This window comes from Notamacropus eugenii, chromosome 1 (genome assembly GCF_028372415.1).
Source record: "Notamacropus eugenii isolate mMacEug1 chromosome 1, mMacEug1.pri_v2, whole genome shotgun sequence".
Classification (NCBI taxonomy): Eukaryota; Metazoa; Chordata; class Mammalia; order Diprotodontia; family Macropodidae; genus Notamacropus; species Notamacropus eugenii.
The window spans coordinates 36,479,007-36,539,954 of record NC_092872.1 but is presented as its reverse complement, the minus strand read 5'-3'; the positions used below and the strand labels follow the sequence as shown (position 1 = coordinate 36,539,954).

The 60,948-nt window shown below is 37.5% G+C and overlaps 1 pseudogene; it reads right to left on the bottom strand.

The window, feature by feature from the left end:
• Positions 1-18,578: 18,578 nt before the first annotated feature.
• On the bottom strand, positions 18,579-22,232 carry LOC140500014 (small ribosomal subunit protein uS2-like; annotated as a pseudogene).
• Positions 22,233-60,948: the final 38,716 nt, after the last annotated feature.

Genomic DNA, 60,948 nt, shown 5'->3' with positions numbered 1-60,948 from the left:
TGAGGGATAGAAGGGAATGGAATAGGATATTCCAGAAGTCAAAGGAACTAGGACTGAAGCCAAGAATCACCTACCCAGCAAAACTGAGTATAATACTTCAGGAGAAAAAATGGTCTTTCAATGAAATAGAAGACTTTCAAATTTTCCTGATGAAAAGACCAGAGCTGGAAAGAAAATTTGACTTTCTAACACAACAATGAAGAGAACCATGAAAAGGCGAACAGCAAAGAGAAATCATAAGGGACTTACTAAAGTTGAACTGTTTACATTCCTACATGGAAAGACAATATTTATAACTCTTGAAACATTTCAGTATCTGAGCACTGGGTGGGAGTACACACACACACATGCACACACGCACACATACATAGAGACAGAGTGCACAGAGTGAATTGAAGAGGATGGGATCATATACTAAAAAAAAAAAATGAAATCAAGCAGTGAGAGAGAAATATTGGGAGGAGAAAGGGAGAAGTTATATGGGGCAAATTATCTCTCATAAAAGAGGCAAGCAAAAGACTTACTAGTGGTGGGATAAAGAGGGGAGGCAAGAGAAAAACATGAGATCTACTCTCATCACATTCCACTAAAGGAAAGAATATAATGCACACTCATTCTGATAGGAAAACCTATCTCATAATACAGGAGAGTGGGGGACAGGGGCACAAGCAGGATGGGGGGGAGGATAGAGGGGAGGGCATGGGGAGGAGAATGCAATACGAGGTCAACACACATGGGGAGGGAAAGGACCATAAGAAAATAGAAGTAATGGGGGACAGCACAGGATGGAGGGAAATATAATTAGTCTTATACAACACAACTAGTATGAAAATCATTTGCAAAACTAAACAGATATGGCCTATATTGAACTGCCTGTCTTCCAAGGGGAAGGGGTAGAGAGGGAGGGAGCTAAAGAAGTTGGAACTCAAAGTGTTAGGACCAAATGTAAAGTTCTTACCACGGGGTAACAAGAAACACAGGTTAAGGGGTCAAGAAAGCTAACCGGTCCTACAGGACAAAAGAGAAGACGGAGACAAGGGCAGGGAGGGAGGATAGAGGAGAGAGCAGATAGGTCACAGGGGCAATTAGAAAACTTGGGTCTGGGGGGGGGAGGGGGAAAAAAAGGGGAGAAAATTTGTAACCCAAAATTGTGTGAAAATAAATGTTAAAAGTTTAATAAAAAAAAAAAAGTCAAACAGATTCTTGCAAATAGTAGTTACTTCATAAACATTTGTTGAATTAAATAACATCCCAGGAGTATCAAATAATTGGAAGGTTGAAAAATCGCAGTGATTAGATGAGGTCCTACGTGGCTAGGTCAAGGCAAATGCTCGGTTGAGTTTCTAAAACTGGAAAAAAAGAGTCTCAAACACAGGGCGGTGAGTTTAACATTGATTCCTGGCAACATTTTAAAACGTATTATTAAAGAGATGGTTTCTGAGCATTTGGAGAGAGGAGTAGGAATAATTATAAGATATCATGAAATTCATAAAAAACTAGTCATGTCCAACTACCCTTATTTCTTTTTTGTACTGGGTTCTTAGAGGAGCAGCTCTGGCAAATGACAGAGCACATTTGGATTTCAGTAAGGGACTTAAAATCTCTCAGGTTATATTTGGGGTCAAGACAGAGAAATGTAGATAGTATCATAGTATAATTTGGTAGATTCAGATGGTTAAATAACCTGTTCTGAAGAGTATTGAGTACTGGATTGATATTACCTAAAAGAAGGCCACCCTAGATTGTGTCTGGTTTTGACCCAGTTTTGTTGTGAATTTTATCAATGTCTTGGATCAAAGCAAAAATGTCATGCTTCTCAAATGTGCAGATACAGAAGGATGGAATGACAGAATGAAATATAAAAGGAAAGAGAAAACAAGGGGAGGGAGGGAAGGAAAGAAGTATTTATTAAGGACTTACTATGTGCCAGGCATAAATACATGCAAAAAAAAAAAAAGTTCCTACCCACAAGGTATATATGGGCTAACGAGAGAGAGGGAACACACAAAAGGGAAGAAAGAAGTGGTGGTGGGAGGGGCCAGACCTGGAAATGTCAGATGAAATGTCAGATGACAGAACTGGAATTTCAATAGTTTTGAATAAGAGGTCAAATTGAATAAGCTGAAATAGGAATGAATATATACCCTACATTCAGGTTCAAAAAATCAATAGCAAAAGAATTGAATGAAAAAGGTTTAATTAGAACAAAATTTGTATGAAAAAGACCTGGATGTTTTAATGATCTGCAAGTTCAATAGGAGCTAAAAGGGTGACATGAGAGTCCAAAAGAGCTAACTGGAATTCAGGTTGTTTTAATAGTGTCCAGAAAGAAGGAGGCAATAGTTCTGTTTTATTCTTTCTTGGTCAGATCACATCTGGAAGAATTTTATTCTGTTCTGGGAACTACATCTAAGGAAGAAAACTGAGAAGCTGGAATATTTCTGTGGTATGTGATCAGGATGGTGAGGGGACTTGACACAATGCCTTAAAAAGGTCGGTTGAACGAACTGAGGATGTTTGTTCCCCAAAATAAGATGCTTAGGGAGGACCTGATTGCTACCTTCAAATATCTAAAGGGTTAACATATACAATGAGGATTAGCCTCTCTCTTCTTGGCTCCACAGAGAAAAATTGGAGCTTTAGCTAGAAGCCAGTTTAAGGAAAATTCTCTAACAAATAAAATGGTCCCCAAATGGAATGGGTTGCAGTGGGAGGTAGTGAGTTTACTATTGATGGAGATCTTATAGCTCAATCTAGAGGGCTTCTTTATCAGGTGTGTGGTAGAGGTGATTCCCATTTGGAATAGATTGGACTTGATAAAACCTATAAAGTCCTTTTCAGTTCCGAGAATCTCCAACTTTGAGTTTCTGTGCAATAGATTTCAAAAAAATGTGGCTATACAGTTTACATAATTAATGTGATCAACAGGCTAGTAACCCAGGCATACCTGGCATAGCTCTGAGAATATAGTAAATAAGTATTTCTGTAATTAATATAACCCACTGGAAAATGTGTTCATGCGTTCCAACAACTGGATATTTGGTCATCTTCTAAAAGGTCTAAGCACTCAGATCAAGAATTGTCCTACAAAGATGGTGGCATGATTTACCTAGATAAGCAATATTTTCTTTTCTCAATGACACAGTTCATTTTTATGTGCCTTAAGCAGCTTCTATAAAGGGAATAATTTTTTCTTTGTCTTCACTGAGGACCTGTCTCATGAATGAGAACTCTACAATGATCAAAAGAATCGCCAAGGTCGTGTGCTTTTTAAAAATCTATATTCAGGATGGGTCATAAAAATAATACCATTAAATTTGGGGCTAGATTTTTGACCCAGAAATCCAAACTCAGCTTCCTGATGCTAATCATAAAGTGATGGAAAAATTTATAGGAAATTTGCTCTAGTAATAGTGGAACTTAATGGCTTCTTATGGCTACTACTCTGGTTCATATTCTTTCTTTTATTTTTTAAAAAATAAATCTACTGACACATTCTGTTTTCATATTGTAGTAATTTGTGGACATTTTATCCTCTAACTACCAATCCTAGAATTAAAATTGTTAAATAAAAACAGCCAGTTCTCTGATTTTATATGACAGTGACATTGATGGGTAACATTTGGCCCCCTAGCCCCACTTTCAACTCTTTCCACAGGAGGAGAACCAAGCATATTTGTTGTCTCTTTTCTATGGTCCTTATCATTTCATTGAGAGGGTTTTTTCAATGATTATGGATCAAAGGGATGTTGTGCCACTTTTGATTTTTATAACTACTTAAGCAACATTAAGAAGAGAAATACTTTTGCCTGTTTCTTAGGTCTTAAAATCATAGGATTTCATATTCAAAGCATCCTTAGAGATAATCTAGTCTAATGTGCTAATTTATCAGGTGAGGAAACAGAGATCCAGAGAAGGAAAATTATTTGGCTGAAGTAAATAGAGGAGTCAGGATTTGAACCATGGTCCTCAGTTTATACATCTTATTCTTTTTCTACTAACAAGTAGCTGTCTAATTTCCCTAGGGATATTCTGTTCCAGTAAAGGCTATATAGTTACTGACCCAGAGCCCTAACCCAGTATGCTGCACATGGAGCCCACTTTACTTTGCAACTCAATAGAATTTCTAGGACAAGGAATACCAGATGGCAGAGCTAAGAACATAGTCTACAAAAGTATTATTATAAAAATAATCAGCTGAGAAGTACAGAAGCAGCGGTGTCAGACTCAAATAGAAACATATCTGTCATAGCATATTGACTTAGAAAACCACAAATTAACATTATCTATGTTCTCTTTCACTTTTATTTGGCTCCTGCTCTGGGGGTTTTGCAGGCTATATATATTCGGCTACCATGAGTTTTGACACCTCTATTGTAGAGAATATGATTTCACCATATCTATTGTTTACTGATTACAAAAAAAAAAAAGTCATTGGCCTGGCAAAGGACACACACTTGAAGTCTCTCCTTAAGCCAGATATATCTATTACATATAAGTTAGAAATCACATAAGATTCTATGACAAATGTGGTCATGAAAATAATATTTCACAACTGATGATGAGTATCCCTTGAATATCAACGTTAAGGAGGGCATAAAACAGGGAAGCATCCTCCAATGTCTGTGCAAAGTTCAAAAAGAAGATGGAGTCGTTGTTGATAGAAGACTCCTCTAAAGGATCCCATTTTCTGATGGCTTGCTGATGGCCCATCATTGCCATGCACAGGAAAAATAAAGCAGGTGGGAAACAGAACATATATGGGCAAAATTTATGACACAGGTATAGACATTACTGCATTAATCCTTTTGTATACCCAGGATGGGAGCAACTAAAGGATGGTGAGTTTAGTCCATTTTTCAGTAAGAGGAAGACAAGAATTGTCTCTCTTTTTCCTTGTCCTTGTTATCACCAGAGTTTAGCAGTGCCTGGTATATAGTAAGTACTTAATAACTGCTCATTTTCTACTAGGTTAATTGTTAGGAGAATCTTACCTCTTGGAAGGGGATTAAGTTCTCCATTCTCACATTCAGAGGCTCATTGAACCCCAACCCTGGCATCCCAGGGACAATTTTATTTAGAGCTCTCATCTAGAGTTTCCCTCTAAAGAGGAAGGTAGCAAAGGTGTACTTTCACAAAATGAATTGGATATAGTGCAGATCATTTGTTTCTACATGAAAAGCAATGCTCTCCTTAAAGGAATCATGACACAGGTTAACAGAATTGTTTTTATTTTATTCTGAACTTAAGAAATATGTAATAAAATGACTCTTTCTATATACAAAGTAGAAGGATTTTCCTTCTCTACCTCTCACTGGAATCATATCTTGTTGCCTGGAAAGCTCCAGACAAAAGGCTGCTGTTAAAAGTTGTCTTCTCTTTTAAAAAGTCACTGGAGGACAGCTAGATAGTGCAGTGGATAGAACACCAGCCCTGAAGTCAGGAGGACTTGAATTTGAATTTGTGATCCTGGGCAAGTCCCTTAACCCTGATTGCCTTTAAAAGCAAAACAAAAACAAATGAACAAGTCACATGAGTCCTCATCTCCTTTAGCCCATCAGTCCAGTTAGGAGACTTTGTGCACTGATTCATACCTGGCCTTACATCAGAGACCCAAATTCTTTTGTTGTCAACCAAAATAGGCAAAAAATATCTGTGCATGCCCTATTCATCCCTCATTTCACACACAAAAAAAAATATGGATAACATTTTCTAATTCTTTGCCACCACAAAAAAGGGCTGCTATAAATATTTTTGTATACGTAGATCCTTTTCCTTTTTTATGATCTCTTTGGGATACATACCTCTAGTGGTATTGCTGGATCAAAGAGTATGCATGGTTATTTTTGCCCTTTGGTCAAAGTTTTGCTGTCTTCAATTGTTGGATCAGTTCACAACTACACCAACAATGCAACAGTATTCCAATTTTCCCACATCTTTTCCAACATTTATCATTTCCCTTTTTTGTCACATTAGCCAGTCTAATAGGTATAAGGTGGTACCTCAGATTTGGAAAACCTGGATTATTTAGTACAAAGAGTAGTCATCGAAAAGGTGACAAAACTGTATTCACATATGAGACCTGATGACAGCTACTTGCCAAGAGTAGGAAAATAGAATTTGACAGGAAGCAAAAAGAATTTTATTTGGATTAAAGTGTGAACTTCATGACCCTAATGGAGATCATTACACTTAGGGAAACACAGATGGAAAAAAAAAATGATAGAAATTCTTTATTGAGAGAACCAAAATATTGGAAGAGATATGTAGAAGTTAGATTCCAAAATCCAAGATTTGAATCTGGGCTTTAACTCCTAAGCTGTGTGAACTTAGTTAAGTCACATTTATTATTTACAATCCATCTCCTTTTCTGTAAAATGAAGCGGCTGAATCAGGTGATCTCAAAAATGGATTTTACCTTTGAGATTCTATGAGTCTGTGGGATTTGCTTCTGGAGGTAGGGGATAACCTTTGATACTGAGGATCCTGTAATTAGAAGGTATTGTGTGAGATTTCAAATCTGCACTGCACCAAATTCTTCCCTTCTTTCTTCCTGCCTTTCTCCCTCCTTTCTTCCATCTTGCTTCCTTCTTTCCTTCCTTTAAATTTAAGGTGAAGAGATTTCCAGAACACCTGTACTACAAGCCTATGAAGACAGCCACTTTGGGACAATATTGTTGAATAGCATGTCCTATTCACACATTTTCTGGGAAAGCCACAGGGTTTTCCACATTGTGAGGAAAAGATTTTGATCTTTCGGACGAAGCTGAGTTGTACAGGCTCCAGCAGACACTCAAAGCAGGCCTACTCTATAATGGAAAAAAAATGGAGCTGAGATGACTGTGGTGTAATTCAGTGTTACAGGGCCGTAACTGCACTTAGGAGTTTGTAGACAGTGTGTTTTAACTGTATGGCTTTTATTTTCTCTAAAGAGCAATTTGGGGGAATGGCAAGTTGGCATTTGCAAGGGGTTAAAAGAAAAAGAAAATTGTTACCCTGCTGCGAATTTGTTCGTGTGCCTGTTTTATGTTTCCAAATAGCAGCCTGTGGCTTTATTCAATATAATTGTGAACTGTGTTTATAAGAGGTTAAGAGAGAAGTTTCTTAATTTAAAAAGTATGTGAGAGTCTCCAGACAGAAGCCGCACTTTCCAGGGCAAATTTTGGTCTTTTAGAGTACGGTGGATTTTCTGCTATAGATTGGATCTCTCTCCATTACACAGAGATTGTTTTAGAAATCTAGCCACAATATGCTTGCTATATATTGATAATACCATTGGAAAGAAAAAGAATGAGCAAAAGCACCCTGTTCTATAGAATTTCCCTACAATAGGGATAATTCTATGACCATTCAGTTTATGTGGTAAATAAAACATTTTCAAGAGATTCAGTTGGGATTTTTTTTTAACCACTTACTCTCAACTAACCTTATTCTTACTCTACAAGGACATAAAAGACTCAAGATTTTGCTGACTTTTACTTTAGTATCAGAGACTACAAAGGCTTCTGGGAAACCTAAAGTATAGTACATGTTTCTGTAATGCTATATTGTTGCTTCAAGGTTCATGGTTTCATCCCTGTAGGTCCAACTTTTACCAACATAGCTGACAGCCCCCTATAAAATCAATGAAAAAAAATCAAGAGACATCAATCAAACTTCAAAACAAAATAAACTGTATTGTTTTTAATGCTGGGATGAGTATGGGAGGATGGGGAAATAGAATAGGGAAGTCCATGGCAACTGTGATGCTCCCTATGTCCTTTTCAGTTTTAATACTAAGTAGGCAAGCATTTCATTCTTCCTAGCAGGAGTGATTTACACGGCCTCAGGCCACATCATTTAGAGGTATTTTTATTTGTTGCAGCATAAGGAGTTCAATGAGTATTCACAGACTCAGCCCTTTTTGTGCTTAACTACCACTTTTAGAGTCAGTGGCCAGAAAGGGGCTGCTTGTCTGGATTGGTCAGACTTTTGTTAGCTTATATCGGAGCCAACTCTGAAATTTGCTCATAGTGTGGGAACTACCTCCAGGCCCAAACCGAGATTTCCTACTTGAAAATGGCAGCATATCCACAAGATCTTTCCTTCTTGCATTGTGTTCCAGGGCAGGAAATATCCCAAGGATATTTCCTTAGGATCTCCTTTGTATTTTTCCTAGTCTAGGAAGGAAATTATTGGATACCAGAAAAAGATCCAGGAACTTCAACCAAATTGGAGACAAGTTGGGCAAATATGCTTGGTTTTTTTTTTCCAGACTTAAAATTCTGAAATTCCTTGATTTATCTTCAGACTTTTCTTAGATACAATGTGGATATCAGGTATAGTAGAGTTATTTTCTCTAATGCAGAAAATACTTCAAATGCAAAAAAACTCAGAGGTGTGAATTAATAGAGAAACCAAAGGTCTCAAATAGCTCATCCCACACATTGTACTCCAGGGGAAGCTGTACAAGGTTATAGAACTACTGAGTATTGTTTCACACATACATCTGCCCCGACCTTCATTCTTCAGCACAACCAAAGATTAGAAGAGCAAGTTTGTATAATGACAAAGAGGTCACAAAAGAGAAGAACCCAAAAGAGAGTGGGAGGAGTCTTTTTCATAGCTCTTTATAGATTGTAGAGGGGGAAAGTTCCTCAAATAAATCTTCATTCTCCATGACTCTCAGTCACCAATAGTCTTTGATGACATTTCCAAGTCATGGGGACCAAAATACATATATAGTGTATATATGCACTATATACAAAATACAATATAGTGTTACTGTGTCTTCCCAGCATCCCAATGACATCTCATATCCTTCAGCAAAAGGCCAGAGCACATGACCAATTCCACAGAAAATATCGCTTTCTGACAAAGGCCCATGCCCCAGGATTAGGGACCCTCCAGGACAGAAGGAACATGTGGAGTAGTTGTAACTACTTATGACCATGTGTTCTTCAAGGAAGTCTATACAAGCAAACCAAAGGTTACATCTTAGATTGTTCATTGAGAAGCTTTTCTGGAAGAGACCCTGTTATTCACTTTTGGGGGACACTGTAAACACGAACCATGCATAACTTTTGTTTTAGAAATATCCCTAGAAACATTGTATTTAGTAACAACAACACTGAGCGATGACCAACTTTGATAGACTTTGCTCTGCACAGCAATATAACGATCTAAGACAATTCTAAAGGATTCATGATGGAAAATGCTGTCTACATCCAGAGAAAGACCTATGGATTCTCAATGCACATCGAAGCACGCTACTTTCTCTCTCTTTTTTGTTCTGTTTTGTCTTTCTTGTGGTTTTTTCCTTTTGTCCTGATTCTCTTTTCACAACATGACTAATGTGGGAAAATGCTTAATATGACTGTACATGTGCAATACATCAGATTGCATACTTTCTTCAGGAGGGAGGTGGGGAAGGAGGGGGAAAATGTAGAACTCAAAAATCTTATCAAAGTGATTGGTGAAAGCTAAAAATAAATAAAGGAATTTTGAAAAAAAAGAAATTTCCTTAGAGTTGACCCTAGGATAAGAGTAGTAAGCCAGAACAACACACCTCACTCCCACAACTCCCTGACCTTTGGGGTCATATTCCCCTCCACCACCCATGATAAATCCAGGTTGGTGTGAGCCCTCAAACATTTTTCAAGCACCCACTATGTGTCATCACATTGACAATACCCCTTTCAGGAAGATTTATTATGTACCACAAAAGTGATACAGAGTGAGTAGGCATTGATAGGCTATAACCTTATTACCAAATCAATTGAATCACATATCCATTTGAACAAATGCCAGGCATCGATAGCTTGAAATGCAAAGACCAACATAGCAGCCTCAGAGAACTTCCATTCAGATACTATATTCTTTGTAGATGCAGAAGAAAGGGATGAATGATTGAGCTGAGTCCTTCCGGGTCTGAGACCCTCCTAAGACTTCGAAGAATTTCCCTAAGAAATGTATTGCTTTCTAATACCTACATTTATGAAGTAGCCCATTCACATGCAGTCATGATCAAAATCTATCAATTGCATCCACCAGGGCTGCCTATTTCCCCTCCTGGCTCCCACTGCCCTACCACAGTCCTTTACTAAAATGGCCAGAGGGATTCAAAAGGAGAAAACAGATGGAGGAATCAGAGACTACTATAAATTTCTAAACTTCTTATTATGTCTAACAAGCAATTTTCTCTTTTACTTTCGACTCCCTGCAACTGGTAGAACAATTTGGCCTTGTTACCTGGGGTTCCCAGTGGGTACATTACCTTCCTTCCCTGCAGGGCCACTCTATTAAATGTGTCTCTGCATATGAGTATAAATGAGTATCTCTAGACAGAGAATTATCACTGTGGACAAGCCTGTGGGCTATTCTGACAGAGTATCTATGTGATGGTTGGGTCAGAGAAACCAATTTTACCTTCCTCCAAGAATATAGTGTGCCAAAACCCTGGGGCCCTTCAGAAGGTTGCGGGGATGGTCATCTCCAAGATTTCAGCAGTATCCTTAGCAAGAGAGTAGGGTTCACTCATATTCTACCAATATCAACTTAAATTGTTCCAGAATTTTGCTTCACATTTTTAGTATTTCATAGCCTATTCATAGAGTTAGAAAGAACTTTAAAAGTCATCAAGTTCAACCTCCATTTTACAGATGAGGTCAAGAGATAAGTGATTTGCCTGGAGTTATAGCAGATCTGTGATTTGAACCGAAACCCTCTTACTCCAAATTCAGTGTTCTTTTTTTACTGCACCTTATGCTTCTCAAAAAGACTCCTTAAAAAATTCCTATTTTTACATAATGGAAACATCTTAAACTTTTCAGATTCCCTTCACATATGCATTTTTAGCAATGGGCTTTCTTTTTTTATTTTTTCTTGTAGGAAGCAACTTCCCTCTGCAACCTCTTTCCCCTTCACGATTTATCCCTGCAGGTCAATCTGCCCATCTCTCCATCTCAAAAGCCCGCAGCTGCTTTCTCCGACCTTAAACTGGCTGCCCTCTGAGTTTCTACAGTCCTCCCTACCTGCCATCTGCCAGAGAAGCAATGGCAAAACCTGACAAGAAGAAAACTATTGCCAGATTAAAAGGGAAAACAAACTGACTGTTGCTTTGTGAAACTAATCTTCCCCAATTTGGAAAACAAACCTGAGGGGCAAGAATCTTCCTGAGGCATCCTCGGCCATCACTTAGAGTTACTGATGATCTGATGACCAAGTTGAAGAAGTTTGGCATAGTGTGGCGGCTAAACTTCTGGTCTTGGAGTGAGAAAGACCTAAGATCTCCAGATGTTTACTAGCTGTATGACACTGGCAAGTCATTTAACCCCTCCCATACTCATTTTTCTCACCTATAAAATGAGTATATAACAACACCTGCCTCACACAGTTATTATGAGTCTCAAGATAAATTAAGCACTGTGCAAATGTTATAGAGCAGCCAGGTGGTGTAGTGGATAGAGCACCAGGGCTGGAGTCGGGAAAATCTGAGCTCAGTTCTGGCCTCAGACGTTTACTAGCTATGTGACCATGGTCAAATCACTTAACCCCTCTTTGTCTCAATTCCTCATCTATAAAATAGGGACACATTGAAGAAGGAAATGGCAAATCATTCCAGTATCTTTGCCAATAAAACTCTGTGGCATCATGTAAAGTCGGACACTACTACTGAATGATTGAATAACAAACTTTATTGGACAACATAAAAAGTTAATTTCTACTTCTAGTACAATTAGCAGAGTTTAATAGATAGAGTGCTAGATTTGGAGTAATGAAGACCTAAGTTCAAATCTTGCCTCTGACAGTTGCTGGCTGTTTGACTCCTGCACAGGTCACTTGACCTCTACATGTCCCAGGCAACTTCCTACAATTTAGCTACCAAGTTATAGAAAGGTTAGGACCTGTATTGATTGAGGAAGTTTCCACACTGGTAGTAGCAGTTTCTCACATTGAAGACATCATTGGGTCTTTGAGTGTCTGAGTATTTCCATGGTCCATTATAATTAATCTCTTTTAAAAATGTTGGAAGCATCCTGATATAGTGGAAAGAACACTGGATTTGGAATCAAAGGACCTGAGTTCAAGTCCTGTCTCTGCTACGTACTATGTGACCTCGACCATTAAGAGCAACATCCACAAAAATAAAAGCTAACATTTATATAGCACTTGAGGCTTTGCCAAGAGCCTCGCATGGCATCTCATTTGATCTTCACAACAATCCTTTAAGGTAGGTGCTATTTTTAATCCCCATTTCACAAATGATGAAACTGAGGCCAAGAGAGATGAAAGGACTTGTTGAATGTCAGATAGCTAGGGAATGTCTGAGGCAGGATTGAACTCAAGTCTTCTTGAAGTCACTTAAACTCTGCAGGTCTCAGTTTTCTGATTTGTAAATTGAAGGGATTGGACTAGATAACTTCTAAGGCCCCTTCCAGTCCCACATCTATAATCTTTGAAGTATATGTTTCCCAAAGTGCACAAAGAGAAATGGAATGACCCAATCTTGTCCTCTTCTAGAAAAAGTTGAATTGAGTCTCTCACTCTCCCTGGACTCCACTCCACGGTGAGCATGGAATGTTTTTCTATCTATAGAGCAGCACTCCTGACATTTTCTCATACCAAAATAGGTAATAAATAGAAGGGCGAAGAAGGGAGGAAAACAAGCATTCGTTAAGTGCCTACTAACTTTACTAACACTTTACTAACAACTCTGGGAGTTGGTGCTCTTATTATCTCTATTTTACAGTTGAGGAAACCAAGGCATACAGACATTAAGTGCCTTGCTAAGGGTCCCCTGGCTATTAAGTACCTGAGAAAATGGGAATGTTGGTTTAAGGAATGCGAACTTTTTAAGGGAGTACTGATATAGTGCTGTTTGGGCTGGTTTTTTCTCCCCCTTCCAACATCTGATCTGAACTGCTGATTGATTTTTAGTTGTGAGTTCATTAAAATCAAAATCCCTACTGTTATTTCAGGTTTCCAAGGAAGGAGGCAGGACTGAGGTGAATCATGTCAAGTTCTGTCATAACTCACAGCCCAGAAAGCTGAACACCTTGGCACTCCGGATTCCTCCTCTTCCCTCCACCTCACTTGATCACTGGGTTGTTTGGCCCCATTAAAGGCTGTTGGAAAATAAAGGAGGTAGCAAAAGCCCACAGAAATGGAAATGATGTGTCACAAATACAGATGCTTTGCCACAAAGAAAGCAGTGGCCCAAATGTATGATATGTATGGATTATGGATTGTATACTTTGAAGGTCCTTTCCCTACACATGTGCTTGCATAATGCGGGAAAAGGTAATTGAATAAGAAATTAATAGAATTAATAGAACCCTAAGAGAAGTGGGAATCTAAAACTCTCTTAATATTTAGAAACTTGGTCTTGGATTTAGAGCTTTAAGGGATCTTCAGGGTCATCTAATCTAAGATCCTAGCACTTGTTTCATTTCTGACTTATCTTAAGAATATGATCATGAAAATGCATAATTAAATTCTAATGTGGGGTTGAATACATTGTTGCAGATTCGGAAATAGGATAAGAAGACTTAGAGCTAGAAAGGTTCTTAGAGATAATCTATTCCATCCCCCTTATTTTACAGATGAGGAAACTAGAGTTTATAGGAATGATATATTTTTTGCATATTTTTACAGATATAACCTAATGTTTAAAAGTTATACCTCTAGACTAACCCAGACACATGTTCATTTCAGAAAGCTTCTCAAGAATTAAATATAATCTCTTTGATTTAGGCCTTTACCCAGAATCTTTCTGGGGAGAATCAGAACCTGGCTTGTTTTAGCTCTTCCCAGGGTATTAGACTCTTCTTTGTTAAAATAACTCAAGGCACTTAAACAGTGGCTATCTGTTTTAGGACAATGATGAACATAATTGAGACTAGTACCTTAACTGCTTTAATAAATCAATAGAAAGTATATCTCACTTCCAGGTAAGCATCATTACCTATCATTCTCCAGAATCATTCCATCTCAGTTCCCTCAAAACTCATGACACTAATTGGAAGAATCTAAGAGAAATCCCTATAGGTAGGGTGCCATGTTTGATATGGCTTGTTGAAGGATAATTCAGGGCAGCTAGGTGGTGCAGTGGATAAAATGCCAGGCCTGAAGTCAGAAAGACTCTTGGGTTCAAGTCTGATGTCAGTCATTTACTAGCTGTGTGATCTAAGCAAGTCACTTAACCCTGTTTACCTCAGTTTCCTCATTTGTAAAATGATCTGGAAAAGGAAATGTATCTTTCAGTATCTTTGTCAAGAAAACCCCAGCAGGGGTCATGAAGAGTTGAACATGACTTAAACAACTGAACAATAACAAATCTAAATCGACTGCCTTTAGCCTAACTCTCAGTGGGGGAGTGCCCTGCATTCACCACTGCTGTTGTCATAACCTTTAGGTTTAAAGTCCCATCATTTCTGTTGGCCCTGTTCTGTAGCCACTATCTTCAGTAAGATTTTGCCATTTCAAGGCCTGGTTCAGGTATATCTAGTCACTTAATTTCAACCACAAATATCTCTCCTCCTTCTTCCCCTGCCTCCACCCCATGCTTAGATATTTTGTGGCTTTTCTTATTCTCCCTATGTCCTAGAGGTCTTCTTGCATGTAGCTTGCCTTTTTTCCCCTCCCATGAGCCCCTACTAAATGTCTTTGGCTCACAGCATTTGGAGAAATGAAGCCTTTTTCCCGCATGGCTGCAGGAGAACACTGTTTTCTTCCCTAGGGATGGGGAAAAGAGGAGGGGTTGTTTCTAATGCATACACTACTTGAGAGGTAGCAAGTAGTGAGGCTGGGGTTTGAACCCCAGTTCTCTCACTCCAAACAAGATCTCACTTCAAAGTCTGAACAATCTCAAATTAGCCTCTCATTCAAAACATTACCCAAGGAAGACATTTCCAAATGAACTGCCCAACAACTAGGGCACAAGCCTAGCAAACAGAAGTTTGACAGTACCAGTGCTGGATGAGACAAACAGCACTGGTTTTGGAGTCCGAAGAAATAATTTCAATTGTTTACTCTGGAACTAAACTGCTAAGTAGTCTCCCAGGGTTGCACCCTAATCATGACTATGGCTCCCTACCCCCTCCCGCAACCAATCCATTGCCAATGTCTGTCGATTTCACACTTGCAATATTTCTCAAATACACCCCTTTCTCTCCTCTCATACCAGGCTATCACCTTCTGGCATCTGGACTACTGCAATAGCTTGTTGGTGGGTCTCCCTACCATTAGGCCCTCCCTGCTCCAGTCTGTCTTTCACTTAGCTGATAAAGTGATTTTCTTAAAGTACAGAGTTCAGATCATGTTCCCCCCCTACACACACACACACACACACATTTGATAAGCTCCACTGACTCCCTAACATCTCCACAACCAAATACAAAACCCTCTATTTGGTTTTCAAAGCCCTTCATAACATAGCCTCCCCTACCTTTTTTTTTTTTTTTTTAGTGTTCTCTAACATATACTCTTTAATCAACGACAAGGACTGCTTTACTGTCCCATAAGGCAAAGAATCCATCTTTCAACTCTGGGCATTTTCTCTGGCTATCTATCCCCCATGACTGGAATGTTCTCCCTCCTCTGCTCTCTTACAGACTGCCCTGGCTTCTTTTAAGTCCCAAGTTAAACTATGTCCTTTACAGAAAGCCTTTCAGAATCTCTCTTAATTCTAGTGCCTTCCCTCTTCCTATTTATTTCCTATTTATCCTCCAGCTTATTTGAACACAATTGTTTGCAGTTGTCTGCCCCATAGCACTGTTAGTGCCCCAATGGCAGGGACTATCATTTGCCTCTTTTTGTATCCTCAGCACCTAGCACAGTTTCAGGCACACAATGAGTACCTAATAAATGCTTATCGACAGACCAACATTGGGTAAATTGTATCATCCCTCTGGGGTTCCATTTCCTTCTCTAAAAAATGAGGCGTTCAGACTATTTCCACATCTTGATCCTGGGCATGGAATCTTTTGAACTTTCAAGTCTCTTAACTTGAAAAACAGATACAAAATGCTTGCATTCCCACAGGCCTGTTTATTGCATTCAGATCTATTAGACAATGTGTATTTGAGGCCTCTGGGGGAAATAATGACAACGTACCTTGGGCAACCATTCTTCTTTTCAAAATGTTTGTTTTATCATTTCATCCCCACTGCAAATCTTTGAGGGAAACCAGAATGGATACAATTTTCTCCACCGTATGGGCAAACTAATATACAGCGTCCTGCTTGGGGTCACCCAAGTAGTTAACTGCAGGTCCTGGAAGACAGCCTACAGCTCTCTTCTGCATCACTATTCATCAGACGTCCTAAAATCAAGCATAGGGATGTGGACAAAGGGCCTCCAAGAACTTAGGCTGAGCTTATGGGAAGCTGAGCTCAAAAAACAATTAAGCAGTTTCATGGAAATCATGACCCATGTGTACCGTAATCCTTTAGGCTTTCAGATTTAATGATGTACTGCTTTGTATTTTATATATGGATTTGCTTTATATTAAATAATACAAAAGGCAATGATGCATTAAGGATCAATGATTTTATTGAGGAGGGAATTTTCTTCTACTCTCACAAATCCCAAGCTCTCTTTAATTCTTAAAGGACTGCCTGAAAGGAAAGTTTGTTATTATAGATATAGAGTCTCCCTTAGGGTTAAGAAGTCCTGGGTTCAGATCCCATCTCTGATATATACTTACTATGAAGATCTGGACAGCCATTCAACCTTTCAGTGCCTCAGGTGAGTCTCTAAGAACTTTTCTTCCAGGGAATGGACCGATCTGCACTGATAGAGGGATTCCACTCAATGGAAGTACCCTACACCAGTGAAATTTAAGTTCTGGTTTCATATAAATACACACAATGTATAATATAATGATAGTGTATCTATAACAAAATGTATCCCCATCATGGCGTGGTGAATAGAGAGCTGGCCATGGAACCAGGAAGACAGGTTTACATCCTCTTTTTGACATATATTGGCTTCATAGACATGCTCAAGTCACTGAAAGGGAGCCTTAGGCAACTCCCTAAGAAATTAGAAGCTGACAGTAGCAATGTGGCCTAAGACAAGACTTGGACTTGGAGTCAGGAGAGTTGGCTTCAGTTGTTCACCTTACTTATCACCAGTTATGCAACATTAGGCAAATTGTGTCATCTTATTGCAGAAAAAATGCCAGGTGGTAGTTACCTCACCTGGGAGTTTCTTATATCAATGAAATTACAAGTCTAGTACCTTTCCCTACAATGATATTAGTAATTCTGAAAAGGACGTCATGGCCATTCTGTTCACAGACAAAATTATCAGAGGCAAATAAAAGCTGGAGAAAAAAAACTAAAACGAAAGGCACACTAGAGATTTGACTTCTTAGCATAGAAGGAGTGTAAGTCAAGTTCATCTTATGCTTTATATTAGTGAAACATATAGCCCAAAGCTCAGAGAGAGTAAGGGCTCAATAAATGTTTATTGATGCTGAAGATGATGAAGTATAGCAGGGAGAGAGAGGCATGGAAATTCAAGGTCTTTAAGAAATAAAACGTAATCATCAAAACTTATTACTATCAATAATTCACAACGTAAACCCATCCAAAGACCAGTTGGCCAAAATCTACTCCACAAAGGTTGTGATGGAATATGTCATTTTGCCATGGAAGCGATTATATGATAGATTTAAAACTTGTAGAGACCTTAAAGGCTGTAGAGTTCAACCCCATCTCGTTTTACAAATGAAGAAAATGACAGCTCTGACAGGTATTATTAAGTTGTAAGGCCCATGGATGAACCCAGTCCTTTGCATACAAAGACTTACCTAGATAAGATCAGAGAAGCTCATCCCTGGCATTTTGAAGTTTAGATGATGTTTGGGTGTGGATGGGGCACAGCAACTCAGAGAGTTGACCTGCGTGGAGAGTTTGGCATCTGCTTGAATGGAGGCAGCATTCTTAGCAAAAGGATTGAGGCATCCAGCATAGTGTAGCAGAAAGAGTACTGAATATGGAATCACAGGACTAATTCAAACTCTAACTGTGGTACAACTAATATGACCTTATTAAAGGTAAATTACCCCCTTTGGGTCTTAGTTTCCTCCTCTGTAAAATGAGGGATTGGACTAAATGATCCCTTTTTAACTCTAAATCTGTGTTCCTTTCGCATTATTTTTAAAATAGCTTGAATAACAGTGGTGATAATGGACATTTTTGCTTCATCCCAGATCTTATTGAAAAAAGCTCCAAATTTATCCTCATTACAGTAATATTTGCTCTTGGTTTTAGATAGATACTACTTATTTTTAAAAAGGCTCCAATTATTCCTGGGCTTTCTCGTGTTTTTAACAGGAATGGATGTTGTAGTTTGTTAATGGCTTTTTCTGCGTCTATTGAGAAAATCATATGATTTTTGTTATTTTTGTTACTGATGTGGTCAATTATGTCAATAGTTTTCCTAATATTGAACCAGCATTCCTGGAATAAATCCTACCTGGTCAGAGTGTGGGATGTGATTTTTGTTGGCTTTGTTATTGATATGGTCTTTTTATTTTATTTTTTGTAAGAAGCCAAAGTTTATTTTCCATCAGCATTTTTCCAACACTATTAGAGAATCTGGGGTAAAACTGAAGACCACTTTGTGGTAGTTGCTACCCACTCAGTATCCTGAGCAGTGTGAGTCACAGACCAGTCTTCAGTAGCTGACTGAGCACTCCAGTCTTCAGTAGGAAAATGCTGAATGGGCAGAGGTGGCATCTGTACTCAGTCAGACCAATCAGCCACTTCTGGTTGAGTAGCAGTGAATTCTGGGGTAGGTGTAGTCTACTCGCCCTGAAACTCCTCCTTTTTCACTGCCTTCTCAGCTGTGGCCTGTTCTTCCTTTCAATCTTCTCTGGATCCCTGTAGAAGTAAAGATCAGGCATAGCTTCCCATGGGTGTTCATGTACCACCCATACACAGGACTTCCCGTATGCCAACATCCACCACATCAGACCCAGTGAGTGAACACCCTTGCTGTTACATGGAATGGCAATGCCCACATAGTGGAGTGGGGAGTCTGTGTTGCGCAGTGCAATAGCTGGGAGGTTAATATGTGATGCTTCCGTCAGAGGCTAGTCATCTGCCCAAAGATTAGTGACCACCAAGAGGCAGGCTCCCCGAAAGCTGCCTGGATCTGGTTACTGAGGGTGCCTGGTGTGAAATGTCCAGCAACAGATGTGGCACCAGTGGCAGCAGCAAATTTCAAAACAGCTCACTGACCAGTGTTCCTGGATGAGACGATGGGTTTTCAACGACAACCATGGCACAAGCTGCCAGCAGAAGCTTTTCCCAAGTTCTCTTCAAATTGACATAGATGTCATCTCTTTCTTTTGTAGATATACTATTCCATCTGGAAGTCCAAACTGGTACCATCCAAATGGGTTCCTGCAGCTAGGAATTTGAAGACACCCTCCCTCATCTGCAAGACATCTAGGTCTCCAGATATTGTGACCATTTCCCTTTAAAGTCACAACAGAAACCGAGGACAACACCATATGGAACCCTCTTCTAGGCAGTATGGAAAGGATTCATTCAATAACTGCTTCAACTGAGCAGTCATGAGAATGTCATATGTTATAGGATTATAACCTTTGAGTTGAAGGGAACCTCACAAGTCATCAAGTCCAGTCTTAATTTTTGCCATTAAGGAAGCAAAGAGTTTATTAACTGCTGTGCCCAAGATAGAAACTGGCAGGTGCTGAATTTGAACACAATTCTTCTAATCTTAACTTCATAAAAACAGACACTGGATTGCATTTCAACCCACAATTTGCCATAGTGTCTGGCACATCACGGGGCCTAATAAGTGTTTATTCAATTAAATGGAATTTTATTCTTTTTTTCAAAGGGTGGGTTGTTTTTTAACAACCTCCTTGGAGCCAGCTGGCCTATTAGCCTCCTTCCCTCTGCTCAGTTTTACTTGCCTATACCTACCTATTTTCTTGAAAATCCAAATATGAAACAGCTGTGAGAGCATCCGAAGGAGGCAGGAGGAACATAGAACAGCCAAAAGGAAAAAAGCAAAGACAGAGAAGCAAAGTCCATAAAACCCAAAGCAGGCAAGAGACAGAAACTGAGATCAGGAAAACCATTGAGGCAGTGATTTCTCTTTGACAGAATATTAAAAACAAAGTTGCCCTAAGTCAGAAGGGAAGGAAGCGAACTTTTCTTCTGTAACATCCCACTTTTGGAATTTGGTTTCTGAATGGAAACTAATTAGAAATACTATATCAGCTTTCTACCATGGCAATAGAGAAGCAGGAGTTAACAACTCAACAGTTAGCTTGTCTTTCCTTTAAAAAAAAAAAAAAAAGCAAAACGTAATTTACTTTTACTTAATTGCCTTATTTCACCCTCACTGTGTTTATTAATAATAAATATCTGTTCATTTTTAAATGACATGGATCACCAATTTCCAGCCCTGCTGAGGTCATTCAACATGACAAATGTCAGGGGCTGGAATTTGGGAGCCATTGTGCAGCCATTCACATTTACAGCTAAATCAGTTTATGAGGCAATCTCTAGCACACCTGTAGCGTACCAGTTATTTACATGGTAGGGGAATGCAAGCCCTATTTTCCACTGTGGCTTGCCTAGGAGTCTAACTTAATGAACTTTAAAAACAAACACATTTCTCTGCCTTTTAATATTTCCTGGGCCCCCTGTTCCTTTCCCATCTGGTTCTACAATGAATGTGACCAAGACTAATTGATCTATTTCCAGTTTCCAGAAAATACCCCAATGAATGTAGAATGCCACCTTTTTAACAATGTTAAATGGTAGAAAACTGGCCGAGTGAAGGACATTTACTGCTCCCTGCAAGTGAAAAGTGTAAATGGTATTGATCTGCTATGAAGGGTTTACAGTAGAGAAACATTCAGCACATTATTTAAAGTGTGAATATCTTTTTGATTTACTTTTGGACTTTATCCAAACATTTGTAACACAGTTTTGCCCCTTTCTTTGCTGTGTTTTTCCCCCACTCCATGTTTTGCCACAAGCAACACCAGTTCTGCCCTACAGATGAGACTATTCCTGTTGCATGATGAAAGGCTGAAATCTCAAGAAAGAAAAGGGAAATAACCAAAGGAAAGATTAGGTAGATTTCCTCTAACATTGGCAAGGACCATGAAGACAGAGAGGGCAGCCTCCATGCATCAAAGTCAGCACCAATCCACCAAGAGGCATAGCCAAAGACTTTGGAAGGCAAAGTCTTCCAAATGGTCAACCTCCATGTTTCTGATTATGCTCATCTGGAAACCCTTGAAGGGACAGCCACAGGATCACAAACTTGGCAGGAATGTAAAAGATACTTTGCTGGCCTTCATGAGACACGTTGAAACATTCAAAAGAGAAAGCTGGCAATGGGGAGGGGCAAGACAGGATAATGTTGGGTAGAACTGGAACTAGAAATTTTGGCTTTCAGGGAGTATAGGGATAGGGAGGAAGAGGATACCTCAGGGAGAGACCTTGAGTATTGAGAAGTCTGCCTCTGGAGGAAGAAGCAGAATGGAGTTAAGCTAGGGGGCTCACCTGGAATGCTAAGATACCTCAGGATCCTGACTCCCACAATGCTCCTACTTGTTAGCATGATTCTTTCCCTCCCCCAAAAAGATTACTTTGTATCTATTTTGTATATGGCTTCCATATTGTTCCCTATCCGATAAGCTTACAAGCCATTTGAGGGCAGGGGCTATTTCATTGTTGTTTTTGAATTCCCAGCACTTAGCATGGTGTCTTGACACGTAGGAGTTACTTAATAAATGGTTACTGAATTGAATTAAGTTGGGTTACTTTATATGTAGATTTCACATATGGTCAGGAGCAGTAATGCTGGAGGAATTGCTTTTATTACCCTACCCTTAAACTACCCTAGTTCCAATTCTCTTTGCAAAATCTAAAACAGGGACTGAAGATGAGGGGAATAAAAAACTGTGGCATCAGAAGGTTAGTATGTAATAGTGGCGAGAACAATGTACATGGAACTGGAAAATCTAAATTAGCAAACAGCTCTTCTACTTATTAACTATGTGTGACCTGTCTCCCATTGGGTCCTCAATCTCCTCATCCGTAAAAGGAATGGTTTAAACTAGATGTTTTCCTCAGGTTCCCTTCCATTTGTAGTATTCTATAGCTCTGATAGAATTTTGAAGTACTGTTTTCCTTTTTTAGACCAAGTCAATGGAAAATGAAGTAGACTTTCAGACTCACATTCACATGTCATATTCCTTTTCTTTTTTCAAAATAAGAGTAAATAGGAAGCCAAATTATATATGTGTATATATTCAAATATATTAAATTAATATAATTACACATAATATAATAAATTAATATAATTAAATTAATATAATTATAATTATTAATATAATTACATAATTATATTAAATTAATATAATTAATATATGTCATTATAATATCCTATAATCATTTTATTATATAGCATAATATAATGTAAAATATTATATTAAATCCATATACATAAATAAAAAATCTGCATCCAAGGGAAACTTTAGGACAAAAAATTATTTTGCTTCACCCTTTAGAATGACACGCACTGTAATTTGGAAAATCACTCTTTGAGAAGAAAATAGTTGGTACATATAATTCAATATATCATCGGGTCAGTGATCTCACAGAAGCAGATACTCTCTCCATTAGTACAAAAAATGACCTAACCTTGATTTCTCATCCTGTATGATCCTTGTCTTTACATAGATTCTCAATAAAATGAAGGCATCTTTTGGTCTTTTTGATATTCTGTGAGTGTGAATACAGCTTCAGGCTATCCATTTTTTTTAACTCATTCTATATGACCAGATGACCTTTTCTAATCATGTGATTCTTTTAAGCTGTCTTTCAACCCCATATCATATAACTGTCAATGTCATCCCCCTTCTTACACCTTCCATGTGATTTTCCTCTGACTTTGGTCACCTCTGACCTTTGGTCACCTTTTTTAAGATCATAGATCACAGATTTCGATCATAGATTCAGATCATAGAACCTTAGAGGTCATCAAATGAAAGTGCTTCATTTTATAAATAAGGAGATTTAAAGGTCAAATGGCATGGCCCAAGTCATGCACATAGTAAATGGCAGAATCAGAATTTGAAGCCAAGACCCCTCAACTCTAATTCCAACATTCATTCACCTCATCATGGTATTCTACAGTCATAGAATATCAAGGGGAGAATGCTAGTACTACAAAAAGTGTGTGTGTCTGTGTGTGTGTATATGTGTGTGTGTGAGTGACAGATCAGGAATATTGAAAGTACTGAGGACTTTTGCAAATGTTATCCAGCCCTGTCTCCTCTTTCTATTCAGCTCCTGATCTAATGTGAAATGACAGTTCCACTTCCAGAAGACTTTACAATTTACAGAACACTTTCCCCATAGCTACACTGTGAGGTGTAGTTAAAAAAGATTTTAGAAGTCACCCAGTGCAGCATCCTGTCCCATGTGCCAATCCCTTAGACAATCTCTTAAATAGATGTCGTCAGGTCCCATTTGAACACTCTGAGTTGATGGGGACCTCGTCAATATGGACTTACTTGGCTTCCTCTTTAGAAGTGAAGAACTCTGCTGCACTTTTTGGAAAGGACCAAATCTGCATGAGATTCCAGTGTAAACTGATAATAAAAGAGATGAATTAGCATAACTGGCTGTTTCCGTTATGAAGATTAAATAGCCTTTTACTGCAGATGTTTGCCAAGGCAAACGCTCCCTAGTGGAAAACTCCAAGCAGTTAAGATAGATTTGATGAGGGTTTTAATTGCTGTTATGCAACTGGTAATGGAAAGTTTTTATTAAATGTCATGCAAGAGCCAATCAATAGTTTAGAAGAGAAAAGCTTCTTTCTTGCATCCACCTCAGGCTTCTGAGCAGGGGCTTATCAGCCAAGGCAGCATCAACAGTAGCTAATATTTACCCAGGGCCCCATATGCACACCTCTCTATCAGAAATATTAGGGGGATTTGTAGAAGATAGAATAGATCCAGTCCCTGCCCCGGGCCAGCTGATGACATAAAGGTAAACAGACTGTAAAGGTACTGTACAGGTAAAGAATACAAAAATGAAATGTAGATAGATGGGAATAAGCACATTCCATTGTCATAAAACCTAACAGAATGATTAGAATTCATGAAAAACATTGTTAAGATCATAGATATAGAGTCATAGTTACCCAGGGAGTAAATGTCAAAGCCAGGATTTGAACCAAAGTCTTCTGACTCTAAAAGCATCTCTTTCTGAAGTAAGCAATGAGAATTTGTAACATTTGTAAAGCACTTAGAGTTTTAGAGGCACTATGTAAATACTTATTCCCCTCCTTTTCTTTTCCCTATTTATAGGTACAAAAGGATTTACAGAATGACTCATCATAAGAGTCTTTTAAATAATAACCACCCAGAATGTATTTAAATAATTTTTCTTTTACAAAAATTGAATTTTTATACTTTTTGGACACTCTAGCATAAAATGAGGTATTTCTGGGAGCCTCTAGATGGTTTAGTGTACAATGTGCTGGATTTGGAGTCAGGAAGACCTGAGTTCACATTTGGCTTCAGACACTCACTCTCTGTATAGCCCTTGAGAAGTTACTTAACTTCTTTTTACCTTGATCTGTTGAAGAAGGAAATGGCAAATCACTCCAATATCTTTGTCAGGAAATTCCCATGTGTTTCGTGGGGTCACAAAGAGATGGACACAAATAAGCAACTGAACAAGAAGTATTCCTATATTTTGTTCATCTTTTAAACAACCAATTTATATATATATATAATGTTTATGAATGTTAAAATCAAATTTTCTTTAAAAATGAATGCTTTAAGTTTTCTCTAATCTCAATCTTGATCAGAACTACACCAGTTAATTAGTTCATCATTATAATGTTTCTATTATGGGATTACTATTGCTACTTATCCTTGCCAAATCCCAATCTTGGATGATTCACACTATCTGCCTCTCTTGTGCTTATCCATTGTTGAACAGTGCTGAAGGAAGCAATGCAACCACACTATCTGGGTCTGCTACAATTCTGTTATTTAATCTCAAATGGGCTTTCAGTGGAGCAAAGCAGTATTTTAACTCCTCCCTAATTCTCTGCATACTTTCCCGAAGTGGGTGATATGGCCCCCAGGGGGCACTGAAACAATCAAGGGGTGGCGGGGGGAGTTGAGGTGGGGTGATGGTGGTAGTAGCCTTGGGTGTAACTGAGGGAGGCATTGAATAAAAATGAGGTGGTAGAAGCATAAAGAAAGAAGAAAATTTTGAAACACTGATCATACCTGTTTCATCTGCTGTGTAACAGATAGGTGTAACAGAGCAGACATAGTGATTACATTATTTTCCAAATAAACTCACAAAATGAGAACTATAACTGATCAGCGGTCAATTCCACCAACAGGTCTTAACAAGCATCGGCAGGCAAGTGTGTCACACATTGTCAAGAAGTCCAGCATGCATTAACAGGAACATGTGCATGTAATGACTTGTTTACAATATGATACTATATGGTTACATGATGCAAATATTGCAACATCAAAATTTCAATGCAAGGAAAAAACCACTAATTTACAATGAATTATTAAATTTAAGATGCATCATTTAAATATATATATATTTGAAATGACACCAATTAAAAAAAAAAAAACAACTCTGAAGAAAGTAGATTTCCAAGGGTCCTTGAGTAATTTTTCTTTTGAAAAGGGGGTAGTAGGTCAGATGAGTTTGGAAATAGAGGTCTAGGGCATTCCTCAAAACAATGTTACTAAATGTTATCTTCTATCCATGTTTTCTATACTATTCCTTCTTCCACTTTCTCAGCAGAAGATCTCTGCTCATATCTGGGCTCCTTATATTTGCCCAAGAAAATAGGGGTCATTTTCCATAAATTCCCTCTTCTCCCATTCTCTATATCAAAAAGCTCCTCAACATCATTTCTCATTCTCTCCACCTTTATTCTGCTCTGATGAAGAGATAGCTTTTTCTTCAAAGTCAGTCCCTTAATCCCATCTCCTCCCTGCTCTGTGGACGGACTGCTCCCATGATTATTCCCCTCTCTTTGTAATTTCCATCCTCTATCTAATGACTCATTTCCTGCTGCCCACAAACTTTCTCTTTTAAAAATGCTTTAAATCTCTCATTTGAACAGCCTCTCAAATCATCATCCTATCTCTCTACTGCCTTTTATAGTCAAACTCTTAGAAAAAGCTGTCTGTACTTAGTACTTCCTCTTTCCTTTCACTCACTCTTTGTGTGACCCTGAACAAGTCACTTAACTTCTGTTTACCTTGATTCAGTGGAGAAGGGGGAAGTTTTCACATGCTTGGGGTTGACATCCTTCTTGCTCACTGAAGGGTTTGAGCAATTGTTGGGCAAGTCAATAGATTTCCCATCCTGGACCTCAAGTTTCCTCATGTTAAGTGAGGAGTGCGTGCAATGCTTCTTCCTCGTCACTACTGCCTTTTTCCTAGATATCATTTCGTTTATATTTTACATTTAATTTTCTATGTAAATTTTGTACTCAGCATTTTTAAAAATGATTGTTAAAATTTGTTTTTACAGGTAATTGAAAAAGAATACTATTAAAACTTTCTCCTGTGTGATGTCCCTTCCAATAGGAGACATCCCCCATCCATGCCCCAGCCTTTCTCATTGTTGTTATATCACCAGTGTCTAACACAGTGCAAGGCACACAACAGGTATTTGTTGCATTAAACTTTGCAGGCAGTGAATGGTTCTTAACTTTTTTTGTGTGTCATGGACCCTTCTGGCAATTTGGTGAAACCTACTCCCCATCTGGGAATATTTTTAAACATATAAAATAAATTACCTACAATTATAAGAGAAATTGACTACATTAAAAGATAGTTATCAAAAAGTGGTTTTTTAAAAAAAATTGATGAACCTCAGGTTAAGCACATATAGTGTGGTTGTGTGACTTCTGTAGAACATTTATCCATGTAATCAGTTCTATGGCCCTCTAGGATCTACACCTCAGTCGCTTGTAAGTACCAAATCCAGAGAAGTACACAAGCAAACCTATCTCCTAGAAATGGTAAATTAAGTCCCCAAATGAAGGGCCAGAGGAGAAGGAATTAAGTGGACCTCCCCTGGGACTTCTGCTCTTCTCTTGTTTCATTGCTGAAATGATGCGTTCAGGTACAGACAAATTACTGAAAATTATCTGACATTAGATTTTTTAAAGAGAAGGAGCCAAAAGCATGAAAAATAGGTTTTTCTTTTGAAATTACTTAATTTCTGTAGTGTTATAATAATCATGCTTTGCTTGAAGGGTGGATGATGGCCTGCTATATTATGTATGTTTGTTTCTCGTCTGCTCTTTAGACTCACAACGGCTCTTCAGATAATGTTGGCAACCTAATTATCATTACACAGATGTTCCTTGGTCAGATACCATTCATCTGTCTGGCTACTGAACATCTGATCTTTGCAGCTACTCACAGAGCAGTTAAAATGAGAAGAATATTTTGGCTTCTGCTTTTTTGACTCCTTGTGGGTGTCCTTTCCTTATATCTACTTAGATACCATGGATGTTTTCTGTACACAAGTTTACGTGTCTTCAGAAGGAATTACAGGAGGTGGGGGTGGTTTACAACATTAAAAGGCTCATGGAGAGTTCTACTTATATAGGGATAGAGGAGAAGGGTAAATAGGGTTGACCGAGGTGGAGAGAGTACAGGCAAATCTGGTTTCATCTCCTATTTCGTGACGCTATGAGGCCTCGGACAAGTCACGTAACCTCTAAGTACTTCTAGAAACTGCTAAGGGTATACCTGCTAAGTCACAGGTACAATTGCAATCTGCAACGGTGAAGGTTACTGCCATTCATTCAATCAATCATTATCCATTTATGAAGGCCTTATTATATCCTGACCACTGTGCTAGATCCTAGGATAAAAATTCAGAAACAAAACTATTCTTGCCCTTTATGAGTTTTCATTCTTTTGGGGAGAAGTCACATACATATATCATCTTCATCACAGTCAACATTTACTTATTGCTATAAGTTCGCTTAGCATGTGGAAATATGTTTAATAGGATTGTACAATGTGTAGCCTATATCAGATTGCATGCTGTCTTGGGGAGGTGAAAGGAGAGAGAGTGGGAAAATACTTAGAACTCAAAATATTATACAAGTGAATGTTGAAAACTAAAAATTAATTAATCAATAAAAAGAAAATTTGCATAACACTTGACAAATTTCATCACACCCTCCCTAGGTCAGTACTATTCTTATCACTATTTTACATTTGAGGAAATTGAGTCTGAGAAAGGTTAAGTGACTTGCTCAGGGTCACACAGTTAATAAGTGTCTGAGGCAGGATTTGAACTTGGGTCTTCCTGATTCCTGAATCAATCCACTGGGTCACTGGGCAGCCTCATATAGCATATACACATAAGAAGCATGTACAAGGTAATGAGGTGTAGAGAGAAGACTAGCACTGGAAGAGTTAAAAAAGACCTCACATAGGAGGGGAAATCAGAGATTCTAAAAGTAAGGATAGAGAACATTCCAGGTAAGTGGGGCAGCCTGTGCAAAGGAGCAGGCATGTTGTTTATGAGGAACAAGAAAGATAATTGGGAATTTTCCATGTTGGAAAGTTCTTTTGCTAACTAAAGGGAAGAGCCTTCCTGTCACTGCACATATCCACATTCACATAATATGAATGATAGAGCTGCCCTGCTGGTGAACCACATGATCTAATTCCTTGCTAAAGGACATGTGGGATATGGTGCTCCTCATTGGTCCTTGTGGCTGGGGTTTTTGCCAAAGATCATTGGTAAATGAACCAGAAAATGTTCCTATTTCCAAATCCATGGGTCAAAAGAAGAAACAAAAGGCTATTTTATACGCAGTTTCAACTTTGTATAAGAAGTCAAGCTTTATAGAGGGGACTCTAAATTTTATTCATATCTAAGTGTTATTTGAAAATTTTTTCCTGGAACTCAAGACTAGGTATAATGAACCAGAGACTATGAGAAAAAGCTTCTTTCAGTGGAATCAGGCTGTGCCAAGGCTCAACCCCCTTTGCCTGAGCGCAGAGCTAGTGCGTCTTGTTGGAGCAGACACTCTGATAGACACAGACAACCTATACGTATATCATATATACACGTGTGTTTATGGAATTTTTACAAATGTAATATTTATAAAACATGTTCACATATATATATATATATATACGTAGACACAGAAATGTATAGATATGTTATATATATGTGTGTGTATGTGTATATATGTGTATACATATATACACATACACACATTCATAATATATTCATAAGTGTTCCCTGACATGAGGGAGAAGGGAGGAGGAGGATACTACCAGGAGACTCTAACCATTTCCATTTCTCATCTCCTTATTGCCATCCTTACACCTCATCCTCTACAATCTCCATTCTATGACCTACTCCAAAATTATAAACCTATTTGAAAGCAAAAAAGCCCTCCCATTTTTGAAAACCATTTCAGTCAGGTATCTTGTTTTTCATAGATATGACCTCTCTTGAAATATAGGTTAGATATAATGTTATAGAAATCACCATCCTTTTTATATTATGATAATTTGCTGATAGGAACAGGGATGACCTTATTTAGAGATGGAGAAAAGCAGTCACACATGCAAAGTAATTTGAACGGTTCTGAAAAATTCATTCCCCCTCTCCTCACCTTCCACTAATACACAGAATTTGCCTTTGGTACTTCCCTCCTTTAGGTGAAAGTTCCATTTTACCCATGAGACATTTTGCCCTACGTGTTTCTTCCCGGATGTCCAACTAACCTTTCAAACTCAACATGTCTAAAATTGGATTCATTCTCTTCCCTGTTAAAGTATTTCTGTTCTGAGAATGATTGGTGCTTATTAATTCAATTATAACTAATTCATTCAATAAACATTTATCGATGAGACAGGCATATTTGAATGAAAATGCTGAGCAGTGTAAAGCAGAGACAGGAATAAACAGAGTAAGCTCCTGAACAGGCTAGCAGGAAAATATAAAGCAACATCCACCCATTCACTCATCCATCTATGGATGATATTTATTCATTCAATAAGTATTTATTGAGCATCTAGTATTTATAAGCAGGTGTATGCTGGTAAATGTTTAACAACCAGCTCTCTGTGCCTTCCCTCCCACCATGAACAGGACAGACTTTTAAGTTTAATCTTCATTATAAACATTTTCTCCATCACTTTTATAAGTTTAGACAATCAACAAAATATCAAAGCAAACCTGATTTGTAGCATCTGTTGATTTTTGAGGTATAAATTCTCACAATGGAAAGTGAACTCTTGGCTCACTCAAGTTGACTCTAGCATGCCCACATAAGACGCTAGAGATGGGGATGGGATGGGAGTGGGGGGACAAAGACGAATAGGACATGATCCGTGCCCACAAGGAACTTAAAATCTAGGTTCACAGAACTAGAACAAATTGAATTATACATTTTTTGAGGGATTTTTTTTTTGTCTTGTTGTGGGAGGTAAATTACCCTTCTCTGCCAAAGGGATCATTCTGTATAAATAAATAGGATCAGGGATACAGGATAAAAGTGCTCCCTTTTGAATAATGCTGAAGTAGCTGAGAAGTTACTAACATTTTGCAAGACCATTCCCAAAGAACAGCTAGCTGGGAATAGACTTCAAATGATGGTAGACAGAGTGGAGGGTACAGATGAGAAAAGGTAAGGTGAGGAGCAGGTACAGATAAAGAGAAGACAGGAGTGGGATGGAGAGCTTTTTTCTCTTGGTCCTTCCCCTGCATTCTTCCCCCCTAAATTTGAGTGCCCCCCAAACTTCTGTCAGTCCTCTTTTCTTCTCCCTCTGTGGTCTCTTCGTTGGCGGCCTTATTCACTATCACGGCCTCAGGTAAGGTAGCAATGCAAATGGCTCCCACATGTAGCTTTCTCCACCTAGATGTCCCTCTCAAGTCAGCAAACTTTTATTAAGGGCTTACTATGATTTAGGCATTAGCCCTTCATGGTGAACTGTGACCCAGAAATCCCAATACTGTGAAAATCCACATATTTGTCCTCCCTCAATTCCACCTCTCCCCCAGAATACTTGCTCTCTGAGCTCTAGGTTGCCCCTTGGGCATAAAATGCAACCCTTGAAAATGTGGGCTCTGACATGGGGCAGTGATTTGTGCAAGAAAGACTATACATGCTGTCCCCTTTTCATTTTCCATGGGACAGAGTATCACTTGAATCAGGAATCATAGATGGTCTGCAGTCTGTGTTGCAGTTTTTATTACATTATTCTCCAAAACTCATTCTTCTTTGGAACTTCCTTATTTCTATGTAGGAGGAGGGGCACACCACTGGCTTTTTAGTCTTCCATGTTCTTAACCTCCTCATTGGTCTTGACTCCTCACTCAACTGAGCCTGCTCCCTTCAAAGACCAGTGACCTCTTAATTGCCAAATCTGATGGCCTTTTCAGAATCTTTTCCCTTCTTAACCTCTCTGAAACATTTGGCCCTCTTGATCACCTTCTCCTCTCTACGATGCTGAAAATATGTATCATGCATAAAAACTCTCGTACACACACAAACTTGAAGACAAAATTTTTTCACCTGCTCATAAATGTGCCAAATGAAGAGAGCTTACCTGGGTTCTGCACCTTTTTATTAAAAACACAAAAATGCAGCACTTTGTTCTTGGTTTCTAGGACACACTGATAGATACCAGAGAACATATAAATTTGCTAGTTGAATTTCAACAGGAAACTTTACAAAATGGTAGATGGGATTGAAAATTATTATAGTAACCACAGACAATAACGTATTTCTATTTGGATCTTTGTTTGTAAGGTATCTTTTTCATCCATAACGATTATTTAATCAAAGTACTGGAAATAAACTGATTTAGACCTAGACCTCTGGGTTATCATATCACAAGTTGTTAAATGAAGATTTTATTTTTTTTTGGTAGCCATTGGGAGCTTTATTGACACAAAAGCAGTGGGCCTGAGATTTAACAAGGAGCTAAACAAAGGCAATGGTGTAGGAAAAGGACCAGGCTTATATAGGATGATTTTAGGGTTTCCTTTTGGGGGTTGGCGGTCTAGGGTAAGTCCTACAAGAAAAAGAACATAGGGTGAGGACTCTGAATGACACAAGATAAGGAAATCCCGTTCCCCAGGATGAGGAGTAGGGACAGGGAATAAGGGGAAATTGTAAGGAGAGACTTTAGGGCACCAAGGGCTCCACAAAGTCAATCAATATTATTTTAACTCCCCAGGCACTGTTTCTATCCACATTATTTACCCACTCAACCATTAGGTAGGAGAATTATTTCGAGGGGAAGAGGGGCTAAGGTCATTGTCTTCAGTAGCTGCTTCCTGCTGAACAGGGGTGCGGAGTCCGCTTCAGGGTCGAGAATAGGTTGGAGGGGAAGATTTTTTTCTAATGAAGCATATTTTATCGCATAGCTTTTACTAAAATCAAGAGAGTTATTAGATATTCAAGTCAGTGGGCTATAATTTCTGTTACAACTGTCCACCATTCATTGTTTATAGAATACTACGACTTGGTCTCCGTCTTATTTTATGTTCTTTTTTCACATTTTCGGCATTGATTACAACTTTTCATTTATGTTATGGTATGTGATAAATAGTTATTTCTACATTTGTTTATAAGTTTTTTGGAAAATGATTAATTTTTGCAAAGGTGTTATACGATATTTAAAGTTTTGTTGTTTTTCAGCCATGTCTAACTCTTCATGATCCCACTTGAGGTTTTCTTGGCAAAGATACTGAAGTGGTTTGTCATTTCCTTCTTTAGATCATTTTATAGATGAGGAAACTGAGGACAAAAGAGTTAAGTGACTTGCCCAGGGTCACACAGCTAAAGGTGTCTGAGGCCAGCTTTGGAAGACTTGTCTTCCTGACCCCAAGCCTGGCATTCTATCCACTGTGCCATTGAGTTGCCCCACTTAAAAATTAGGTATACTCAAGATTCCCATTCAATAATCACTTTTGATCTATCACAGTTTTTCTAATATTCTGTTGAAATGAGATTGTTTTCTTTATCTTTTTATTAGATTTGTCTAGATCGGAAGAGGCACAAGGAAATATGTTATTGTTACTATTATTAACTATGGCATCTTACTCAGCAGGCTGCTTTTTAAGGATTTAGATGCTATGCCATTCTGGCATAAATGTGTACTTAATGGTGTTTAATATTTTTTTATCCTTAAGTACAAATAATTTTTTTAACTTTTCTTATTTGTTTTTACTCTTGCCTTGTTTGAAATCATGATTGTGATTGCCAGTCCTGATTGTTAGATTTAGTTGAGTGTAATAATATTCTAACTCCTTTTTTATGTCTGTAGGCATTTTTGCGTTTTAAATATTTTTCTTTGATACAGGAAATTACTGAGTTATACTGTTTTAAATAACATTTCTGGTTCCTTTATTATCTTTCTAGCACATAATTTCTGCTTGTTTATTTAACCTTTTCTTTCTAGCCCCGGATAAGAGTGAGATTCATGATTGTCACCCTTCAAAACGCTCATAATTATGCTTGAATGACCTTTTTCTGTGGCATCTCAGTTACAAGAATTTACTCCTCTCTATTCCTTACCTTTTCTTCCCTGGGGTATTTCTATATTTGGTTTCAGTTTGTTTTTTTAAGTTTTTTGACTTTTTGAATTCTATTCCAAAGACCATCTCTTTGTTACTTCAATGATTCCTAAGGCATATCTCCAAAAATTTCTTTTCAAAATGTAAGCATTAGAACCCCACTTCTTTGTGTTTATCCTTTGAATTTGCATTTCAAACACTACTCATCTCTCCTTTCTTCAGTCAGACTACAGCATTCATCTCGGGCCACTAGGTGGTACAGTGGATAGAGTACTAGGTCTGAAGTCAGAAAGACTTATCTTCCTGAGTTCAAACCTGGCCTTAGACACTTCCTAGCTGTGTAACCCTGGGGCAATTCATTTAACCCTGTTGGTCTCAGCTTCCTCATCGGTAAAATGAACTGGAGAAAGAAATGGCAAAATGGCAAATTGCTCCTGTATCTTTGCCAAGAAAATCCCAAATGGGGTCATAAAGAGTCAGACATGACTGAAAAATGACTGAATAATCCTTGTTCCACTGTACCACACCTCATCCAGTCATATAAGTTAAATTCATATTTTTCCTTTTAGGATCATGCTCATCTTTTCAGGATGAGTTATTCTGGAGGCACAATCTATTTTTCTTTGTTTTATAATGATTCCAATATTTGTTTTCCTTTCTCTTTGTTGATCAGTACCCTTAGAATTCTGAATTCTTGAATTCTGAATGACTTCCCTTGGTATACAACATGTCTCTTCCTAGACTCTTGTAATATTTTCATGTTTACCATGATATATATTGTGATACAGGGATATGTAAAATTACATTGCACTTGAGTGTGAGGGATGAGATTAAAAAAAGAGGGATAAATAGTAGAAAACAGGGTGAAGAAAAATGCAGATAGCAATCATAACTGTGAATGTGAATGGGATGAACTCATCCATAAAATAGAAGCAGATAGCAAAATGGACTAGAAACCAGAATCCAACAATACATTATTTACAAGAAGAACATTTTAAACAGAGAGAGATACAGAGTTAAAAATCAGGATCTAAAGCAGAATCGATTATGTTTTAGCTAATATAAAAATGGCAGGGATAATAATCATGATCTCACACAAAGCAAAAACAAAAATAGATCTAAATAAAAGAGATAATCAGGGAAACTACATTTTGCTAACAGATAATGAAGTAATATTAATACTAAGCATATAAACAACAAATGTCATAGCATCCAAATTCTTAAAGGAAAAGTTAAATTAATTCAGGAGGAAATAGGCAGTAATACTATGCCAGACTGAGAACTAAACTTTCCCCTCTCAGAGCTAGATAAATTTAACGATAAAATAAATAAGAGATGAATAGAATCTTAGAAAAGTTAGGTATCATAGATATCTGGAGAAAACTGAATGGCAAATGAAAGGAATATATCTTTTCCTCACCTGTATGTGACACATTCATAAAAATTGACAATATATTACAGCATAAACCCCTCATATCCAAATGCAAAAAAAGCAGAAATATTAAATTCATCCTTTTCAAACCATAATGCAAAACAAACAAATTTATTTGAATTGTTCAAACAAACAAATCACAGAAACAATAATTTCATTAAAGAGAATGACAATGAGACAATAATCCAAAATTTGTGGGAGGTAGCCAAAGCAGGACTTAAAGGAAAATCTACCTCTTTTAATATATACATCAACAAAAAAGAAGATCAATGAATTTGCCATACAACTAAAAGGAACTAGAGAAAGAATAAAGTAAAAACCCCCAACTAAACACCAAAATCAAAATTGTGAAAAATCAAAAAAGAGATTAATAAAATTGAAAGGAAGAAAACCATTGAACTAATAAATAAAACTAGAAGTTGGTTTTATGGGAAAAAACAATAAAATAGATTAATTTAATTTTTTTTAAAAAAGAAAGAAAATCAAAAATGAAGAGTAAATGGAAAGATGAAATTAAAGTAATTATTAGGGGTTATTTTGCCCAATTATAAGCCAATAAAACTGACCATCTAAGTGAAATGGATAAATATTTATAGAAATATAAACTGTCCAGATTAAAAGAAGAGGAAATAGATTATTTAAATAACCCCATTTTAGAAAAAGAAATTGAACAAACCACCAATGGACTCCCTAAGAAAAAATCTCCATGACCAGATGGATTTACAAGAATTTTACCAAACATTTAAGGAACAATTAATCCCAATGCTTTATAAACTATTTTAAAAAAATACACATAGAAGAAATTCTGCCAAATTCCTTTAATGACATAAATACAGTTTTGCTACCCAAGTTAGGGAGAACCAAACTAAAGAAAATTATAGATCAATTTCTTTAATGACTATTAATGCAAACATTTTAAATAAAAGACTAGTAAGAGATTATAGCAATATATCCCAAAGATCCTATACTATGACCAGGTAAGATTTATACTGGAATGCAGGGCTGGTTCAATATTAGGAAAACTATCAGCATAATTGATAATACTAATAACAAAAACAACAAAAATCATATGATTTTATCATATGATGCAGAAAAAATAATTGACAAAATATGACATCCATTCCTATTAAAATCAATAGAAAACATAATTATTAATGAAGTTTTTCTTAAAATGATAAATAGTATCTAACTAAAAAGAAAAGTAAACAATCCATAATGGGGACACACTTGAAGTCTTCCCAACAGGATCAGGAGTAAAGCAAAGATGCTCATTGTCACCACTATTATTTAATATTGTGCTAGAAATGCTAGCTAAAGCAGTGAGAAGGAAAAAAAGTGAAAGAATTACAACAGGAAATGAACAAACAAAACTATCACTATTTGCAGATGATGTGACAATATACTTAGAAAATCCTAAAGAATCAACTAAAAAACTAGTTGAAGCAATTAACAATTTCAAAAAATGTTGCAAGATATAAAAGAAACTCACAGAAATCATCAAGATTTCTACATACTCTACTACCAAGAAACCCAACAGCAAGGGACAGAAAGAGAAATTTCACTTAAAGTAACTACAAATAACATGAAATACTCAGGAATCTACGTGGCAAGACAAACTCAAAGTTTCTATGAACATAATTACAAAATACTTTTCACAGAAATAAAGACAGATCTAAACAATTAGAGAATTATTAATTGCTCATGGATAGGCTGAGCTAATATAACAAAAATGTCAACTCTGCCTATGTTAATTTGCTTATTCAGTGGCATGCCAATCAAACTACCAAAGAATTATAGAGGTAGGAAAAGCAACAACACAATTCACCTAGAAGAACAAAAGGTCAAGAATATCCAGGCAACCAATGAAAAAATAATTGTTAAGGAAGGTGACCTAACAGTTCCAGATTTCAAACTGTATTACAAAGCAGTAATCACAAAACAAACTAGTACAGGCTAAGAAATAGAGTGTTGGATCAGTGAAATAGATTAGGTACACAATATACAGTAATAAATTACCATAGTAATTCTGTTTATGATAAACTCAATGATCCAAACTTTTGGGATAAGAATCTCCCATCTGACAAAAATTGTTGGGAAAACTGGAAAGTAGTTTGGCAAAAATTAGGCATAGATCAATATCTGAAGCCACTCTCATACCAAGATAAGATCAAAATGGATAAATGATGGGAAAATGTACCTGTCTGTACTATATATAAGGGAAGAGTTTATGACCAAACAAAAGATAGGATTATGGGAAGTAAAATAGATAATTTTGATTGCAGGAAATTGAAAATCTTTCTCACAAACAAAACTAATACAATGAAAATTAGAAAGAAAACAGGAAATTGTGGGGGAGGGAATTTTTTATGTTTCTCTGAGAAATGCCTCATGACTCAAATGTATAGAGAATGGAGCCAAATTTGTAAAAATAAGAGCCATTTGCCAACTGATAAATTGTCAAATTGTCAAAGAATATGATCAGGCAATTTTCAGAAGAAATCAAAACTGTTAATAGTCACGTGAAAAAATGTTCTAAATCATTACTGATTAGAGAAATTCAAATTAAAAGAATTATGAACTACTGCCTCACACTTATCAGATTGGCTAACTACATAAAAGGACAATGACAAATGCTAGAGGGGATGTAGAAAAATGGGAATATTAATTAATTGTTGGTGGAGTTGTGAACCAGTATAACCACTTGGAATTATGCCCAAAGAGCTATAAAATATAAATATGCTTTGACCTAGCAAAACCACTACTAGATTTGTATCCCAGAGGTCAAAGAAAAGGGAAAAGGATCTGTTTGTACAAAAATATTTATTGCAGCTCTTTTTTGTGGTGACAAAGAATTGGAAATTGAGGAGGCATCAATTTGGGAATGACTGAACAAGTTATTGTACATAAATGTGATGGAATACTGTTGTGTTGTAAGAAATGACGAGCAGAGAGGGTTTCAGAAAAACTTAGGAAAAATTATATGAACTGATATACACTAAAGTGAACAGAATCAGGAGGACATTCTACAAAATAACAGCAATAACGTAAGGATGATCAACGGTGAAAGACCTAGCTATTCTGATCAAGACAATGATCTAAGACAATTCCAAATTACCCATGATGAAAGATGCCATCCTCTTGTAGACAGAGAATTGATAAACTCTGAATGCAGAGTGAAGCATACTTTTTTCCATTTTATTCATTTTTGTTTTTATTTTGTGTGTTTTCTTTTGAGACATGGCTAACATGGAAATATATTTTGCATGACTTCACATGTACAAGGTGCTTGTCTTCTCAAAGAGCAGGGAGGGCAGGAGGAAGAAAATTTGGAACTCGTAATTTTTTAAAATGAGTTTTAATTGTTTTTATCATTTAATTTGGAAATTTTTGATGTAATAAATAAAAATAATTTAAAAACACTAAGGCCTAGGTTAACATAGTGACGTGATCAAAGTCACATAGATAGGGTTGCAAAACTTTAAAATGAAGAATGGGGACCATGTATTGGCCTGGCACTTCCTTGTTTGAGCTCTATAATCACCCTTTAAGATATTCAGAGTGTATATTACTTATTCCCTCTATAGATAAAAAGAAACTGATGTTGAGAGAAGCTGAAAATTTGGTCCAAATGACCTGACAATTAGGAGGAACAGCTGAGAATAGAACCCAGGTATTGTCACTTAGTCAAAGAGTACATAATAACAGTATTGATGGTCATGATGTCATTTATAGAGAGCACTTAGATTTACCAAGTACTTTTAAATATCTCATTCTGTCCTTAAAAATTCTTTTTGGGGTAGGTTCTATTGTATTCCCATTTTACATATGGGGAAACTGATGTTGACAAGTAAAGTAACTTCTTTTTAATTTTTTTCCTGTATGAAAGATGTATTTTTTTTCTTTTAATATAAAACTATGTCACTGCCAAAAAACAAAAAAGATCAGGATGGAGTTGATGACAAAGAAGTTAATATCGAGAACATTTCAGAATAACTTGAAGAAACTTGGGTGAAGTGATGCAAAGCAAAATGCGAAGATGCCAGAGAATGGCTTACATAATGCCCATGATAATATAATTAACACTAAGAAGAACAACAACATTAAAGACATTGGAATATTTATCAAAGCACTGACCCATTTCAGATTCAGAATACTGAAAGATAAAGATGCTCTTTCTTCTTGTGGGGAGAGATGTAGAAACTAAATGAAAAAGGAAGAATATCTATATTGTCAGACATGGGCAATGTGTAGATTTTTTTGCACACTATCTTTGCAGGAAAGACTATGTGGCATTGTGGATAAAGAGCTAACCTCAGTCAGCAAGACCTGTGTTCAAGTCCTACCTTTATCACTTACTGGCCAGGTGATTCCAGGATTAACATTTCAATGCTCCAATAAACAAAGACTCTAAGGTGAAATGAAGGTGGTAACTTACATCAGCATAAGTTGCTCATGAGGAACTCTATGCCAATGGAATTGCAGGTCCAACCTTTTATCTCCCTACTTCTTTTTTCCAAAGGAAAATTCTATTTGGGGATGGACCATTGGGAATGTCAGCAAGGTACACACATACACTAAAAGAAAGAAAATTTACAAAGAAAGATACGGTCATGCTTCCAGTGGTCACAAAACCTTTGACAAAATGAAATAGATCACAGGATGCTCCCATGACATCCTGTATCCCGCCCACCAAACTATTCATGAATAATCTTGGTTTATTACCAAGATGAATGTGACAACTGTGATATGACCTAACCCTAACCACTATAGCGTTACAGACGGCCCCCTGCTTCCTAGGTTACTAGTTTTACCTTGTTCATAAGTAATATTTGGCTGTAGGTATAAGTTCTATATTTTGTTCATCTTTTCTCCTCCTTTCACTTCAGGGATGTAATTTTTCATTTCAATAGAGGGAAAACATTCAATTGCCCACTCTAAACCTATGGGTACAAAGTTATCATGCCCCTTCCATGTGCATAGGCTCTCTGTGCTCTCACAACACTTATGCATTAGCAGCCAAAGCTATACATGTCTCAGAGAGAATACGCTATGAGTCAAGGTCTGGGTAGTTCTCAATTTCACTAGACAGTCCACCATAGAATATTATATAACAGAATATAACTACTTCTGCTGAAATCTATAAAGGTATCCTTTTTAGATAGCAAGAAGAAGTCCATGCAAATGAGATGACATGATTTTTTGATGATTCTTTATGCTCTTTATGGATTCTGCTCTAATAAAGGAAGTAGGGAACATTTCAATCTTTATTACCATTTGGTTATTTGTCTCTCTTGAAGGCTCATTGATCATGTGAATTACTCAAATCTGGAGTATCCATTTTACATATCCAAATAGCATTGACATGGAAGGATCTATTAGCTGAGTAGATGGATAATATGATGATGGTGGCAATAATTCATATTTCTGTAGCTTGTAGTTTTGCAAAGTGTTTGCTCAACCATATTCTTGGAAGAATGAGAATGCAAGTGGCATCTCTGTCTTGCAGATGATGGAGCTAGATCCAAAGAAATTAATTGACTTTCCTGGGTTTGGATATTATTAAGCATTAGTGACCAAAACTAGAATCCAGGTTTTATCTAACTGTAGGGTCCATACTATTTGGTTATCATTATAGGATAATGGAAAGAGCACTAGCCCTAGAATCAGAGGACCTGCATTCAGATCTTAGATCTGCCACTTACTACCTTTGTTACATTGGATAAGTTCCTTAATCTCTTCCCTAGAACTCCCTTTCCATATTTGTCAAATGAAGGGATGAAACAAAAAGTGTGAGGTCCTTTACAGCTCTAGAGCTATAACCTTATTTTCACTTCAAATATTTGTCCAACTAAATTGAACAATTCAATATAGATTTCTGAATTGTTGTTTATCAGTCCTCATGCTAGGCTTGAGTTTACAAAAACAAAAACCCCTGCTTTACAGTATACTAGTATAGAATTATAAGTAAAGATAATGAGATCAACCATCAGTTTTACTGGATTAATAATCTCTGTTCCTGGAAGACTTGGGTTCAAGCTTTGCTTCTGACATACCAGCTGGTCAAGTCATTTAACTTCTTAGGGGTTTAGGAAAACGTTCGAGATAGCAAATTGCAGGAAAAGGTACCAATCAGCATTAGCCGAAGGTGTGTACTGTGTTCATGAAATCACAGTCCAGATCCCATTTTTAAGTATATCTCATATCATTAAGGATATCTCATGTGTACCCATTTTTTTTTGTTACCTGAATTTCCACATTCAACTCCCTGGAATTTCTGTGGAAATAAACTTCTCAAACTCAAAACACACGTAGATCTCGCCCTCTCCGGATCTCCAGCTTACAACATGCATCTGATGCCTTGGGAGGGACATGATTGCTTGCTTCCAGCCTCAGGGCGGAAGAAAAGATGATTGAAGATTTTTTAAATATGAAAACAAGCTGAAACGCTCATAAACAACTCAGCGATGGGCCCAAGGTGGACAGATTCTTGGTAGGTAGCCTTAATTGGCGCAATCGTTTTTAGGTGTTCTAATGCACTCAAGTGAATTATGCACCACACTGCTTCTGAATGACATAGTCATTTCTGACTCCATTAATATGGAAGATTTCAGCCAAATGCTTTTAAACGATAGCTTCTCTTTATTTGTAATTTCAGACTCTATTGATTTCCTTCTGTTCCCTTCATTATGATTTCAATTGATTACCTAGGCAACTGCAATAACAATGATTGCATCTGACACTGTCTCAGATTCTTGAGATGGTATTTGAATAGGAATGGTATAATTTGGGGGAAAATGCCTGCAAGAACCTGCCATTAACAGTATACTTACTCTTTTCTTTTATTGACTAGTCTTTCTTTAGAGGAGGCTCTTGTTATGGAAGTAGGCCCTGTTAACAGGACAACAGTTGTAGTAGTAGTACAGATTTCGGGGGCTCTCCAGGAGGTAAAAGATTCTTATTACCAAAGAGAGGAGACGTATTTTTTGGTTGTGGTTTGGTGATGGTGCCAGCTCAGTGACTTGCCTTTCAGGTTGAAATACCAGCTGGGCTAGGCTTTCTGAGGGTGATTGAAACCTTAAGGCACCCAGAGTTCTTATTGTAGTCTTAGCCAAGGTCCTATAACGGATACCTCACAATGTCTTTATTAGGCTCTTAAAAAAATTTGCTTTATACTATTGTCACACCATGGAATTTAACATTCAAATATTCAAAGGCCTGCCTGAGGATCTCAAGCTGTGAATTTCCAGGGAACAATTTGGTCCCCCATTTCAGCTCAGCTGGCACCCTGTGAAAGACTTCTTTCTCGGGTAGTTTCATGGAGAAAATTGGCTATGCAACTGAGGTGTTTCTTTTTTTACCACTTTTTTTCTCTCTTCAGAGGGTGTTCTCATTCACACAGCTCCACATTTACCATGACTGTAGTTACATAAGCCTGCCAAGATGAGGGGACAGATTTTGTGAGGGCACACACAGAAACCCATTGACCCTATATTCAGGGAATGCACTTAATCAGTATTTACTGTGTTAATTGAATACCAACAGACTTTAGCTTTGTTTGGGTTTGGTTTATTTCTTGGTAAAACCACAACACATCAGATCCTTTAAAGGAAAAAAGTGGCATACTTTTCTTTGCTCTACAGTTTCCTTAGTAGCTAATGGTTCTGACAAAATAATGTTAGATGAGGTAAATGAGTAAGTAGGAATATCAATGAAGTTAAATACAAGGAAAGGGGGAAGGGGGAAGATTCTGACATATGATATGCATAGCTTTTGCAGAATCATCAAACTTGAAAAGTAACTCAAAGGTTTTCTGAGATCAAAAAATACTGAATTTTACTCTCTTGCCCATTTAGAGGTACCTTCTTGTTTTGCTGTGCTGAAAGATCATTTGATTTGAAAAGCTATCTCTTGTTTATGTAAAAGAATCAGAAAGTCAACACTGTCCTAAGCATAATCAGTTTTCAATTTGCCATTTCTTACCCAGACCCCAAATTGAGTGAGAGGTATTCTTATCTCAGTTTTGCAGACAGGGAAGGGCAGAATGTCCAGTCTGAGGGCATGCCAGTGGTCAGGTCAGACTACATCTGGAGCATTTTGTGTTCAAATGTAGCCACAACAGTTCAAGGGAGGACACTGATATGCCAGAGCAAGTCTGGAAAAAGGAGACCAGAATGGTGGGTGGAGTAGCAAACATGCCATATAAGGATTGGTGAAAGGAACTGATGACTTACCTGGAGAAAGAAAACTTTAACCATCATGGACCTATGGGGGCTGAAACCCTGATCCCTACTTTACTCTAGTTGAACTGATTTTCCCCAGGTGCTAAAATTCACAATTACAGCTTTGTGGAGGAGATATGTCATGGTGGGGGGAAATCAGAGCTCTCTTTAGGTATTTCAAGGGCTGCCAAGTGGAAGCCAGATTGGACTTATTCTTATTGATACCAGAGAGTAGGATTTGAAATAATGGGTGCAGAGAAGCAAATTTGGACTTCATATAAAGAAAAACCGCCTAGCCTAGCAGCTACCCCAAACCCTAGCATTGAAGTTACCCAAAACCGAAATGTTCTCCCTCAACAGGGAGTGAATTCTTCCTTGATGGAGGTCTTTCACCAGACCTTTTTTTTCTTCTTAGGGATGACTGTGGAAGTTTTTCCAGACAAGCAGTCTGCTACTCTTTTGTCAGGAAATCAAAGAACCTGAGAGCCCAAAAGAAGCGTCAGAAGCTAAATCATGACCAATATGCCTTCTACTAGAATCCCATAGGAGGAAGAGATGAGGGAATAAACATTTATATAGCAGTTACTGTGTGCTAGGCACAGTGCTAAGAAAATATTAAATCCTTACAACAACCCTGCGAGGTAGATCATATTATTATAATATCCATTTTGCAGCTGAGGAAACAGAGACAGAGGTTAAGTGACTTGCTTAAGATTGCACAGCTAGTAAGTGTCTAAGACTGAATTTGAATTCAGGACTTCCTGACTCTAGGCTTAGTGCCCACTGCATCATCGGCTGCCATAGTACTCTGGATATGGCCTGAAGGGAGCAAAGTATAGAGAAACTATCCACTATCTCATTCAGGATCCTGTGTACCAGCAATAGCATTAGCTTTTTGAGGTCACTATGTCATATTTTTAATGTACATTGAGCTTTCAATACACTAACCCCTCCAGATCTTTTTCACTGGAATTATTATATAGTCATATATACACTCTCTTTCTCTCTTGCTCTCTTTGCACACATACACACATGATATATTATATATATGTATATATATATATATATACATATAATATGCTTGGGTAGAGATTTTTAAGAATCTCAAGTGTAAAACTTTAGCTGTGTCCTTATTAAATTTCATCCAATTTGTCTTTGCTCATTATTCTAGCCTGTCAAGATATTTTTGGATCCAAATTCTATCATCCAACATGTTAGTTGTCCCTCTAAGCTCGTGAAAATTTGATGAGCATACCATCTATGCTTTCATCCAAGTCCCTGATAAAATGTGAAATACTATAATAGAAAGAATGATGGGTTTAGCAGCAGGGGCCCTGGGTTAGATTTCTTACTCTGCTTGTGTGATCTTGGACAAGTCACTTGACTACTTTAGGTCTCAGTTTCCTCATCTCAACATGAGAGGAAAAACTTGTATGCCCTTTTAGGTTTCTTGAACCTAAAGACAATTCTCCTTAGAAGAAAAGACAGAAGTAGGAGAAAAGTCAGTAGTTCTGTAGTCTTACTGTCATCCCTTATCAGCCTCCCAATAATGCTGAGCAGTACCCTTGTCCTCAAGTTGATTTTCTTCTTGGTCCAACATTGCTAACAGCAACCCCTTTTATAGCCTTTACAGAGGCGTGTTGTTGATTGAAAGTAGAGAATTCAGAAGAGAAAGGAGGTTTTGAGAAGTGAACATATGTCTGGGAAGATGGTGTATGAGAATAAGATTTGGATTTCTGGACCATAGCATAAAATATAGGAGTTATTTACTCCTGTTCATTCTGTGAACTGGACTTCAAAGGTTGGGTTTAAGGCTTGCCTTTGACACATACTGTGTGTCCATGGGAAAGTTACTTAATCTTTCAATGTTTCAGACAACTCTCAAAGGCTATACATATTTCAGAGAAGGAGCTGACTTACATTGATAGAGGAAATTTCTCTACATGGGAGTTACCTGTGCCAATAAAATAGCATTTTAAAATATTAATCCTTGGTTAATTGTCCCTATTTCCATATGAAATTGAATCAAAGAGTTCCCTGTGCAGCCACATGGGAATAACTTCTGCTTGTTAGAAGGAACTTCTCATCCCTCTTGGCCTAACTTTTCCTTTCTCTGAACCCTTTGAAATTATGCTTCATATAAATCAGGAGTTTATGTCAGACTATGCCTGGTTTTCCTCTTCTGTGTCAACTCAATAATGAGGTGTTCACTTGACCCCCAAGTTTCCTATAGTTTCTACTTCAAGAACCAATTAATTCTTGGTGGTGATCAGGTCCTCAATTGCAGTACCCTTTATCATTTCATTCTCTTATGAAAGGTGAAATAATCAAGTCAAATTTATCAACTGCTTTATTTTCTCAAAGAGAGACCAAAAAGAACAGCAGATGAAGTGCTGGGAATTCCTACTGAAAATATTATTCTTTGGGTTCTCAATGGACATGCTCCCTACACTACAATAACTTGCTTTCAGACGGTGATTGTGATTTATTTCCCAAACTCTTCTTCTATTTTTGTCTTCTACCTTGTTTGTAGTACATCCCCAAGAAAACATCACTCTTTTTCTCCTACCACTGACCCTCATTAAAGTGTTCCTGCAATTTCCCTGATCAAGTTCCTGGAGTTTCTGATTTGAACATACATTCATAATGTACAGTGCTATTCTCTTCTCCTCTTTTTTATTTATTCTGTTCCTTTAGATTTAACTACAGTTCTAGAAAAGCTAAACTCCAATACTTTCACAAGTCTTAGGGATATCTATGACGTCAAATTTGGCTGCTTACATTAGGATCTCCAGTCACTCTATTGATTGCCAGAAATGATGGCACTTGTATGTTGATATCTGAGTCCCTTGGTTTATTGCTATTAATCAAATAAAAAAGCATTTATTAAATGCCTACTGTATACTAGACGTTATGTTCATAGCCAGAGAGACAAAGAACACAATGAAAACAGCCGCTGTCTTCAAGGAGCGTATAAAACACATGTAAAAGCAAGTACAAATTTCTCTTCTTGGATATCGTCTCCTATGAATTAATGGTCTTTTCTTGTGTTATTCTTCCTCCTCTGTTTTTGTCAATTACTTCATGTGCTACCAAGATTGGTAAATCTATGTAGGTAGTTTTCTCCATCCTCAACCCTTTTTAGTTCAAAGCCCTATTAATTAGATTCACAGGTGAATGCTTTTTGTTTTTTTTTTTGTCCCTTGTTATGTTTTCACAGTGCCTTGTACCTAGTGTTTATTAAATGGATGTCGATTGATTATTCAGTGTATTTCATCTCTTGTCAAGAGTGAATCACTCCTATCTTTTTGCTATGGCCCAGAAATCCAAGACATCTAGGTGGCAGAGAGGAGAGAGTCCTGGGCCTGGAGTCAGAAAGACGAGTTCAAATTTGACCTTGTTTATTCATCCTTCGTTGCGAAGAAATGATGACATGACTTGAATTTGACTTTGTTTTGAGTGAGGGAGGGCTGTGCAGGTCACCAGCCTCACTTCTCCTCCAGAGCCATCTGAATCCAGCGACCAGATATTAATCAGGATGACTGGAGATGACCCAGGATGAGGCAATTGGGGTTAAGTGACTTGCCCAAGGTCACACAGCTAGTGAGTGTCAAGTGTCTGATATGAGATTTGAGCTCAGGTCCTCCTGACTCCTGCACTGGTGCTCTATCTACTGCACCACCTAGCTATCCCAAATCTGACCTTAGACACTTACTAGCTGTGTGACCCTGGGCTAGTTGCTTAAATCTGTTTGCCTTAGTTTCCTCATCTGTAAAGTGAATTGGAGAAGTAAATGATGAACCACTACAGTATCTTTGCCAAGATCCCTCCAAATGGGGTTGGATATGACTGTATGACAATAAAAAGAAATCCAGATCCTAATCTCATACACCATCTTCCAAGCCATGTGATCTCAAGATTTCCTTTCTTATGAATTCCCTACTTTCAATCAACAACACCACTCTCTAAAGGCTATGAAAGGGGTTGCTGTTAGCTAAACTGGAGGAAGAAGAGAACCAGCTACTTTCCATCAGCAATGGCAATGAAAATACCCCTAATATCCCTATCATCTTTAAGCCTAGGATTTCATGATGTCTACAGTGTGTGTTGGAGTTCTTCAGGGGTTATTGACAGTCCTCACATTAAGCATCAGAGGTAGATATGATTACTGTTTTTTTTAGCCAAACGTGTTTTTACTGGTTCCAGGATTCTCAGTGTCAGAATAACCATTGCCAGTATAGATAGATTTTACAATTTATAGGCTTAAAGTTGCCTGGGGGCATTAAGAGATTGCAGGGCTGGGAAACCTGCAGCCTTGAGGTCACATATGGCCCTCTAGGTCCTCAAGGGCAGCCCTTTGACCATCCAAACTTTACAGAACAAATCCTCTTAATAAAAGGTTGTGTTCTGTAAAATTTAGACTCAGTCAAAAGGCCACACTCAAGGACCTAGAAGGCCACATATGGCCGGGAGATTTCCCCAGGGAAATACAGTCAGTATGTGTTAGAGGTAGGATCTATATGGAGATCTACCAGCCTCCAAAGCAAGTCCTCTATTTATGATACCATATGGCCTATTGCAATGATCAATAAGTCTGAGAGTTCTCTGCAGCCTCTCTCATGTGTTTCAGATATATGCCACATGAAGATAGAAGGTCTCACTGTGGTTCGTAGAAGTTGTCCAGTAGCTGCCTTATTACTGTTTAGCCTCAAATCAGCAGTTCAGGAACTGTCTTTTACTTCTTTTGTATCCTCATAGCTTAGCTTAGAGAGGGGAAAGACATGCTAAGCAATGACCTGGGTCACTATGAATGGAATTTATAACATCTACCTCCCAGCTAAGTGTTGCTTCCCTTTCTCTGAGTTTATTCCACACACCATTTTGAATCCATTCAATAGACACGTGTAATGTCTCTAATAGCTAAAAGTTGTGCTTTCTTTCTGGATAAATAAAAGCTTTAGGGTATGAGCAACAGCAGGTAAAGAGAAAAAGAGGATGAGGAAATAAAAGGGAAAAAAAAAGTGGAGGTTGACAAATGTAGAATGTTCATTAAATCAGGCTCAACCCTAGGTTTCCCTTTCAGAGAAGTCTTTTCTTTTTACAGAACTATACAGTCTGCTTCTGATTTGATGTCCCACATCACTCATCCCTGCCAAAAGCTTAAGTCAGCATCTTCTGGATAAAAAATCTTCATGTTTACCATGTGTAAGCATGCCAATCATTCACCAGCCTCAATATTCAGACTTGCATTTCAGTTTAGTAATCACACTGCCAGCCGCCCAAAAAAATGGGTCTGGAGTAAACACAGGATGGATGACAGCCTAACAACACTTATCGGGGAGGCAAGGTGTAATTTTAAGCTCACAAGCCAGAGGTAAAAGTATCTTCCTCCTTTTTCCTCTCTAGGCCCTCCCTAAAAAGATCTTATTATCATGCAAGCCCTTACCATAGCCCAGGAAACATTAAGAAGAGAGGTTACAACAGCCCTGGAGCCCTGAAACATCTGGAGGAAAAAGTGCTGGGAGATCCGAAGACCCAGAGAAAGGGGATCCCTCCAGAGAAAGGTGATCCTGGGCCCCAGTCTTGGTTTTCTGGCTGTTTTTGCTGAATTCTTTTCCAAACTATAGAACTTTAAAATTGATGGAAGGTTTGGAGAAAAACAAAGCTCTGCACTTGCAAAGCTTTCTTTGAGAACAGAGGTGGTTCCATTTTAATTATAAACCCTGGAAATGAGTGTGAAATTGTGCCCAAGTCAAATGGAGCATTGGAAGGTTGGGTAGAGATGGAATCTTTCCCTGGGCTGCAATATCAGCTTTTATGCACTGAGACCATATGTTAGGGCTTCCTCCTATTTGTTACTATTTCAGAGGGCCTAAAATGGAACCTTGGTACTTTCTACCACCATCATTGCCCTCCTCACCTTCTGTGGGGTTTCTCATCCAAAGGTTTCATTCAATTGCATCTAATTCAAAAAAGTTTTTGTGACATACTTACTGTGTCCGAGAAATGCTGTTCTAGGAGATTGGGAAGATGTAAGGTTTAGCTGATATTCAGCTCAACTTCCCGAAGCTTAGTCTATTGAGGGGTGAGGGTACATATAAAGATAGCCAAGGGATTAGAACGCAGACGTGATTTCATTAGCATGGAAGCTCCTTGGGGAGGAAATATCTTCTCCCAATACAAGTCACTACCATCTCTGCAGCTACTAGTTCTAGAGTTGTGTAGAACATGAAGAAGTTAGATAATTTGCCTAGTATCTCCAACCAATATGTGCCAGGGGTATATCTATCCACACTGTCTCCTCTTTTAGATAAAATAGCATTGTTATTATTAAAGATAAGCACAGCTAAATGTTAACCAAGATCTTAGGAAGGAAAGGTTGACTGGGATGGGCAAGAGAGGCTTTGTGAAGATGGAGGCAAGCAAAAACAACTGAATTACATTGTACTTCAAGTTTTAAAAAGTCCTCTCTTCCCAGAAACTCTGAGTAGATGGTATCCATATTCCTGCTACTAAGCTTCTGTTGGGAAATGGGAAAAATGAAAGTGAGATAGAACATGTGACTGCCCCCTGGTTGCACAGCAAATTATAGGTCAGAGGCAGGCTTAGATCCCAAGACTTCTAATCCCAAATCCAACCTTGTTGTGCTACTCTCAATTTGAGCAGGTAAAAAGGTGAAGGAAGGACATTTCCTACATGTGAAATAGTTTGGATAAAGATAGGAGTGGTAAGAAAACACAAGGCATAGTCAAAGTAGTTCAGCTTGCCTGGAGAGGGGTGCATATGTGTGTGGGGTAACATCTTCATCGTTGTCATCATCCTCAACATTTCCTGTATGCCAGGAAAAAGAGACTAGCAAGGAAAAGACACACAATATTGTGGAGGGACTGTCCCTTTAGAACTGAGATTTTTCCATTTGATCCAAGTCCCTCCTTTGACAAAGGAGGAAACTGAAGCCTGAAAAGATGAAGTAACTTCCCCCAAGTCACACAGATAATAAGTGACAGAGCCAGAACTTGAGCCCAGGTCCTTTCACATCATATCCACTGTAGCATATGGACTGAGTAGAGCTTGAATTTTACCTGGTAGGTATGAGGAATCACTGATTTGGAGGGAGGGAAGGGAAGAGAAAAGAATGATGCTTGCATGGGCTTTGGATGAGTCAACTACCTTCATGTTGGTCCATTTCCTTCTGAGCCTTGGGGAGTTTTCTCAGGCCAGGGCTGTGACATATTTCCTTTCTTTGCTTCTTTCTCAAGGGCACCCTGAAAGCAATGCTCTTTTGTTCAGTGATTTTCTGCATCAGCAATTTCCTCATTTAGGGGCTGAAATGGATGTGCCTCACCTTGGAGAGTGAGAGTCTTGAATCTGTCCCCAAGGTTCAACATTGACTAGTAGTATGGCTTGAGGAATACATAAGGCAGGCAGGGAGACAGCTTTACAGAGGAAGGAGGGGTCAGTGAGAAGAGTGTTGATCCCAGTGACTAGTTAAGGCAAAGGCTTCCCAGAAAATGGAGAAACCAACCAAACTTTTCTGCCAGGGCTATAATGGAATAGGGTTGGGAAGGGTTTTTTGGTTTTATTTATTTATTTCTGCAGCTAAATCCTATGGAAAATGCGAAATCAGCAATGTGGCTTCTACTGTTTTCTTTTAGGCTTGTCAACGGGCATCTTTCATCTTAATGAAAGCTGCACTTGTAGGAATGCATTGTAAATCAAACTTAACCCAGATTCTAGTCAGGTGCCAAGACAGGCATGGCATGTCCTGTTTGTTGAGTAGCTGACAGACCAGAGCACTGAGGTTAAAGGGAAGCAGTCCCAGATGTGTCACTCAAATATTTGAAAGTTGAGAAACATTTATATCAGATTTTAAATCCCCAAATACTTAAGAACCATTTCATTGAATACAATTTAATTAGGATTTGTGGGAAACATCTAGTAATAGTCTTTGGGTATTTTTCAATTAGACAAAGAATAAACATTTATGTGTCAAGTATTGTGTTATGCACTGGGGATACAAAAAGAGGTCAAAGATAATCCCTGCCCTCAAGGAGCTTACAATCTAGTAGAGGAGACAATAGGCAGACATGTACAAAACAAGTTATATATACAATAAGGAAGAAATGACCACAGAGGGAAAACACTAGAAAAAAAGAGGGGATGGGGAAATATTCAAGTAAAAAATAAAATTCTAGTTGGGTCTGAAAGGAAACCAAGCTTGGGAGTCAGAGTAAAGAAGGAAGAGGGTTCTGGTATCAGAGACCACCAGAGAAAATGTCCAGAGCAGAAATATGGATTATTTCCTTCACAAAACAGGCAAGAGATCAGTGTCTCTAGATCAAAGACTACATGTTGGGAAGCAAGGAGTGAAAAAACTGGATGTGAGGGAATATTGCAAAAGTGAAATTGATTGGTCTTGGGAACAGATTGGATATGGGGGAGGAGGCACAGGTAAGACACAGTAAGGAGTACAGGATGATGCCTACGTGGCAAGCCAGAGAGGATGAAACTGCCATCTACAGTAGGGAAGATAAGAGCTGGAAGGGCTTGTGGGAAAGATAATGAGTTCCATTTTGGACATATGGTTTAAGATGTTTACTGGATATCCAATAGACATGTGAAAGATAGTTGGAGATGAGACTGGAAGTCAGGAGAGTCTGAGGCATTTTTCATGGAATTTTGTATTAATTGAATATTATGATTTTTTTACATTACTGTTATGATTTATGTTTATGTCACATCACTGCAATTCCCTTCTTGGAGCAGAATGACAGCTCATTTGTAGCTTATAACCTTGTCAAGGGAACTGAGAGGTTAAAGAACTGTCCCTTGGTCACCAAGCCAGGATGGGTCAGATCTGTGACTGCTCCACATTCTATTGTCTTAGAGGATCGCCTGGGAGATGAAGCGACTTACTCAGAGACATAACCGGTAGGTAGTAGAAGCAGGACCTGCCCCAAGTCTTGACTCCAAAACTGATCCTCTCTCTACTCTGCCATGCTGGTGTTCATTGTTACAATTATTTTATTAATAATACTTTCATAATAAAAATTTCTCAAGTGCCAATCACATGTAAGACATTGCGCTTTTAGGTGTCTTTTAATAGCCTAAAAAAGTAAATTTCTCTAGTATTACTACCTTCATTTTAGAAATAAAAAAACTGAGGCCTAGAGTGTTTAAAGGACTTGGTCTCAAATCTCCTGGTTCTATGGATGTTTCTTCTTCCAAAACACTAGTAAAGATTACTTCTGAACTGTGGGGAAATGTACAAAAAGCTTAGCTATATCTGAAGGTATTTGAAGAAGATCTTCTGGATACCCAAATCAATTCATATTGTCATGATTAGAAAATAATTGTTGAACCCTAGTAAGGCACTGTGGGGAATAACACTTCCTATCCTCATTAAGATTGTCATTAATAGACATTAAGTTCTATTCTAATTGAATTGGCCTTCTAATTCTCATAAAATATTTTGTTTTAGACATGTCATATTACTGGTGGATATTTTGTTGGGGGGGGGGAATCTCATTTCAAAGAGAACTCATTCCATCTTTGAACAAGCATTTTTAAGCACTGTCTATGTACTGGGATCATAAGGAGATTTACACACATATGTATACATGTATATACATACATACATATACATATAGATATAAAAAGAGAGAGAAAGAGGGAGGAGAGAAGTATAAAGGGAATGGGAGAGAGAGAGACAGAGTCAGAGAGACAGAGAGAAAAAGAGAGAGAATGAGAATTTATGTATCTTTATGTATGTCATTTCTTCCTAAAAGGATACAAGCACTTTGAGTTAAAGGACTTTTTTTTAAAGAAAAAAAAATTTTAAAAAATAGTTCCTCCAGAAGGTAAAGGATATAGAACTACAACCACGAATCACATACTAAGTGAAATTAAGCAAACACTTCAAGGGAAAAATTTCTCATTCAGTGAAATACAAAGATTTCAAGCTTTCATAAGAAGACGGCCAGAATTGAACAAGAAATTTGATCTCCAATATCAAAATCCAAGGGGAATCTAAAAAGGGAAAAGAAAACATAAGGGATTCAATTGAATTGATCTGTTTACACCCCTACACAGGAAGATAATACTTGTAATTTTTAAAATTTGGATCACTAATAGCACAGTCAGAAGAAATATACAGAGAGAGAGAGAGAGAGAGAGAGAGAGAGAGAGAGAGAGAGAGAGAGAGAGAGAGAGAGAGAGAGAGAGAGAGAGAGAGAGAGAGAGAGAGAGAGAGAGAGAGAAAGAGAGAGAGAGAATGAGAATAAGGTGAATTTGAGGAAATAACATAAAAAATTAATTAATGGATGAGAAAGAGGAGTACACTGGGTGCAGAAGGAAGGGAATGTTAAAATGGGGTAAATTATTTCACTTGAAGAAGTACAAAAAGCCTATTAAAGGAAGGGAAAGATGAGAGGGTGGGCAATGGGTGTACATTGAACCTTACTCTCATCAGTATTGGTTCAAAGAGGGAATAATATACATAATCAGTTGAATATAGAAATCTATCTTACCTGACAGGAAAGTTTGAGAGGACAAGATTAAGTAAAGGGAAGGGAGTGAGACTGACAGAAGAGAGGACAGATCAGGGGAGGAGGCAGACATAAGTAAAATACTGGTGAGGAGGGAGAAGGTGAAAGGAGAGATAGGACAAACGAAGAAAAATAGGAGGGAGGGAAATACACAGTAATCATAACTGAGAATGTGAATGGGATGAACTTTCCCATAAAATGGAAACATAGAGCAGAGTACAAAAAACAGAATCCTACAACACGTGGTTTACAAAAAACACACTTGAAGCAGAGAGACAAATAGAGCAAATGTAAGGGGCTAGAGCAGAATCTATAATGCTTCAGCTGAAGTAAAAAAGAATCAGGGGTAGCAATCCTGATGTCAGATAAAGCAAAGGCAAAAATAATCTAATTAAAAGAGATAAGGAAAGAAACTACATCTCGTTAAGGTAGTTTCTATGGTACTTAAAAGGTTAAAGGGTACAATAGACAATGAAGTAATATCAATACTAAACATATATGAATCAAGTGGCATAGCATCCAGATTCTTAAAGAAGTGAAGTGAGTTATAGGAACAAACAGATAGCAAAACTATATTGGTGGGGGACTTCAGCAGCCCCCTCTCAGAACCTGATAAATCCAACAATAAAATAAACAGGTAAGAAACTAAGGGGGTAAATAGAATATTAGAAAAATTAGATATGACAGATCTTTGGGGGAAACTGAATGGGAAGAGAAAGGAATATACCTTTTTCTCAGCAGCACATGGCACCTAGACAAAAAATTGATCATGTATTATGGCACGAAACCTCAAAATCAAATGTAGAAAGGCAGAAATATTAAATATATTATTTTCAGATCATGATGCAAAAGAATACATTCAACTAAGGGCAGTAGAAAGATAGATTAAAACTTAGTTGGAAACTAAATAATCTAATCCCAAAGAACAAGTAGGTCAAAGAACAAGTCATATAAACAATCAATGATGTCATTAAAGAGAATGACAACAACAAGATGTTATTCCAACATTTATGGGATGCAGCCAAAGCAGTACTTAGAGGAAAATTTATTTCTCTAAATTCTTACATCAACAAAATAAAGACAGAGCAGATCACTGAAATGGACATGCAACTAAAAAAATTAGAAAAGTTTCCCAGTTGAGCACCATATTGGAAATCCTGAAAATTAAGGGTGAGATTAGTAAAATTGGAAGTAAAAAAAAAAAGTTGATCTAATAAATAACATTAGGAGCAGGTTTTATGAAAAAAAAAAACCCTAGATACACCACTGGTTAATTTTCTTTTTTTTAAAAAGAAAACCAGATACCCAGTATCAAAAATGAAAAGGGTGAAATCACTACCAATGAAGAAGAAATTAAAGTAATCATTAGGAAATGTTTTCCCCAATTACATGCCAATAAATCTGATAATCTGAACAACAACAATGAATATTTATGAAAGTATAAATTACCTAAATTAATAGATCAGGAAACACAATACCTAAATAGCCCCTATTTTAGAAAAAGAAATTGAACAAAGCATCAGTGAACTCCCTAAGAAAAAATCCCCAGGGCCAGATGGGTACTCAAGTGAATTCTACCAAACATTTAAAGAACAATTAATTCCAATGCTATATAAACTATTTGGGAAAAATAGGTGAAATCCTACCAAACTCCTTTCATGACAAAAATATGATGCTGATATCTAAATCAGGAAGAGCTAAAACAGAGAAAGAAAATTATAGAACATTTTCCCCAGTGAATATTGATGAAAAAAATTTAAACAACATACTAGCAAGGTGATTACAGTGATATATCACAGGAATCATACGCTACAATCAGGTAGAATTTATACCAGAAATGCACGATCAGTTCAGTGTTAGGAAAACTACAACATAATTGACTATATCAGTAACAAAACCAAGAGAAATCATTTGATCATCTCAATAGATGCTGAAAAAGCTTTTGACAAAATACAGCACCCATTCCTATTAAAACACTAGAGAGCATAGGAATAAAAGGAGCATTCCTTAAAAATGATTAGCTGTATATACCTAAAAATATCAGCAAGCATTATCTGTAATGGGGATAAGATAGAAGCCTTCCCAATAAGATTGGGGTGAAGGACGTTATCACCACTACCATTCAATATAGTGCTAGAAATGTTAGTTATAACAATAAGAGAAGAGAAGAAAAAGAAATAGAAGGAATTAGAAAAAGCAATGAAGAAACATAACTATCACTCTTTGCAGATGATATGATGGTATACTTAGAGAATCCTAGAGTATCAACTAAAAACTACTTATACTAAATAATCAACAACTTTAGCAAAGTTGCAGGATATAAGATAAACCCACATAAATCATGCTCATTTCTTTATAAGAGCAACAAAGCCCAGCACAAGAGATAGAAAGAGAAATTGCACTTAAAATAACTACAGACAATATAAAACACTTGTGAGTCTACCTGCCAAGACAAACCTAGGAACTAAATGAACACAATTGCTCATGGGTAGGATGAGCTAATATATTAAAAAATAATTCTGCTTAAGTTAATTTACTTATTCATTGCCATACCAAACTACTGAAACATTACCTTGTAGAACTAGAAAAAATAATAACAAAATTAATCTAGAAAGGTGAAGAATATCAAGGGAATTAATGAAAAAAAAACAAAAGAAGGTAGCCTAGCAATACCAGATCTCAAACTATATTATAAAGCAGTAATCATCAAAACTATCTGGTACTGGTTAAGAAACAGAGTGGTGGATCAGTGGGATAGATGAAGTACACAAGGCACAATAGTAAATGGCCATAGTAACTTATTGTTTAATAAACCCCAAATCCCCAGACTTTGGGATAAGAATTCACTATTTGACAAAAACTGCTGGGAAAACTAGAAAGCAATAGGGCAAAAATTAGGTATAGACCAACATCTCACACCATGTACCAAGATAAGATCAAAATGGACACCTGATTTAGATGTAAAGATGTAAATTCAAAGAGTAAGGAATAGTCTACCTGTCAGATCTATGGGGAAGGGAAGAATTCATGACGAAAACAAGAGATAGAGAGCATTACAAAATGTAATTTAGATAATTCAGATTACATTAAAATAATAAGCTTTTGCATATACAAAACCAATGCAACCAAGATCAGAAGGAAAGCAGAAAGCTGGGGAAAAAATCTTTACAGCAAGTGTCCCTGATAAAGGCCTCAATTCTCAAAAGTATAGAGAGATGAGTTAAATTTATAAGAATACAAATCATTCTTCAATTGATAAATCTCAAAGAATATGAACAGGCAGTTTTCAGATGAAGGAATCAAAGCTATCTATAGGTATATGAAGAAGTGCTCTAAATCACTTTTGTTCAGAGAAATGCAAATTAAACAACTCTGAGGTACCACCTCACACCTCTCAGATTGACTAATATGACAAAAAAAAAAAAAGGAAAATGATAAATGTTGGAGAGGATGTGGGAAAATTGGGACACTAATACACTGTTGGCAGAGTTGTGAACTGATTTAACCATTTTGAAGAGTAATTTGGAACTATGCCCAAAGGGCAACCAAACTGTGCACATCCTTTGATCCAACAATCCTACTATTAGATCTGTATTCAAAGAGATCATAAAAAAAGGGAAAAAGGACCTATGTATGCCAAAATATTTATAGCAGCCCATTTCATTGTAGCAAAATAATGGAAATTGAGGGATGCTCACCAATTGGAGAATGGACAAACAAGCTATGGCATATGAATGTAATGGAATCCTATTGTGCAATAAGAAATGATAAACAGGCTGGTTTCAGAAAAACCTGCAAATATTTGTATGAACTGATACAAAGTGAAATGAGAAGAACCAGAAAAAAAAATATTGTACACAGTACCAATAACATTGTGTGATGATCAGCTATGAATGACTCAGCTCTTCTCAGCAACACAATGATCAAAGTACAAAAGACTGACGAAGAAAAATGCTATCCACATCCAGATAAAGAACTGATGGACTCTGAATATAGGTCAAAGTATACTCTCTCACTTTATTCTTTTTTGTGTTTTTTTCCTTTGATCTGTTTCTTTTTTCACAACTGTGACTAAAAGGGAAATATGTTTTACATGATAGCACATATATAACCTATATCAAATTGTCTACCATTTTTGGGAGAGGGGAGGGAAAAATGGGAAGGAGGGTGGGAGAAAAATTTGGAACTCAAAATCTTGTAAAAAATGAATGCTAAAAATTGTCTTGACTTGTAATGGGAAAAAATAAAATACTATTTTTAAAAAAGAAGAGAAAAAATTAAAAAGTGGCTCTTCCTTCTTTCAATTCCTACAGCTCATATTATGGGATCATAGGACTTACAGGTTAAACAGGCTTTAGAGATCATCTAATCCTCCACATCCAGGATTCTTAATGAAGAAATCCCTTTCTATTCAGATTTTGAACAGAGCTTCTCCTATGACAGTTTTTGACACTTTTTAAGAGTATATGACCCCTATTTCCTTCTTCACCTGATGCTGATGCTCAGAGGATACTTGAATACAATTATCTCCATGTTTATAGATCTTCAATAGAATATAGTATAATCATGGGAAATGTCATGTTTCCTTTAAAGCTGCAGTTTGTTCTACTGAATCAAAAAATAAGTTTTATCAGCAACAATAAATGCAGTAATATTTTATATTTTCTACACCACACAGACCCTTAAGATGTTTTCTCCTGCAGAAAAAAAATCTACAAAAACCTGTCATATTTTGGTAGAAAAAAATCTAAAAAACCTACCTGTTCCTTTCTCTTGTTTTCATCAGAGGTAACCATTCCAAGGATTTTTATATGGATGATAAAATAGAGAATTGGTCAATACCTAGCCCAAACCCATATAACTTAAAAAAAATATCACCAAAATTATTCAGAATAGCGTACTCTGGTGTTGTTCAAGCTTCCATTGGCAATGAAGCTAATTTGGTCTGTGGGACAATGGACCAATATCACTGGGTAAACTTTTCAAATGAGGTAGCTTCCCAGTTTTAGACTGTTACTAGGGATTTCTCCTCTTCTAAATCCCTACTATACTAGACAGAGGGACAGAGAGAGACTGTGTTGTTCATTTGTTTTTTAAGGATGTGAAAGAGTGGTGACTAATAGTTGGAAGTTAGATAAAGGGCAATATAAAAAGAAACCAATAGAGAAGGAGAGAATTTAGCCCATTCAAGCCACTAAGATCAAATTAGGAGACAGAAGTACCAGGAACACTGTAGAGGGCCGAGCTCTGGACCGTGGCCCCCTGGTGAGCCCGGAGACCCCCGGGGGTGGGAACCCGCCTTTGGGTGCTGGGAACGCCCCTTCCGGAGCTGAGCCCTGCCTCCAGGGTGGAACATGGGAGGAGCTACGGCAGGGTATATAAGGGGGAACACGGGCAGGTTGGGAGGACTGGGGTAAGCAATAAAGTGCAGTAAGCATCCTCCTGGGATGTACTGTTTGGTCATTCCCCTCCCCCACAGGAGGGGGCCGGAACCACTGGAAGACCAGTATAGCGGGTGGCTTACAGGAGAGGTAAGCTTCTAGGTGACGGCCCTGCAGCACACCACAAGAACACTCCTTCAGAGCAGAGTTACCAATGACATTAATAAATCCAAAGGTTTTGTATAAGATTGGCAACGTTCAGACAGGCATCTATACTTCAGGCCAATGCTTCTTTAATTATAGGCCTCGACCCCAATGTAGGGTCATGAAAAATTTGGCCTCAGTGAAAGATTTCTGAATGTGTGATGACCAGATATTAATTCAAAATGTTCCTGGCAGCTCTTGCCTGTGTTGCATTATGGAGCTTCACTATAGCCTTATTCTGAAAACAAGTATGTGCATTTTGCACTGCACATGCCATCATCCCATGCAATGCCAACGAATGCTGCCAAAATGCAAAAAGGGGTCACCGGTGGAAAAAGTTTAAGAAGTCTTGCCTTAGGCAAGCATCTGAAATGAACTGAGACCCTCTTTTGCCAGTTTGCTTAGAAAAAACGCATTACCCAGCTAAGGAGCCTCCAATACATTTCAATTATTGGACTAAGAGCTTCCATTTACTCCGCAGTTCACTTGCAGCAATCATGTCTATCAGGAGGGTCATCTGTCCCTCACTGTGAATAAATCTACAGTGCATTTGCTTTTTAAATGTCTATTTCTTAATACATAATAACTGTATAGCACTTGCATGCTAGCTACAGGGAGTGAAGAATATTGGCCTCTTCCTAAATGAGACTAACATTTGGAAATGGTCCCTGGAGTTGCTGTTTTACACATAACAAAAATACAGAAATTATAACATTTTACCACCTTTCATTTTTTTATTACTTCCAGCTAACCAAGGTATCTCTTCCTTTCCAAGGCATTCCCATCCTTTCCAAAAGTCATAGATAAATATGGAGCACATTTTGGGATCTGGAAGGCCAAAGTAATTGACCAAAGAAACAAAGTAATAGTAGTAGTAGCTGTTTTTTAAATGGAAGCCCATATACTTCTCTATAAGAACATTAAGGCAAAATGTTCTTTCTGCTCTGTTGGGTAGAATGAGGACCTGATATAAAGAGCATAATTCCATTACTAGATAGAAGTTGCTTAGTATAATGTACTTTGTCTGGAAATGGGTTTAAGAAACTAATAGAATTAGTTGATTATAATTAGGGTTGATGGGAATAGCAGACTGAGGTTAGTACAATATAAGATCTCACTGAATTAGGTGCTTTCTTACTGTCTCTGTCCTGTCCATAGTTGTTTGGGCAGGTATCTCCAGCTGGAATGGGTAATAGAGTTCACAATTCTTCATGTCACATCACTTCTAATGCACACTCACAGGCAAAGCAAGGTCATGGAAACATTTTATGTTTCTAAAGGGTTCAAAACTGAAGTTGTCATGTGTTTTCTCCCAGATTATAGTTTAAAGACTCCTTTCTTGACTTAAGTAGGGAACCTCCATGACTACTGTCAAGTAATAATGCCAGCAACAGATAAGCATTTAACAAATACTACTTAATATCCTAGAGCCATACACGATGTTGTAGGGGATGGGCACACCGAGTGCTGTAAGTGGTTTGGACCCTGCTCTTAGAATTTTGTCTCAGACAAAACTAACAGACATAAAGTAATTAAAGAGGAATGGAA